Source organism: Microtus oregoni, unplaced genomic scaffold (genome assembly GCF_018167655.1).
Source record: "Microtus oregoni isolate MIOR12 unplaced genomic scaffold, Mior012 000012F_ref0000307, whole genome shotgun sequence".
Taxonomy (NCBI): domain Eukaryota; kingdom Metazoa; phylum Chordata; class Mammalia; order Rodentia; family Cricetidae; genus Microtus; species Microtus oregoni.
The window spans coordinates 6,249,683-6,321,558 of record NW_024543071.1 but is presented as its reverse complement, the minus strand read 5'-3'; the positions used below and the strand labels follow the sequence as shown (position 1 = coordinate 6,321,558).

Here is a 71,876-nt window from a genome sequence, read left to right as displayed (position 1 = left end):
ACCGCAATTTATAGAACACTGAGTGTTTTGTTGTGGACATTCATTCCAACAATACCTTTGGGTACTGGGCTTAGGGCATGGCTTCTGTGTATTCCCTTATAAAGAAGAGGAGGGGGCCCTCTGCGCTTTTTTGTGTGGTGGTCAGAGATGAGATCACTGCATCCATAGACCCCAGGGCAGAACGGAAGACTGAGGAGGCTCTCTACCTTGTTATTCTTAAATGTTCCCTAGCAAATCTGCTTTCCTTTTATTCAGGCTCTGGCAAATTCAATTAACATCGCCGACATATTTTTGTGGTTGCTCTTTACACACACTGTAAGTTTACATAGATTGAACAGTGAACACTGAACACTCTCATCCCGAGTCAGGTAGCAATTCATCTATCAATCATCTGTCTGTTTGTCTGTCTATCTATCTATCCATCCATCTACCTATCTGCCCACTTACTCATATTTGTCTCTGTCACCATCTCTTTTACTCCCCCACTCCTACACACACACACACACACACACACACACACACTTACTTGTTTTTACTTGAGGTCTCACTGTGTAGCTCTGGATGGCCTGGAACTCACTATGTACACCAGGATAACACTGAACTCATAGAGAATCACGTTCCTCTGCCTATCCAATGCTGGGATCCAAAGCATGGGCTACCCTACCCGGCTTCCACATTTGTTTTATCAGATATAATTCATAAACAGATGTAATAATTTGTTTATCAGATATAATCTATATGCTACTCAATTTGCCTATTTTAAAGAACAAATCTTAATTATTTTTAATATTTATCTGAGTTATACAGCTATAATCACTGTAATTTCAGAACCATTTTGTTATGGCTAAAAAGAAATCCCATATACAATACAGTTGCAACCTTTCTTCCTCATCCCCAGACATCAGCTATATCCAGAGCTGATCTATATGTGTATGTCTATATTTTCCCACACTGAATGCTTCATATAGAGATAATCCTACCTTTCATTCATCTTTTTCACTAGGTTTTGCAATTACAGAGATTTTACCCATGTAAACATTTAACGTTTACCCATGTTATAGAGTCTATCAATACTTTCTTGTAATGGCTAGCTGTTATTCTATTGCATGGATAGAGCACATTTTGTTGATTGATTCCTAGTTGGGGGAGTTGTGCGTTATTTCCTCTTCCAGGCTATGATGAATAATATTACCATGAACATTCGTCTGTAAGTATGTCCTGCCTGTATACCTCGGCCTGACTGGCTGGGAGATAAGCCAGCTCTGTGCCCAGTCTTTCAATGTAGCTTCTGTTTGCTTGAATATTAACCCTGTATCTATCACACAGCTTGTGGATATTTTTCTCACCCAATGGCTTGCCTTTGACTCAGTTTTCCCAGCACTACTTGTTGGTGAGGCCATCTTTTCTCCACGCTTGTTCTTGATATCAATCAAGGCCAAGTGATCGTAAAGCGTGAATTCCGTGCTAGGCTCTTCCCCTCCATCCGTCCCCTTGTCTGTTCTCATGCCAGCACCCTGCTATTATTTAACCTTCTGAGACCCTACAAGATTGTTTCCCAAAACACTGAACTCTTTGTAATTCCTCCAGGAAATGTGTGGGGTTTGTATTTTCTCCCCACCCTTCAACACTGGTGATTATCTATCTTTTTGCTGTTGACTACCCCAGTGTAAACGAAGTGGGACCTCACAGTGGTGTTGATTTGATTTTCCCTGTTGGCTCATGATCTCGTGGCTTTTTGATGCCTAAAGTTCTAAGGTGTGCTTCCCCCCATACTGAAATGAAAACCTGTCTTCTGAAAACTTACCAATATAAAACCATAGCATCTGTTGGGCCCCCTTGATATCAGTAGCAGCTGAAAGTCCCATCAGTGACTAGAGGGAGCCATTAACCGTGCAGTCGATATAAGATAGCAGATAGACTATGCCCATATGCTTGGGGTTTCCGAAAGAAAGAAGCAAAAATACCATTAAAGTTTTACCTATCAGAGCAGGTCGGTCTAAGACCCTACTTAAGCAGGCACTCGTTTTTCTAAACAATAACAAAAAGAGGAATTGGAAAGGGCAAAATACAGTCCTGTGAATAGCCCCAGGGAAGATCTAGATTAGCCTCATGCCCTAGACTGGAGATCAGATCATAGGAAAATGAAGTTTTAACTCCAAGAACAAAGGAGGATGCTGAGCATGTCCAACCTGCAGCTGCTGATGCTGCAAATGGGCTGTCACCATGGAAATGATCACTGCCCAAAAGCACAATGCTGTGTGCCCATCTTCCTTCCCCTTTCTGTTAGCCCTCTACCCTGAGGTGTGTATGAACCACCATATATTACACAAAATTACAGACGCCACTTGCTAGATGACGGAGTTCTTAGAATCACTGAAACATGAATGTTCTAAAAACACTACCTAGTGCTCCTATGGTTTATTTAGCATATGATATTTAGCAATAAACCAAAGTTTAAAAAACTTGAAAGTCACTGTTTGGGATGAGACTGTCATTGAACGGATTGCCAATTCAAGCTGAGTCAGCACACACCTTCCCAGGACCCTTGGCTATACCTGCACCCTGGGACATCTGGGACATGTTCTTCTATAGCTGATCATCCATAACACCTTCACACTGGATCACATGGGTGATCTTTACAACACACTGATGCCTCCCCTACTCCCCAGAATTCCCTTGCAATTGTTCCAACTATAACCTAAACATCAAATGCTGGAAAGCTCTCCAGAGAACCAGACTTAGGACATTTTTAAAAGACTTGGTGAGGCCCTAATGGAAATTCACTTTCATGCAAACTACCAACCCGGGCAGCCACTGCCTGACACTCACTCTCCTTCCTGAAGGGCCACGGAGCCTTCCACGTGCTCACAATCAGCCTCACAGAAACAACCTTCCAAACCTAAGGGCATGGAAAGCCTGCCACTCCGCTTGGCAGCGAACTCTAGATCCGATCCATTTAAATTTTTTTCCTCAAGTCCACTGAAGTCGTCAAAGAACCCCAGAGGTCATGAGGTCTAAACCTCTCGCTTTGCAAATGCGGCACGGAGAAACATCGTCAGTCTTGATGGAGGACCCGAATGCCACCTCTCCACCAGATACACGCTGTCTTTGAGCAAAGGATGCTTATGGGGGAAAGATGGATCTGTGGTCAAAAGTTCATCACCAAAATGTTTGTTAACGAGGTTGAAAGTTTCCACGCCAACCCAGCGAGGCCAGGTGGCTCCCATTCTTTCAGTTCACATTCATCTAATTATGGGTAGGTACAGTAATTAGAAACAGGCAAGGATTCAGGAAATGGAAACCTCTAATACAATTCGGTGTGGCAGGGCCAGCGTCCACGACGGCAAGCAGCTGGGACTCGTGCAGTCTGGTCTGAGGGAAGAAAAAGGAAGCGCTTTCCAGGAGTAGGAAAAGCAGGTTTAAAAGACAGGTCCCAAAGTCTAAGTGCCACAGCCCTTCCTGGATAGCAAGCGCCGGCTGTGGACCCGCGCCACCATCCAGTTTTTGTATGAAGAGGGCTAGGCAGGATTCACTGCGCATGCTTGCTTGCAGTCAGAAAGTTGTTCCGAGAGTAGGAACCAGGTGTCCTCTCTTTAAACTAGCCCGTGTAACCCTTGAAGCCATTCTCTGAGGTACATACCCCCACTTGGCAAAAAAAAAAAAAAAAAAAAAAAAAAAAAAAAAAAAAAGAAAAGGTAACTGAGGGTTAGGATCACCTTCTGCCCCCCGAATTCCGGTCAGGAGTGGTGTCTAGACTAAGAGCCACGTCCAACCGGAACCAAAGTTCTGGCATACTCTATGCCACACCATCGACCCCTTCCCACATCAGCAACCTCCATTCCTAAAGGGGACCAACCTCAACCTGACAGGCAGGGTGCATAGAAACACCAGGATCCCTCAGAACGTTTTTGGACAGAGCAAAGTGGGCATTGGAATGCAGACCGTGCGGCCCACTGAGAACACGCCCCTCTGGCGCTAGGAAAGTGCTCCTAGGAGTTTTGCCATCCCAGACCTGCAGATGCAGACATCTGCTCTGCTGTGGTTCGCTGCAAGGAGACCCCGCGACTGTCTGAACCATCTGGCTCAGTTGCCTGTCACGCTGCCATGCCAGCCGAGCACAGGCCTCCAGCAGACAGTTTAGCAAGCTCACAGTTGGGTGACTCCCTAGATGAATTACCCACACTCTGAGGCCAAAATTTCCGCAAAGCCAGCTGCAGGTGGCTTCTCCTGGTTGCCATCTGTCTTGTCAACAGGACATGATATATAGGTCGTCATTTTCCCTTCTGGTACCCACCAGCTGGGCTATAGTAGTTGTGTGGTACTTAGGGGCTAATATTCTCTCTGTATGTGACTGTCTGTGTCTGCCTGTCTCTTTCTCTCCCCACTCCCAAGCTGTGACCTGACCAAACCTTATTGAAGGAAGGATTTGCTCTGGCCCAGTCTGGACTACGGTCCATTACTGGAGGAAGGTAGGGAGTATGGAGTGGCTGGTTGCACTGTGTCCTTAGGAAGACAAGGAGATGGATGTCAGTCCTCAGTTTGCTCTATCTTTTTCTCTGTTTCCTCATTTTAGGATCACGGCTCATGGGGTGGTGACCCCCACATTCAGAGTAGGTCTTCCTGTCTAAGTTAAATCTCCCTGGAAACACCCTAACAATATGCCTCCTGGGTGGTTCTCAATCCAGTGAAGTCAACTGTGGAGGTTAACCAGCGTGCCCCTTCCTTGGCCTTCCCCGCTTCTGCTTTCTGATCTTCAAGCTCTTTTGGGATTGCGTTTAAGTTTAACCTCTTTTGCTCTGTCTGTCAAAGCCAAATACAATTAGAGGCTGCAATGCCCCATTTTACCTGATGGGGGCGGTGTGTAGGATTCTACTGATGACTGAAGCCCACCCTTCTTTACCCTGAGGTTTCCCAGGAGCTTCAGGGACACATTTGACTTACTCTTTGCCTGCCTGACAAAAACCCTAGAAGAAGAGCCTGTGGGCACCAGAACAAAGGCTTCTAGAAGTAACCAAATGTGGGGAGAATCACCCACAGACACATGTCTATGTGTACACCCACATGCATGCTCGTGGCACTCAGCAGGCTGCCCTTTGACTTATGTTTTCCAGACGCCACACTCAAAACCTCAAGCCCGAATCGTCCAAGCCTCCAGAGTCACACACGCCAGGAAACACAGGGCCCTGGGAGCTTGCTAGACAGGACCCCAGGGCACAGAAAGAAAGGTCTAGTTAAGGGAAGCCGCTCAAGATTCAACCAGGTTTCCTAAACAAATGATTACAAAGGGAATAAAGAGGGAGAGAGAAACAAAGATCAGAAGAAACTCTAAGACTTCCCTTCGTGTGACTCTTGTCCAGATCCTAACTTGGACAAGAGGAGGGCTGGAGAGATAAGTCAGCAGTTAAGAGCCCTGGCTGCTCTTCCAGAGGACCTGGTTTCAATTCCCAGCACCCACAGTTTACAACTGAGGGGATCTGGCTCCTTCACACAGACGTGCATGCACGTAATATACTGCATAAAAATAAATAAATCTTAAGAAGAAGGAAAGGAGGAGGAGGTAATCGGACAGAGGCTGGAATTAATGCTGGTGCTTTCTGTGAGATCACTGGATTCTGAGTTTTTCTTACAGGACCTCATTATCCTCAGCTGAATGCTGAGATATTTATGGACGAAGAGATCGGATGGGAGAGATTTTCTTGGAAACAGTCCAGGGGTAGAAGAGAGAGGGGGCATAGCTGAGAGGAAGTTGGCTCTGGGTTGACAATAGTTGGAGCCCATGATTGCAACGTGGGTCCCGGCAACAAGACACTGCTCTTACCACTCTGATGTGTGTTTGGAATGTCCCATGGTGAACAGGATTCTTTTTTTTTTTTTTTTTTTTTTTTTTTTAAGGCGGAGGTTAAAAAGCCTCTGCCCAGGAGGACTTCCAGATCGGAACAATCCAACTCTCTCTGAGCCTCTGTCTCAGAAGCGAGGAATGCTGCTTCCCAGGACAAGTGGGTAATATGTTTACCATCATGGTCATGGCTTAGTATTTGTTGACTTCATGCCCTAGACATAGGCCTCTCCTTTGGGTCACCTGACACTCTGCATGGGTTTGTCACATGGCCTGGGCATTCCCCTGAGTTCTCTCCTCAGCCTCTAGCCTGCATTAACTGTTCAGTATTAGTGTTTGACTGACTAGAAAAATGTACCCTTAAGGTACCACCTTCAGGCATTATGCTGCAAGCTATGGTTTTCTAAAGAGTCTGTTTCTATCTCTTCTTTGCTATGTGGCTCCAAGCAAGAATCTTAACCTCTCTGAGTCTTACCTCTCATAAATCATACAAACTGATGGCCTCCTGCCTGCTGGCTCCAAGCATAGCCTTCTGTGGCTGTTCCTCAGGAAGAGAGGAGACCTGCACTGGTGGGGACTGCCCAGGTCCTCACACACACACACACATCAGCTCCCTAGGTGTCCCCAGTAGCCCTCAGCTTCAGAGATGCCAGCATGTCAACCCTCTAGCCTTCCCTCTACTTGGTCCTTACTCTCTGGAGTTCCACGATGACTCTGCAAAGGTCCTGGGCGAGTTTCAGCACTAAGGTTCTTGTAGTGGTAATCAGCCCCTAACGCCATGATAAAATAAGGACATGAGCACTCTAGGCAAACCCACTACATGGCTAACCCAGTGAAGGGTTGTTAAGGAGTAAGAGTTACAGTGGAAGCAGGGTGCCTGACTGCAGGAGACAACGCGTCATCTGCTGAGGAGGAAAATCCGGCCTGGCAGATGTGGTGTGGGAAGCAGATCTACCAGCAGGTCCAGGGACATGTTAGCGAAGCTGACATCCCATACGGGATCACCGAGCATTCCTGAGTACAGGACAGCCTGTGTGGAGTCAGCCCTCAAGAGCCCCACCAGCTCCGTTCCCTACAGTGCATGACACCCAGTCCTGCCACTGTCCACACTTCCAAGGACCCAGCAGAAAGACCCAATAAGGCTGTGGCTGAACAGCCTCCCAACAGGGACTCATGGCTGCTGGTGGCTGGTGGTCCTGGCTCTTCCAAACAGCTTGGCAGAGTGATAAGAATGGGTTCATTTAAGATATAAGAGTTAGCTGAAAAAGACACCTAAGCTATTGGCCAAGCAGTATTGCAAGTCAAAAACAAAACAAAACAAAAAAAAGTTTGGTAGAGGACAAATGAAGGCCATGCTGCGATTGGCTAAGAGTCTAGTTCCCTGGCTTAGAACAGCTTAGCAGAAGGGAAGGAGGGGGTTCAGGAAGCTGGGGAGAGCCATCATTACCCGGTTCCAGAATACCCGGTTCCAGAACACCCGGGCACAGTAGCGGTGCTGACCTTGGAGTGATGGCTTAAGATAGGCCTGGAGCGTGGAAGAACGATCACAGGCTGTCTCTGACACCAGGGCTCTGCTGGTGAAGGCTCTTGCTGCCAAGCCTGGGACCTGAGTTCCATCCCTGGGACCCACCTGGAAGGAGAGAACTTGTCTTCTGCCCTCCGTGCCCCCTGTCCCTCCCCAACACTAAATAAAAATCTAATTTCAAAAAAATCGTTTTAAAAGTAAATAAATGCTAAAGATGCCTTATCGTGTCCGGGAAGTTGGTCCTCTGGAGAAAAGATTATCAGGAGGAGCAGGCTCCTGGGAAAGCCAGTGCATGTCTGTGAGGGCTGACTGAGTCCCTAAAGTGTCCCCACAGCAGCCCAAGGCCAAGCAAAAAGGCACGGTGGTCCCCAGAGTTCACTCTGGTAAAGATGGGATCAGTTCTGGGCACAAGATGCCCCAGAAAACAACAGGCACACTTGAGCAGGAAAAGGGTTAAGTCTTAACTGTTAAGGGGCTTAAGGGGATGCGAGAAAATAGTCCCTTGGCCCGGTGTTTAGAGATCCCTGAGGCTATTCCCCAAACCTCACACACTTGCAGGTCTGCTCCAACTCCAGGCTAAGAGGAAGGACGCCTGCGCCTTCTAGTGGGCAGGACGCCCATAGTCTTAATGGCTCCAGAGGCTTCCTTCAGTGGAGAAGACCCAGAAAGGGACAAACAAGAATAAAACTGTGGATCGCTTTACACTAGTCTCCAGCCCCGGTTCCCTTTCCTTGGTCCTCCTCAGTGGGCCCCCATCTTCACACAGGTCATATCCAAACTTACATCCTCCCGTCAACCCCTTCCCATGAGTTCTTTTGCGCTCATGTAAAACACACTGTGAGCGAATAAAAGAGATTAAAATGGGTATCTCATCCAAGGAGAAAGTCAGTTTCAGCGGGCAAAGCCTGAACTGAGTCCAGTTCCCTCGGTGGTTTGGGCACCAAAGGGGCGTTTCCAGATGGCCGGGAGGCCCTTGCAGGGCGCTGCACCCTTCTTTCTTCTGGGGAGAAAAGACCCGCACCACCCCTCACCTTCCGCAGCCCTTGCAGGCATTCATTCCTAAGGGTTCCGAGACAGCAGACATCCCGCAGTCACAGGAGCCTCCAGCTTCCCACGGACATCAAGCTGCCCAGAGCCACTCCCTCTGCCACGCCCCATGCTTAGGCCAGGTCTCAATAGCTTTTCCTGTCCTGATTTCATTTGAGGAAGCCATCCTGGGTCTAACTCTGGCAATCTGTGACAAGCAACACTTAAGAAATACTCGTGGATGCACCCACGCACCGTAGATGTCTGGGCGGCCTTGGCCATGCCCCCCACCCCCCCCCCCCCCCACGTCTCCTTTCTTTAAACCCACCTAGGCCTGTGGCTAAGAACCCCTGGATGAAGTTCTATCGCCACCTAGTGGGCAGATCAAAAAGTGAAGCAGGGCCACACCCAGCGTACAGGTGGGCTCAATTGAAGGAGACGAAAATCAACGTATGACTTTAGGACAGAATGGGGGTGGGGAATCCCAAAATCTGTTTATGCGGAGGCTAGACCAGTGTGTGTGGAATTCTGGCCAAGGAAGGAGTAAGCGGGCAGAAGGAAACCGAGTTTGCGGGATTATCTAAAGAGGCAGATGAAGAGCTCCTGAGCTGAGGTAACCTTTATAAAGCAGCCATAAGCCAGGCTGGGGCAGAAAGCTTCGAGAGTGTTCGCTCCTTCACGCCGTCGTCACCAATTAGAGAAGGCGGGTCGTCAGAAAACAGGCTCAAGACCCAGTGGTTGGTAGGTGTGGAGCTGGAACTTAACCCAGACAGCCTCAACCACTGAGCAGCAAGGCTTTGGTGACAATATCATACAAACGAATACAGTTACACCTGAAGCTGCTGCAGATGGGGTGGTGGCTCCGGATGCTGGCACCAGTTACTATGGGTTCAAAATTTCCTGTTGGCAATTTAGACCCCATGTCAAAAGAAAGCAATGAAAAGGCACTCACCATGACTTTGTACGCAGTGGTCATCATTTCTTCTCGCTGAGGTCCCAACGGTGAGATCGGCTGGCTGTTCATCACAGGCAGTGGTGATGTTGGGATTCCCAACACACACAGCCGCAGATTCGGCCCCATTGCCCTGGCCTTGGTCCTGGCATGGGGCTTCACATTTTGAAGGAAATAATAACTTTCTGTTTCCTAGTGCTTCTCCATTCTACCCCTCCTCTCGCCCCACGCCAGATGGAATTTACCACACTAAGTCCTGCAATCCAAACATCCACAAAGAAGGCCAAGGCTGGAGAAATCTGACGTTCGGCCTTCTCGCCTCCAGCTTCCCTGAAGAAGCTGAAGAGTTTGTCCTGAGGAATTTCGCCTAGCCTTCTTCACTTCTTCATCTGTACAACGGGAAGCGGCTGATTCTGCCTGCACAGCTGGCAGCTCAGAGACTGGCTGCCAGTTTGTGCCCAGAAAAAAATCAAATTCCTCCATCTGCCCACTCAAAAGGTCTGTTGTCCTCTGTTTTAAAGATGTGTGCACTCAGAGACACCACTGTCTGTTTTAGAAAACAAAACAACTGCCCAGGCCCAGTGATCGAATGACCCTAGGCGCAAGGGATGGGCAAATGCAGCAACAGAAAGACACACCTCTCTGTCCCCCACCAAAATGCAACTCCACCTAGGAGTGTAGCTCTAGCAACTTTAACCACAGCCAGGGGTTTACAGAAAGAAAAAAAAAAGACTTCCAACAGCTTAGAAAAGGTATTCTGGCTGCTTCGAAAGTCAAGTGCAAGTAGATCAGCCTGGAGCCTCCAAGTCACCAGAGTGGACGGGGGGACAACATCTAGGTCTGCACACAGACATTCAATAGTTTACCCAATCGAGTCAGCAGGTGAAGTTTCGAGAGGTTCCCATCTCAGCTCTCTGTTCTTCCCCTTCCTTCGAGACCCAGTGAAAGGGTGAGAACCCCACAGTCATGCCCTCATCTCTACAGCAGCCTGGCAGGCTCTGGAACACCCTCATCCAAAAGTAGAGTCCTTGGGAACTGATTCTTGGGTGTGGCCCTTGTCCCTTTGGAGACACAGTGCTGCTCCGGGGTGAGGACAGGACTCAACACTTGTATGATCACCACATGCTAGGAAGAAGTCTGGCTCTACATAGTGCTGGTACTTCCTGGACACTGAACTCCCCCGTTGTGACATCTCCAAGCACTGTAGCCAGACCCTTCTGAAAGGAACAACAGAGGGGCCATTCTCCATCACTATCCTCTCATGGGCCTCTCATCCTGCTCATCCGAAATGTTTGGGGGCGCTGGAGAGATGGCTCAGTGTTTAAGAGCACTGATTGATCCAGAGGACTCACGACTGTGGACCATTTAGGCCATTAACCGATCTACCCAGTAGGTGTGGAGTGCAGATCCACGTGGAGCGCCAGAGGAAGAAGGATGCTAAAAGAAATTCCACACTAGCTCTGAATTGAGTACAATAGAGGGTTATTTATTTAGGAGTAGACTCACAGATCACAACCCTCTGCTGGAACAGGGAACAGCAACCAAATCCTGCAGCCAGAAAAGAGGCCAGATGTGCGCTTTACATCGGCATAAATAGTATAAGATGCCACGCCCAAGTGGGCGGGTAATTTAAGGCTACTGGTGGTAGGAAATCCTACAGCATCCCAGCACCAACACAGTGGTTCACATCTGTTGGTGAGTCCAGTTCCAGGGGATCCAACACCCTGTTCTAGCCTCCAGGGTTCCTTCAGACATGGTGCATAAATATACTCCTGCTCACATACATACACATAAAATATTCTTGACTGTCCACTTCAGTCCTTGGGAATGCTGACTCTTGACATAGGTTCACAGCTCAGCACTGCCTAAAGAAGAGCAAAGAATGCCATCCTTACCTGGTTTTCTAGAAACAGACAAGAGACAAGAGTTCAGCAGCAAGTCACCTATGTGCAAGCTGATGCCAGGAGGGAGAAGCAAGGGGCTGACCAGAGGAGATAGAGGGAAGACAAGAAAGGAGTGTTGAGCTGGAGGGGCAACAGAAGCCCACCAGCACCCGGACCTTCAGAATGTTCCTCAGAAGCAGAGCCTGGGAGCCACTGATCGGTCCCACCTTAGAAACTGGAGGTCATTGATGTGGGAGTAATTTCTTATTAATAAAGAAACTGCCTAGACCCATTTGATAGACCAACTCTTAGGTAGGCGGAGTAAAGAGAACAGAATGCTGGGAGAAAGAAGCTGAGTCAAGGAGTCGCCATGATTCTCCCACTCCAGGCAGATGCAGGTTAAGATCATTCCTGGTAAGCCAGCTCGTGGGCTACAACAGATTATTAGAAATGGGCTAGTCCAGGTGCGAGAGCTAGCCTAGAAGAGGCTAGATAAAAATGGGCCAAGCGGTGTTTAAAAGAATACAGTTTCCGTGTAATTATTTCGGGTAAAGCTAGCCGGTTGACGGGACGCAGCCCAGCCCGCCGCTCTTATTTCAACAGGTCATAAATGAGCTGTTGGCTCACCAGCACTTGGGCACAGTCTAAGAGTATCCTCTGCAGATTCAGGAAGAGATGGGTGGGACGGACACCTCCCACAGCAGTTCCCACAGGTGACTGTCATGGTAGCTAGGCAGATAGAGGTCAGAGATTTTCTGAATCCACTGAAAAAAACCTGCCTCAGGAAACCTGCTACAACAAAAGAAGCCCGTCGTCAAGTTGAGAATGAATTATATTTCCGGGACACTTCCATGGGCTCATCTGCCAGTTACTTCTGTTAGGTCCACTTATAAAAGGGTGAATTCAAGCATGTGCCCAAAGCCATGTAGGAATTAACTAATTTGTATATGTGCTGAGGTTCATATGACAAAAGACTTTGCCAGGGAATTACTTTATGTAGCAAAACACTCAATCCTGTTTTGTAGTTCTTACAGTTAATTTCATGACGGTGCTCCATCCAGAATGCATCATGGAAGCTGCAACCTGTCTGTGGCACTTGGTTTGGCTACAGAGATTCCATGGTCAGTGTCCACCATATTCCAACTCCTCCAAGTCGTGAGATCCAAACACTCCCGTTTGTGTCTGTGCATGTAGTGGACATGTATGGTATATGAGCATATGTACAGATGAGCACGTGTGCAGGCCAGGGGAGGACCTTGGGTGTCCGGCTCTGTCTACCTTATTTCCTTGAGATGGGGTCTTCGCTGAACCAGGACCTAGACGAAGTCAGCAAGGATTAGCGATCTTCCTGTCTCCACCCTCTACAGCGATGGGTCACAAGCATTTGCAGCCACACCTGGCCTTTTACACCAGCTGAGATCCCAGCTCAGGTAGATCCCCACGACTGCACACAGCACTCTATTCTAGTTTCATCCTCTTAGGATAAACACTCTGACCAAAAGTGACTTGGAGAAGAAAGGGCTGGTTTCAGCTGATTCTTCCAGTCACCGTTCATGGCTGAGAGCCAGGGCAGGAACTGGAAGAGGAACCCGCAGGTGGAGGCTGCTGACTAGCTCTCACTGGCTTGTTTGTTAATAGCTTTCTTACAGGGTCCAGAACCACCTCCAGTGCCACCCACAGTGGGCTGGGTCCACTCGCTCACCAGTCATCATCATCCAAGACAACTCCTCAGACATAGCCACAGGCCAATCTGGTAGAGGCAATTCTTCAGTAGAGGCTCCCTCTTCCCAGGAGGGAACATCAAGTTGACAAGATGTAAACAGGACATACGGTTACCCATTGACTGATTTCTCTTACCCCCTTTCAGCCTCAATGTTTTGTAAAATTACCTTCTGGGTGCTAAGATTTTATTATTAAAACAGCAACAAGAACCAATCACTGAAGGTGACCCTGAGTGAACAGATAAGAAAAGCAAAATACCGGGGCTGGAGAGATGGCTCAGAGGTGAAGAGCATTGCCTGCTCTTCCAAAGGTCCTGAGTTCAATTCCCAGCAACCACATGGTGGCTCACAACCATCTGTAATGGGGTCTGGTGCCCTCTTCCGGGCTGCAGGCATACACACAGAATATTGTATACATAATAAATAAATAAATATTTTAAAAAAAAGAAAAGCAAAATACATTTTCATAGAGAGACATCCAAATGCAAAGACATTGGAAGTGAAAAACTGAATTCCACGCTAACCACAATGGCTGTGTTCCATTGTCCATGTTAGACATACTTTCCCAAATCAAGTCAACTCCATGCCTTCCGTGGAAGAGAATGTCCTTGCCGAACACAAATGAGGCTGGAAAGTGACTGCAGGTGTTAAGAACTTCTGAATCCAGAGTTGGAAGCCACGTCGGGCACTCAAAAGGGAGGTACATCATTGTCATGCATGTGACCACTACCATCTCCAGATATAGGCCTGGGCAGCTATCACTGGATGCACTCAGAGGAGCTACAAAATATCTGAACTCTCATGAAGGAAATATTTTATTCTTAAATAAAAAATAAGCTAATGTTGTTGAGCAATTACTATAACTAGGGGAGAAGCCTAGGACGTCGCTGTACTTCTGTAACATTAAATGTTCATGAGGGTGAATGAGGAAAGGCACACTGGTGGGACCTACTGCGACCCAGAGAGATCTCTGCGATGTGGGCAGGCATCCCCATCTCCACGTGCTTCATCAACGTGAAGGGATGTGAGCCGATAGAGTCAGGGCTGGGAGACTCACAAGCTGATCTCAGGTTACAAAACCAGCATTTTAATAAAGTTCTATATGAAGTCAAGCAAGCATCATACACTGAATAACAGAAAACTCTTAGCAATAAATCCAAGACATTATAAATAAGTTGGGGTTTTTGGTTGTTGTTGCAAGACAGTGGCTGCACCTTCAGCAACTGTTTCAAGCGGCAGCTGCAACTCAGCAGCTACCAGCAGCCAGGCAGGAATTGTCTCCCCAGGCACTGGCTCTACCACAGCTGCTAAAGAACTTAACCTAGATCTCTATCCTTCTACAGAACTCAGATACAAAGGTTGAGGTGAAATCCTGCGTGCTCCCAGAGGCTGAGTAAATAGCTAACTTCTCTCCTTGTTCGTGTCTCCAGGAAAAGGGGGCGTCCTTCTGCTCAGTCCCCATTGAAAAATCTTGCTACACTTAGTTCCTCCCTACCACTTCCTGTCAACTAGTTGCTGACTCAGCCTCCTGACCCCAGATTAATTGTATTTAATCAAACAAATTTAACACATCTTTGCGTTGTTAACAAAAGCAGCAGAAACAAATGTAACACAGTTAAAATAACATCCCACGACAGGTTGGGTTTTTTTTTTTTCTGGTTTATTAAAACAAAATCCATTCCCATGCTTCTCAGGATATACCGTCATCAGGCATAAAAATCAGCCAACATTTCCAAGGCAGTACCACTCACAAAATCATACAATGCTAAACTACAGTAGTAATTCTTTCCAGAACAATCTCGTGTACGTTGTACAATGGGCAAATACTGTAACAAACACCTTCCATAGAGACAATTAGCCCTTTAGCTGTTGGGAAGGAAGGTCGAGAGTCTCGAGAAGCAGTCATTGCTTGTACTAAACTAAATGCCAGATGGCAACTCTCAAGCTCCTAAAAAGTGTTAAAAAACAGATTTACATCCCATAGTAAGTCTTATAAATGTCAAAGATCATTTCAAAACACTACAGTTATCTACGGATAAAAATCTGCATTCAATTGTGCAGTGTTTTCTTGTAGATCTGAATTAAAACCTTTATTATTTACCCCAATTCATCCTTGTATTAATTCTATTTTCAGTTTAAAAGGCCAGGGCCGTGGGTAGCTGATTTCCGTCAAAGGAAAGCACTCCAGCCAATGTTCTGTGCTTCCTCTTTCCAGCGAGGAAAAATAACGTCCTCACTCGGTGCATCGTGGATGGCAACAAAAGTCTGCAAATTCTGCCTTGGCGCCACTGTGACCAACTGGTCTGCTTAAAGAACTAATTAATGTTTTCCATGGCATGCAGTGAGGCGCCCCAGAGGGGAGAGAGGTCCTGAGGTCAGAACAGTTTGGGAAATCCTAGGTTCAGCAGGCTTGTATAGTGCGCTGTGGTGTCCCATGTACCCCAGAACCCAGACACACATCTCAGAACACTGTGGGAAACAGGGTGCAGGAACTCCTGTCCCAGCTCCTGTTCGCTGCCACCCCAGATCTACTTTCTGCACTCACCCTCATGACGGCCAAGGCTCAGCAGAGCCAGGAAGGGCACAGTGCATGCACCCTGGCTGCACTCCCCTAAGCACTTGGTTCAATAGGATCACAAAAGCAAATACTCCTCCCTCCCCTTTCTGATTTACTTGGGTTAGCCTCATTTAAAAAGAAGTGCAGCTTCATATTGCTTAGTATTAGGTTTTATTTATTTAACTTGACTCACAGTCTTCCCCTGAAGGGCATGCATTTCAGTTTGACAGAAATGCAATAGAGTAAACTGTAATAAATTATACACAAGCACCGAGTTTGTTTGATCTTCCGGGGAAGCCACCCACTGCTGAAAACAAGGGGCCATCTCTATTAGCCAACAGGCTACCTGCCAGTCTTATCGTGATGCTTTTTCTCTTCCTAACGAGGCACTGAAGAATGAGTTGTGCTAAATTAACTCAAGGGTCAGCTTGTTGGGATGAGCATAACTTTGGTTGAGAGTTCTCCTCCATAAGAAAGGTTTCAAAGCACCAGTTGATTACAAAAGCATGCACACATCTCACAGTGAGTTAAGTCTGGCAACAGCGCGTCAACTGAAGCCCCTAAAATGAAACTGACCGGAAGGGAGGCCATGGCAAGGGAAGCACGTGTTTCTCTGCAGGCTGCAGAAGCAGCAGCTGCTTGCAGGTGCCAGGCAGGGCAGCAGTGCCCACTGGGAGGTCAGGTCCACAGCTTTGCAGCCACCTTCAGCAAAAGCTGACCAGAAGGGTGTCCCCAAGAGAGTAAGCCAGACTCTCTGGGTATCCTCTAAGTCCACCCTCGTTAACAACACGAAGGCTAACAGGTGAACATCTCACTCCACACCCACAGTTACAATGGACAGGGAACTGATGCAGAGGAGAGGAGATCTGACATGCACAATTGCGAAGGGCGGAGACCAGCACAGCACAGCACAGCACAGCATTATTGCTCTGAGCTCCAAATCAGCCATTTCATGCACTGTGTGATGCCAGGCAGGATCCCACCTCCCCAACATACACGTCTCTCGTAGGATACTATTAGTATTAAAAATTCAAGTTCAGGAAAGTACAAGTCTCATCCCTAATACTTTTATAAATTCAAATTATCTATGGAACACTCATCAGAAAAGTTCCTATTCCATAAAATCATAGAGATATGGACAGTAGATTGCTAGAAATTGTATTGTCACATGATCATTAAGAAACCGCCATCATTACCACAAGTAACCAACAATTATGCTCCTTGCTCACAAAAAGGCACCTACCCCTTGAAAACAGAAAATTTTCATAATTATTTGCCTTTAAGTGGCAATGGAGTTTGGGTATGTAGCTCATACAAATGTCTAAAGAACCAAGGAGTCTTCTCAGAGCTTAAAATCTACAAAGGCTGCAACTGTCTGCCGCTCAGTAGGGTCACTGTGCACGCCACACAGGCTGCACAGAACGCCATCTGAGTACTAGTCGTCCAGACAGCGAGTGCGCAGTGTCTGGAAACCCTCCAGCCGAGCTACAACCAGCACAGAAGCTGACTGGCTGGAGGCCCCTAAGAAGCGCAGGTGCCTGCCCTTAAAGGACAGGAAGGGTACAGCTGCCAAACAGCAGCAACTCTAAGCACTTGCTGGACATTAACTCCATGGCACTTTGTCAGTGAACAGAAAGTCTCCCGTGCCACCTTCCTGGCCAAGCGCAGCTTCACCTTGCCAACCAGATTCACCTCATGGCACTGGCCCTTTGGTCACCATACCTCACTTCCTGCCTTACACAGTATCGTCTGCTTCCAGGCAGCCATTCAAACGCACGTTGAGACTGCCAGCCCAGGGCAGAGTCATTCCTTAGTAAAGCACACCAGAGCTCTGCTGACAGCGGTAAGACGGTAAGAGGGAGACGGAGAATGGACCCAATTACTTTAAAGGAAACATTATTACATACTGTACAGGACTCAGTTCTACAGACACCTCTATGTCCATCACAGTAACTAGTCCTTAAAAGTCAAACTTAAAATGTGAATCTTTAATAAACTCCAAAATAACTTACTGAGATTTCCCCTAGTGACCTAGAGATCATGAATCACACATGGCACTGGCCCTGAGTGCTCCGCGCAGGCCACTGCAACGATGCTGGGCGGAGCGCAGGTCCACGGGGTGGGCAGAAGGCACGCAGCTTCCTGGAGGTCTCCTCGGGTAAGGCAGGAGGGCCACACCAGGACACCTGCCGCTCTGGGTCAGACTGGGGCCTGCAGAGACTCCCTTGTCAGCGGCCCCTCCCTCGCCGTAGGTGCTGAGAGAGCCCTACAGCACCACGAAACTCAGAATGTACTCCAGGAGTTTCTGCCGGTTGCACTGAGGTAGGAAAGTGCCGCTCAGTTCTAAAACAGAGACTCTCTTCTGCTTGGTCTCTTTGAAAACCTGAAGAGAGGAAAGAGAAAACACAAGTCAAGAAAGGACCGGGGTGAGGGGGCACTCTGTTAGCGGCCGCAGATGGACGTCCACAGAAATGTGGGGTGGAGGTGTGAGTGTTCAGTGTTAGCACGTAGGTTTGTGGGTCTGCCGCAAGCCCGGAAGTGCGAGATGGGGTTTCTGGAGGAAGTTCAGTCAGTGCCTTGGCTTTCACAACTAAAGTCAGAAACAAAGCCTTATCAAAGGTCACGTGTAGCTCCGTGGAGCGCATCATACACGAAGGTAAAGAAACCTGAGGCTAATTTTAGCAAAGCTGGTAAACATGCAAGAAAATAACAGACTGTGGAACAGTTAACACAGAGCCTGCCCAGTGGCTGTTGCTTCTAGTTTGGGGATGAATGTGAAACCTGCAGAATCAAACATGCCTTCCACATGCCCTGCCCCAAGCCTCCCCCTAGGAGATGCATCCCCAGTCAGTTCAGCAGAAAATGCTTCTTCTGGAGCCCACAGAGGAGAGCAACAGATTGGAGACACACGACAAAAGGGCAGCACGGTGGTGGACACATACCCCGATGTCCTTAAACATTTTCACAGCGTTCTTCACAAGACAGTAGGTGGCACTCTCAGCTGCAGAGAAACAACAAGGCCCTGTCAGTGTGCAGGCTAGCACACACACCCGACACTGGAGGCTGCAGAGTGTGGAAGCAGAAGTCCAGATTGGAGCAAGCTCCCTACTGCTACTGGCAACTCCCACGCCTCCTTCAAATGACCTACTTACTAGCTCTTTAAACCTGTGCTATCGTCTACTAAGGAAAACAGAGAGAAAAAAGAGTCAGGGGGAGAGGGAAGATACACAGAGCATCTGCCTCGCAGGGGTTTGTGAGAATCCAACAAGATGGTCTGTAAAACTCTAAAAAAGGACAGTGATGCAGATGCTTCTGAGGCCCACGGCCACGCGTGAAGCTCAAATCCAGAGATCAGGAAACAAGAATTCTAACCCGTTTGCCACTAACTTGCCAAGGGCCCAGGACCGGTGTCCCTAAGAGGCATGATGGGATTAACCATCTCTACCCCTCTCTGGCCCTGACGCTAACTGTCCTGTAAACACGCCAAGGGCATATGCTCAGCTGTGGTGACTGGCCACCTGGATGCAGACGGGTGCAGAGCTCGTCACTGCCAATGGCCCAGTACCGATCAATAGCAAAATGAAAGGGAGTGGCACTTGTACAGTGAAAGACTACATAGCAGACAGAACCACAGGCAACATGTATGAATCTCACACATCATGTTAACTGCAAAAAAGCAGACAGAGAATACACAACTGTACCACTTAATTTATATGACATGCCCTGCAGGTCTAAGGAATGAGGTCAGCATAATTCTGCATTTTCCCCAACTTCCCAAAATTAACAGATTTATATAATAGGGCAACAGTTCTAAAAGAAGCCAAAACAATGACTCCACATACCATAGACTGCGACATTCCTTTCTGTCCTGGTGAGAAGGTACCTGTGCAGCTTCTGCAGGTACTCAGACTCGGGGACTGGACCACTGAAGTTGTGGACGAAGATGGCAGCAGAGCTGTAGGCCTCTAGCAAGGGCCCCAGGAGCCTCTGCAGGAAGCTGATGAACTGCTGGTGCTCCTTGGACTGGCTCACCTGAGAGGGTGAGGGAGGAGGTGAGGACACAAGAAGGGACAGGAAAGCAGAGCCGGCTGCCCCAGCACAGGTTAACTGGGAAGAGCAGCTGAGCGCTCATTCAGTGCACTCATTCCTTCCGCAGGACCTGAGGACTGGGTCCACTCAGCAGTCATCTGGAGCAATCGTCCCAATCGACTGACAGCATTGTAACAAAGTCTCATAGCTGAGAACAGCTGGACTGGGGCTGAGCCCTGCAGGGTTTGCAACACGAGCATAACAGCCACTCATGCATGCAAAACACAGGGAACAGCAACTATGTTTTCCTGTGCATGAAGCAAGACCACTGTCCAATGGGAAACTAGTAAGACCCAAACTGAAAGAGAGGGCGTGCCTAAGTGTCTGCCCTGCGGACACTGGGTAGATGGATGTCAGGTGCCACCTGAGCATCTCCTGGAGGTGCTGAAAGTCACCTCCTTTCTTCGTCCTAGCTCTTCAAATACCATTCCCTTTCCATTTACCAGTCCCCAAATTTGACAACATAAGGCATTAATTTAAATGACTTTACTCAGTGAAAGGTACCAGAGCTGGCTAGCACTGGCCCACAAGTACTTTGGAACTGAGTAAGTCACCATCCCTGTTATCCAGTCATAACATAAACTTTACGCTTCGCTGCTGTGCACCCGGAATCCTTCACAAAGTACCTTCAGATAGCAATCTCGCTGCTCCTCGCCAAAATCACTGTCTTCATCTTCCTCGTCACTTCTCCAGGTCAGAGGTTCTGGAAGCTTCTTGTCCCACTGCTGTTCTGCAAGGCCAGGACTGACATCTTCCTGGTCATCCTGCTGTATCAGGAAGACAGCTGGCAGTAAGAACACATGCCGAGGCACACAACCAAGCACCTATCAACCCCGACAGAGCAATCTCTTCTCAGAGCCTGCCTCAACCTTCCCTGCGGCACAGCCCTCAGGCTGATTCCAGCCTTGGGAGGCAGCAGGGGAGAAGGACAGATGGAGTGTGGGGGAGGGCTACACTCTCCAAACAGAGAGCTGCTTCCCAGTCCCTCTGAAGGACATGGAATCTATCAGAGCAGACCCGAATCTCAAAAGATAAAAATATTACGCATGAGCTACAAGTGATATGCTTCCTGTCTCATCCCAGAACCAACTTCTGGATGTCAGAGAATCAAATCAAAATATTGTTTTAATTTAGAAAATACCACTTATAAAAGAAATCAAAATAGTAAACGATCCCAAGACTCTTGTGTCCCATTCTTACTGTCCTTTTCTATCATCTGGACATAAATACATACAGCAAGTGGATTTTAGTAGCTGAGGTAAGTGGTAGTTTAAATAACTAATTGGTAGGAAAGGAAAACGAAGAGAGAGCAGCTAAGCAGAGACAGTCAAGGCGGGGCGCTCTCACCTCTGCCACCGTGAGAATGCCGTACTGGATGAACTTCCCCACTGTCTCGTGACAAACTTGGTAAAAAGTCTGGCAGGGCTGGAAAGAAAGCCATTTAAAGGTGAGTCGGCCTCCCCTTCTCCTGAAGGCTGCAGAGTGGCTGTCAGCCCCTCCACTCCACCGCCTCCTCCACCCTGACAAAGTCCTAGGATCTTTGATAAATAGTCATGATAAGGCCAGAGAAGGGTCCTTTCCCAGGAATGGCCACGCACTTATGTGGTCCCAGCTACGGAGAGAGCTCCGGAGCCCAGTGCCCTGAATGGGATGAGCCCTGGAAGGACCAACTGCCCAGACCTTCTGGGAACCTTTGTCTCACAGTGAAGGCAGTTCACACGAGTAATGAACAAGAAACACAGCCTTCCAGTAACGGGAAAGACCCATAGAAAACACGAGGCCCACTTTAGAAGCCCTATCTGCCCACACCCCTCCTGTCAAACACACATAAAGAGCATGTTCAAGACGACCACATTCAAAATGCACACACTCGTGAATGTCCCAATCATGAGTCACATGAGAGAAAAAAAGTAACACAGTGCAAAAATAGGTTCTACTTGGTTTTGAGTACCCAAAATCTGCTTACTACGTAGACTCATTTTAACGGCGACTGGTGTAAGGATGTAATAAGGGGACCACTCATACTGCTGAGCCCGAGTGTGTAAGCTGAGGTGTTCTCTACCTGTTTATCATCTGGGTTCCAACATCCACAGTGCATGTGCTCCTTACTGACACCAACACAGCACCTTCTGCACAGCCACTGAGCAGTAACTTGGGGTCTGACTGAGAACTGCCAGCAGTCTCTCATGTCTCAGAGCCAGGGTCCTGGGCACCCAGCCAGACAAACCAAGACAGTCAAGGCCAAGCTATGCTAGTAGTCACTGAGACTGAGAGTGGACCAGAAAGCTGCAGCCACAGGACAAAAGCTCTCTAGAGAAAAGCAAAGGTACTTTATGTGTTCATGCAAACAATACGAAAGGGTCAGGGAGCACGGCGGAACCCTCACTCACCAGAGAGATGGTGCCTTCATTGGAAAGAAGGTAGCACAGGCTGGCTGCCTTCCGCACCAGCTGCTCCTGGCTGATCAAGCTGCCATTGCCACCAGCAGACCCTCCAGAGCCCCTCTTATTCAGAACAGCATACAGGCTGCAGGCTGAGGAAACACAAGGAACAGTGAGGGGCAGCAGGGTCATCAGTGCCGGGTGGCCCTTCTATTACCATTAAAGCTTATTAACAAAACCAACGGTCTGCAGGAGCCTCAGAAGTGTAAGCAAAACTCCACAGACTCCCACTCTGTGAGCAGGTCAGGTCCTCTGGTCTCCCACAATGCAGGGAAGGCAATCCATGGCAACGTTTTCACTGGAGATAAGCTACAGTGGTGCACCCCTCAAAGAAGGGCGCTTGCCGGCTAACGTACCTATGATGGCTTCCATGATGAAGACATGAAGCACCCCGTTGCTGTAGAAGTTGAGTTCGAAGACTGCAGGGACAGTTGTGCTGGGGGTGATGAAAAACTCGTCCTTCCTGCTAGTGTGTGTGATGGTAACACAGTTCCCCAGGAGCTGGATGGCATGCATGACGACATCTTCCGAATTCCCAGAGAATCCCAGGTCAAAGTCACGAGCTAGGACTTCCTCCTTCATCACAAAGAAGTCTTCCACCAATGTGGAGAGGTGGATGCCCTACGGAGAGACAGAAGTGGACTGTGACAGCGCAAAGTCTCATCTCCCAGACTTTCTTCCTACTGTGGCTGTCCAGCGTGTACGCACAGCAACAGGCCCAGACCAGCAAGGCAAGCGGTAGGGATGTCACGGCAGATGGCACATCACAAACCCTGAGCACAAGGGACCACCAAGGGAAGGAGACACAGTCTGAGAGTCGCGATCAGTGCTCAGGGAGGACCCCGCTTGAAGCACTCGCCTCCCGAATGTTTAGTTGGTGCCAACATACAGACCCCATGTCTGGTGTCAAGAGCGTGACAAAGAATACGAAGGACTCTCCCACAGCAGAGGTCCACAAGCCTATGATGGGAGGGCAGAGGGACCTCTCACAAACAGAGCAACTTCCCTGGAACTTCTCCAGCAGAATGCATACCGTGTGTCATTGAAATACGCTTTACTTTAGTTAACTACACACCAGAGCGAGCGAGCATCCTTCTGATCTAAACATTTACAGTCTGGCTCAATCTCATGCAACTTCTTCCCTCACTGGGCTGGTGAATTCTGGGCAGGACGTCCTGCTTCTGTCACTGTTCATCTCACTGCCTCAGCCTAAAACAGGTAGACACACACCCAGGTTTCCTAGGACCACCAGGACCACCGGACGTACCTGCCTGTGTCTGTAAAGGAGCAGGCAGGCCACAATGTGGGTGGACATGATAGCACAGGACTTGCTAGCAGCTGGAAAGAAACAGAGCATTAGTTGGCCTTGCTCTAACTTACGCGAGACCTTGGAAGTAGCTTGGCTTTAAACAGGAACGGGGAGCTAACCATATCTTCTACTGTCTTTCCTATAGCTGCAACTTACAATGGAAATATAACTGAATTTGCCAGTGTTCTGGTACAATGGAGCAACCACTAGCCATGAGACATATTCTATGTCAGACAATGAGGTTAGGCACATCTGGAACTCTAAGCCCCCCTCCCATCGTGTGCTTCGGCACGCTGTGGGCTACAGCCTCATTTCCCTCTTCTGTACTCCATGTGTAAAAATGAAAGTACAAGAGAGAGGAAACGGTAGACTTGAAGTCAAAAAATTAGGGCTAACTTTCACACTAATTGATGTCCTGATTTGGAGTGAATTCCCAAACTCTGGAGTCTCTATTTTTAAAACATGGAGACATTCACTGGGCTGCAAGAAACAGGCTGAAGGCCTGGTAGACACCCCTAGCAAGGATGCTCAATACGTTTGCATTTCCTCTTTCATTGTGGCCCAGAGAAGTGGGGAGGAGACACAGAGATACATCTAGAACACACCTATGCTTTGGAGTGTGTAGAAAATTATCATCATCTAGAAAACTATGAAACAGAGATGCCATTTGTGAGCCTCTGAAATGACAGTGGATTTAGAAATACTTCACTTGCAATTACAGCTGCCTCCAGTGTTTGCAATGTATCCAGCATCATTTAACAGTCATTAGGAAAAACATTTATGAAAAACTTTAAAACACCAATAAATACGTAAAATAAATAAAAAATAATTCAAGGCCACAAAATATTTTCAGGGACTAGACATCAGCACCACTGATTATCAGAAGGTGGCTTTTCTTACTTATTTCATTTCTGCCTTCCTTTGACAATTACGAAGAATCTGCTTTGGCATCCATATCTGAGGTGGGGGATACAGTCACATATTCTTAAGAAAAGTTCTCTGGGCTGGAGGCCTGGCGGCTCATGGGTAGACACCTGCTTAGAACGTGTGAGGCCCACAATTCCATCCACATAGCACACACACAATCTTCTGGCCGGGAGTCAAGTAGGAAAAGCAGCAACCACGGTGGGCTAATGGGAGACTCGAGCTGAAGGAAGGGACCCTCTCTCTACAACAGTGTTCACAGGCAGTGATGAGAATCTGACCAGAAGTGGCCCAGGAAACAGAAAGGAGAGCCAAGAGCCCTGGGACAACACAGTGCTATCTATGCTCAGGTTTTCAAGAGCAGAATGCTGTACTTGGAATTTAAGGACAGCTTGAAGGTGGCCGGCTCACCCTCTGCTCAGAGTTAGTCTGGATGCACTATTTGTGCACAACTATTCCAGGATAAAAGCAGAAGTTGTCAGAGCCACTGGGGGTTATCTGCATCCCCACAGCTGAAACAGCTGCAGGATGGGTAGCCACTCGACATTTACTGAGTTAAAATCTGCATGGGGCTAGAGGAGAAAGAGACACCCAACTATAAGCCCAGATATCATGCCATACAATAGTTCAAGTTAGTTATGAGCAAAAGGATCTACAATCATCCTGACAAAACCATGAGAATTGCTGCACAAGGACCTCTGGGTATTTTTCAGACACCCACCCACCCCTCGCTGTCACCTTCCTTCCAGGTTCTTGCCTATCAGTCTATGGAATAGGTGACGGACTCACGAGAAAGTAACTTGAGCAGACTCCCAGCCTGCACGGCCACACTACTCCACATGCCCTGTGACCTGTGCATAAGTGTGGCGTTCCACTTACTGAAGAGGATATGCTCGCCCAGGTTCGCAATCAGTCTTCTTCGGAAGGCTTCGTCCACTGTGTTTCTGGACTCGTTACTGGATGTGTCTTGACTTTCATCAGCAGCATCGTTAGGTCTAAAAGATTTGTAAAATCAGTCTTCTACACGTCAGCTTTATTTGATTGATTGATTGATTGATTGATTGATTTGAGATAGCATTGATTTTAGATAGCTAAAATTCCCTACACAGACTAGGCCCGCCTCAAGCTTGCAATGCTCCTCCTGTCTTCCAACTTCTGGGGTGACAGACATGTACCACACCCAGCCCTATGCAAAAATATAGGACTAACTTCTAAATGTATGAATAGTTCTGATCATCATATATTTTAAATTTAAATTATAAATAAATAATTTCTCTGGGTTGTTTTCCTCTACAATGTAGAGCCTAATGCATTTTTCCAGACAGAATACTTTATTTATTAATGACTAAACAGTCTATTAATACATCACCCAAACCCATTGACAGAAAGAATGCAAGAAGCAAGAGACCATGTTTTAGAACATCTGAAAACTCAACATCTTACCTAATATAAAGGAAGGGCTCTAAATTACACTGTATTTTCAGTTCTGGAAAATTCAATGCTATCAAACACTCTTTTATAAATCTTACTCACAATATGCATAACCCAAGCGATCCCCAAATAAATTCAGCTAAGGTATATATATCAAGTCATCTAACAAGATTCACAAAAAGGTTCAACACAAAATTATACAAAGCCTTTAGAGAGAAAGAGAGGGGGAGAGAGAAAGGGAGAGAGAGATGGGGGAGGAGAAAGAGAGGGAGAGAGGGAGAGGGAGAGAGGGAGAGGGAGAGAGGGAGAGAGGGAGAGGGAGAGAGGGTAAAGGGAGAGAGCGCAAGCGCAAGCATTCCCACATCTTTATCAAACCAAGAGGACTATCACCGCACTGAGGATGGAACAAGAAGGAGCATGCTCCAACTAACGCTAACCTACTGCCCCATACAATGCAGGAAGGAGAGTTCCCGAACAGGTGGGCTAGCACAGGGGCTGAACACCCTACCTTGTAGGAAGAATAGCTGGTAACAGTGCTTGCTCCAGAGAAAGGGGAGCAGACACAGGTTTCTGACTTTGGCTTTCTAAATATTCCTGGAAAAATAAAAAGGAAAGAAAAAACCCTTCATAACAACATATAAACTGTATTTTCGTCTTCAGCAGTTAAGAGGAACTGAGGACACAAGCTTCAGGCCAGGGCTTCCACAGACTGTCTCACCTTCAAGGAAAATGGCTGTGCAAAGTCCACCCTGACGTATCCGTAGTTCTTCCGCAGCATCCTGATGACGCCTCTCGCCACGCTCCAGAGACTCTCGTTCTTCTTGGGCTTGCCCTAAATACAGCAGGGAAGGGGAGGGTGCTCTGGTGTGATGCTGTTTCTTCTGAGACAGTCTCACTATGATATCCAAACCTGCAATCCTCCAGCCCTGCCCCCTTGCAACTGTTCAGAGACAGCCATGAGACACTATGCCTGGCTTAGAATAATTTTTTCATAGAAACTTGAATCCTACCTTGATAAGAAGAATGATATGTAAAGAATGAAAAGTGAGTGACTGGCAGTCAGGGTTGTCAACCTTCTGACTCTAAGTGGGTCAGGCCACATTCACAGCTACCCTGGGATCATGTGACCCACAGGCACAGACTGGACAGGCCTGACTGCTTTACCTGAAACCTGACAGAAAGTGCCTAGTATTCAAAGATGCTCACAGATGTAGTCGTGTCATTCAGGGGAGGAAACTGAGCAAAGAGAAAAATGTAACGCGAGCACATTGAGAACGCATTCCCTCAATTCACAAAGATACAGCTCAGAACAGCGAAGGACAAAATGACATAATGTCCTGGAAACTGCTCTCCAAAGTGGGGGATGCCAGCCAGTCTCACGGTGGCCTTCCCACTAATGAGACACTTTAAAGTATTTTCTTAACAAGTCATCCCACAAGGCACACACAGTGATGGCACAAACTGTCCAGAGCCATCAGTCCGCTATCCTTAAATCCTCCAGTAGCCAGGAACCCTCCAGATTCTGACACACTGGAGCACAAACTTTGAAGCACATGCTTTGCCCAAGACTTCCACACTAAGTCAACAAACCAGCCCTCTGGCACCGCACACAGCTGCTCAGAGTGGTCAGCTAGCGAAGCCATCTGGGAGATATGCCTGATGGACGGGGCGGTGCTTACAAACTGAGTACCCTTAGATTACAGCTAGCACTTCCCTTCCTCAACACACACAATCCACAGTGAACCCAGCGGGCTCCAGGAGAAATGCGCTGGACTAAAGAGCCTTGTGGGTGATTTATTCACACAGTGGAACATCTCCCCTGTGGGGTCTGAACTGCATTCAAGACTGAGCCTCACAAGTGACTGAGCTTACAGGTAATCAGATACAAAAGAACCACATAACATTATTATTATTAATTATTATTATATAAAGTTCAGCAATGCAGAAAACCAATCTCTCTGCAAGAGGCTGGACAAGCGGCTCTCCTGGAGGAAACTAAGAGGAAAGGTATGGGACGATTTCTGGGGCCCTGACGTCACTCCATCATCTGGGTGCTAGGTTCACAGGTGATGACTTTCTGATATTCAATCTAAGTGCTTATTTATGACTTGGGCATATTTTGGCAAAAGTTTGCTGAAAAGATCCATCCCATTTCTCACATCAGTTTGCAGTTGCTCAGCCAATGTGACCCAGCGGTCTTCAGGATTCACTGAAATTCGCCCAGAATCAAGTCATAGACCTCAGAGAGGAGAGCATGGATACCCACACTGCCCACATAGTGGAGATCACAGCTCACTGACAAGTAGCTTTCCACCTGCAATCCCTTGATCAAGGCCAGCACTGACGTATGAGTTCACGTACTTCTCCAAGCCCAGGGAAACACAAGAGACTCACTCACAAGCTGACAGACACAATGAAGGCAGCTCACCATGCCCATTCAGGCAGGGTTCAGATAAGCAACAAGAAAATCCATGTTAGCAAAATGCCACTCTGATCTAACACTAACCATTCAATATAAAAGCAAAGTTTGAAAGGCGAAGACGGCCTTGTGTGGGCTGGCTCCTTACCAGCTGTTCACCATTGTAGTGGCCTTCGATTATCCGATCGTAGGAGATGCCCACAGGAATGACAAGGATGTCAGGGATGGTGTTGGAGGACAAAGTGTCCACTATCACCGACAGCAGCCCTGCCCGAGCACAGGAGGTCTTCCCACTCCGGGAGCGCGTGCCTTCCAGGAAGATCTCCAGGAACTGCTGCTGCCGGAGCAGTTCAACTATGTGCTGAGACAGGAGAGAATCAGATGTGAACTAGGACCTCGCAATTCAGCTGCGCTTAGAACAGCAGAATCTTAAGACGAAACAGGGGAAAATGTAACGTCACCACTAACTAATCATTTCCCCTTATCCAGAACTACAGAGCATCCCACCAAAGTCATACGGGGCAGATTACAAAAAAAAAAAAAAAAAATGGTGACTCATCTCTGGCCAGTCATCTCCCAAATCAAAGAACAAATTTATAAAAATCCTAGTTACAACACAGCTCCATCGCCCTCTGTGATGGCTAACACTACAGCGCTGAGGGAAATTAAAGGCCATACGCACCCCATGAAGCAGCGCTCTATAGAGAATGTCTTTGCGTCCATCTGGGGTTTCATCAAGCCTCCTTCTTATGAAGAAGCCCCCAAGCTTGTGAATCAAGGTGCTACAAATGAAAGAAGGCACGAATTACTTATAAGGAAACATGGAGAGACTCAAGTGTCAAGCTACTCCACAGCACTGTCCTTGCAGACAGAAGTCCCGTGACATTTGAATGTTGACAGTGGAAATGCAAAGCTCAGTTTTCATGCCGTCAACACGCTTCACCCATTCCTCAGCCTCTGGAGTACCGTTGCAGAAGTTCTAAGCCTCTGGGGTACCGTTGCAGAAGTTCTAAGCCTCTGGGGTACCGCTGCGGAAGTTCTAAGCCAAAAAGGAGTTCTGATTTGATGTCATCCTCAAAGGTTATGAAACAGTTTTGAAGATTTTGAAATGCTTCTAAATTTAAAAGTAGAGAGTCACTGCCTTCAGTTATATATCCACTGGTGAGTCCTCCAGGCTCCCGTCGACAGTCTGTCCAGTGATCATGCAGTTGGGAAACCTCCAGGCTCCAGTGGACAGTCTGTCCAGTGATCATGCAGTTGGGAGTCCTCCAGGCTCCAGTGAACAGTCTGTCCAGTGGTCACACAGATGGGAGTCCTCCAGGCTCCCGTGAAGTCTGTCCAGTGGTCACACAGATGGGAGTCCTCCAGGCTCCCGTGAAGTCTGTCCAGTGGTCACACAGATGGAGTCCTCCAGGCTCCAGTGGACAGTCTGTCCAGTGGTCACACAGATGGAGTCCTCCAGGCTCCAGTGGACAGTCTGTCCAGTGGTCACACAGATGGAGTCCTCCAGGCTCCCGTGAAAGTCTGTCCAGTGGTCACACAGATGGAGTCCTACAGGCTCCCGTGAACAGTCTGTCCAGTGGTCACACAGATGGAGTCCTACAGGCTCCCGTGAACAGTCTGTCCAGTGGTCACACAGATGGAGTCCTACAGGCTCCAGTGGACAGTCTGTCCAGTGTTCATGCAGTTGGGAAACCTCCAGGGTCCAGTGGACAGTCTGTCCAGTGTTCATGCAGTTGGGAATCCTCCAGGCTCCAGTGAATAGTCTGTCCAGTGGTCATGTAGATGGGAGTCCGTCAAGCTCTAGTAGATAGCTCTGTCCAGTGGTCACACAGATGGGAGTCCTCCAGGTTCCAGTGAACAGTCGGTCCAGTGGTCATGCAGTTGGGAGTCCTCTAGGCTCCGGTGAACAGTTCTGTCCAGTGCTCACACAGATGGAGTCCTTCAGGCTCCAGTGGACAGTCTGTCCAGTGATCATGCAGATGGGTGGTCTTGGTTAAACTAAATGGCTCACAGCCTGGACAGATAGCTCAGGAATTAAGAGCACTGGCTTCTTGCTGAGGACCCTGGTTCAATTCCCACCACCCACATGGTGGTTCACAACCATCTGTAACTCCAGTTCCAGGGGATCTGACATGCTTTTCTGAACTCCTTGGACACTGGGCACACAAGTGATGCTTATACATACATGCAGGCAAAACATTCATACACATGAAAGAAATCAATCTTAAAAAAATTAAACACAAATGGGTCACATACACAAAAGAAAACAAAAGTAAAAGCCATGAATGAGAAAGGGCTGACTGGTAGGGATGGGGTAAGGTTAACAGAGGTGAGAGAAAAATAAGAGAGGCTGAGGAGGGAATAATCAGAATATACTACATACATCTATGAAACTGTCAAAACCAAATCAATGGCTGAGCACGGTGGTGCAGCCTTTATCCTCAGCACTCAGGAGGCAGCGACAGGGTTTTCAAGTTCAGCCTGGCCTACACTGCTGGCCAGCCAGAGTGACAGAGTAAAATCCTGTCTTGGAAACATAAACAAACAAACAAACAAAAAGAATTAACCAATAAAAAGAAAGTTTTTTAAACCCTATCCATGCTCTCCAAACTCTTTCCAAAGAGTCTGTCTTAGGCTTCAGACAAATAGACACTGGCCCATGGCAGATTTGCAAAGTGAACCAATGTCCTTTAAGGAAAATCCTCTCAAATAACTAGTGAGGTCCCATGGGAAGAGTAATTTTATCAAACCAAAATCAAATATAAAACAGGAAACAGGGGCTAGAGAGACAGCTCAGCAGTTAAGAACACTGGCTGCTCTTTCAGAGGACCTGTGTTCAATGCCCAGCACCTACATGGGACAGCTCAGAACCCTCTGTAACTATAATTCCAGGGCGTCAGATCCCCTCTTCCAACCTATTGTCTAAAAAACCAAAACCTAGGTTCATTTGCACACACAGAAACAAAACAGTTCTGCTGCCAACCCCAAGACTCTTTCTGCAACACTGTTAAGTTTAGATATGAAGTTGAAAGTTTGTCAGATTTCCTGAATATACAGTCTCAAATGGAGCAACTGTCTTCAAACAGATGTTAGCGTTCACACTGGTGTGAGTAGCCATGCTATATTAAAATGTTAACGTACTCTGGTCTCCTTTATAATCTGTATATGGAAGTCAGGGTGAGATGTGGGTGAAGTACGAAATCACTCTGAAATTCTCAGAAGAAATTCAGTGAGAGAACAGTGTACCCTGAGATGTGCTGTCACTGTGGAGATGTAAATGTGGCGAAAGAAAACTGTGGACAGACACGTTTGTCTACAGTCCGCTGTATCTGAAGGAAAGGCAAGCCGAGCAAAGGCTGGCATGAGCTCCTGAAAGGAAACGCTCAATTATGAGAAATTATCAACACTGACACTTAATAAAAGCCTCATGAGAACTAGATGAGGAACGACCACAGGAGAGCACCAGCAGAAGAGACACCTTAGTTCTGAGAGCAGGCCTTCCTGTGTGTCTGTGTCTATCTGTCCCTCATTCTGTCTCTCTGTCTCTGTCTGTCTCTCTGTCTCTGTCTCTGTGTGTGTATGTGTGTGTATGTGTGTGCACATGCGTGAATGTGTATGTGTATGTGTAGATGGCACGTGAGCCCAGAGCACTACCATGAGCGTCATTAACCAAGACCTATCTATCTATAGTTTGAGACTGGGTCTCTAACCGGCCTGGAACCTGACAAACAGGCTAGGTTGACTGCCCAGAGAGGCCTGAGGTTCTGCCTGTCCCAACACTAAGATCACAAGCAGACACCACACCCACACTTTTTCCCACCTCAGATCCTCAAGCCTACAAGCAGTTTACCAGCTGTACCATCTTCCCAGTCGACCTTGTTGATAATGTTTAATTTAGCTTCTGTCTGTTGGTGCTGGGAAAAGATACCTGGAGTATCACACGCTTGTTCTAGTCCTGGGAAAGGAAAGCATGTTCCTCCTGTAGGCTGGCTGTTTGTCTGGGCTCCCATTACACAACAAGCTATTTGATAGCGAGGACTGTATGTGTCTTGTCCATGTTTGCTTGATGCTCAATGGAATAAATCCACTGACTTCTGCTGATGACATCTGTCTGGCTAGCTGCAGCACCCTGGGAACCAGGACAGAGCACCCTGCACCATGAGGGCGAGGCCAGGACTCTGGATGCCACTGTAGGAGTCTCCGCCTGCCAGGCCACCAACTCTCCCTACAGTTTCTCTCTGTGTTCACCCTCCTAAGTCACGTCAGATCACAGGGCTGGCCTCAGTGCTCTGCGCTGCTCGGAGTTAAAGTTCCATTTCTCAGTTCCACCCAGTCCTCGCTGGCTCCTCAGCGAGCAGACTTAGAGCAGATCCAGTCTCCTACACCCTCGTCCGAGCTCCACATGTGGACAAGACCTGACTCTTGGGAACTTAGCTCACTAATTCCTTTAGTGAGCCTCTGCCCTCTTCCCCAAGAACACAGCTATACTTCTGATGTAAGCTCTCATCATTTGCCAGAACTCTCACAACCGAATCAAAATTAATTTCTTCAATTCTAGAATGGCCACTCAACATACAGATCTGACCAGATCAGTGTTCAAAGCCAAGACAGACACCAACCCTCAGCTCAGAGCTGCTCTTGAACTAGCCCTCACTATCCATGCAGCTGCCCCTCCAGCCTCTGGCCTTTCCTTGAGCTGCCAACTTACCTGCTTGCCCACCCACCACATTCCCACCACCTTGCTCTTGAGTTGCTGCCTTTGAACACACTGCTGCCTTTCAGTAGAATGCACAGCATCCTCTGGGAACTCAGAGAAACACCTCCTGGGTTGCATCGGAATCTCTCCATCATGAGGTCAAGAAAACAGCAGGGCCAGTGTTGCCAGCCTTTATCTACCACAGGGCTAGCACCTAAGCCTCCTCTGACAGGGCTGGTACCATACCCTGCTTCACTACTTCCTAATAGCCGTCCATCCACCTGACGAACACTGCCCCTCAAGCTTGCCTAGGCACAGTCCACCATGCAGCCCGTACCCAGAAATATGGTGAGGAACAGTGTATACCAGCCAAAGGCTACACAATGAAGCATTGGTTTTCTAATAAACAGGGGCTAATGCCACTTTTATAACATGTATCAAAGATAACAAAAAAGTGCCAAATTCAAACCAATCCTTTTTTGTTTTTTGAAACAGAGACTCACTATACAGCCCTGGCAGACCAGTAACCTGCAATGTGCACCAAGACAGCCTAGACTTCAGAAATCCACCTGCCTCAGCCTCTTGAACACCATGACTAAAGGCATGTCCAACATGTCAGACAGAACAATCTTCTTAATACCTTGAATTTGAAACGAAGCTGACCTCACCTGAAGATGGGAATGTTGAGATTATTGCCCGAGGCGATGTATGGCGCCTTGATGTTATGGCAGAAGAGAATGAAGGTGAGCAGCAGATAGTCGATGTGGGATCTATGCACCGGCAGGAACAAGAGCGGCAGATTCGTCTAGGGTAGAGGGAGGCGCCAACCTTAAAGCTCAGGTGTTACCGGTCAGTCCCACTTCGCCACTGCATTTGGTTACGGTCACTCATCACTGGCTAATCATTGACTCACTCTCTACAAACATGCTCCAGTGATTCTCCAGGGCCTACATATCCAGATATAAGATCCGCTACTACAACAACAGCAACTAGTGGGGGAAGAATCAACAAGTTCAAGTCGACGGCACCTCTTCTGAGACTCAGTCTTCATTACGGAAAATGAGCAGAGCTCTTGGAGCCAGGCTTGGTTTAAAACTAAGAAAATGACTTACTATCTGTGATTTGGGTTAATGTTTCCCTACCACCTACGCCTCCATCTCTGTCTCCCTGTGTATAAAACAGGTATTACGTGACCTGGTGTTCAGGGTTGTCCCCAGGTAACTTAGAAAAGCAGTCCTATACATTTTTGATAGGCCCTGCTTCTCTCCCCAAATCAACTGCAGTTATCACAAAGTGGGACACTCCCAAAAGCCTCCAGAATCCCGACAGCACAGGGGAGACTCTCTAACAGCACACCACACCCTCAGGAGAGACAGAGGGTAGAGCAGATAACCTTACCTCAGTTGCAGCTTTAACCATCTCAAGCTGACCCTTGTGAATCTGAATGTTCCAGAAGAAACTGTTGAAGAGCTTTAGCAATACCCAGCCAGTCAGCCTGAAAGAAATATAAACATTTGAGTCCATACAAACATAGACAAACATGTGTATGTTATAAATCTACATACGGTTCACTTTCCTCCCACGGCTTGAGTCTACAACCTAAAAGCACTTGTAAGTGACTTCATGTGTGTGCACTTAGGTATCTGGACTGTGAATGAGTATTCTAATGTATACAGACATTGCTCACATGAGTATCTTCCTGCTGTGGACTGTGAACACACTTTCCTCTGAAAGCACTCAGTCCGGCAAAGGTGAACATCATACTAAACTAGTAAGCAAAAAGGACCCTTCTAACACAGGCACCCATTCCCTGTAGGACACGAGACTCAGCCATCTGAGGAGAATAGGCGACACCCATAATACAGTAGCTGCTACCAATCAGCAGGTACAAAGGCAGATCGAAGCTTTATCATGCTATTTACATTTGAGTATGTAGATTTCACACTGAAATACATCAACATCTTTGCTCACATGTTTTCCTTCAGCTAGGAAAGGAAGATCCAATAGTTATAGAAAGATAATAGTGATAGAAAGACGCTGGCTTTGGCCTCAATCCACCATCCCCTAAATACCTGATCATGCCTGGGGAGACAGTAGCAACCATTTCCTGCAGGATCTTCCTGGCTTTCTTTTTCACTTTCTGGATGGCTTTGGACTGCTGCTGGGCAGATCCATCTGGGCTCAACTCAGCAGCCACTTCAGCAATTGCCTCTTGGATTCTGATGTCAAAGTAAGAGTCAGACACTGAAATTGATCATATGTTACTGGGCACATTTGGTATTTTCTAAACTGTGGCTATAAATGAATAGGATGGGAAAACAGAATAAAATGTCCATTGTCTTTAATGTGCAGAAAATGCAAGTTCTCTTGAAGAAGTAGTATAGCAGCAAAAGAGAAAGTTCAAGTTAGGACCATTAGCCTTTGCTGTCTATCAACACTGACAGCCAGGGCTGAGCAACGGCTCAGTGGTCAATAGTATGCACTGCTCTTGCAGGGGACCCGAGTGTGATCCCCAGCACCCGCATTAGGCAGCTCACAACCGCCTGTACTTCCACCCCATGGCTTCCTCCTGCTCAGACACATACTCAGATACACATAAATAACAATAACAATATAAAAAATGGGCAACACATTCCTAAGGCAAAGAATCCCTTATAAATCTGGACAGATGTAACCATTTTACTCAGATCCTCTGACTGCTAGCGATAAGGAAAAAGGGCATGTGTACACTGCCCACAATGGAGAATGTACTCAAAGAAAATGCAGATTTTGTGAAAATGGCTTTATGCGACTCAGTATAATGAAGAAAGTAAAACAACGGCCACTCAAAAGTCAAAGTAGTGGATGACTTTCCTTCAGAAATCATAATGTCATTGTTTATATCGTCACAACACTGGAGCATGTAGAACTCCATTAAAATGGACGGAACTATTTACTTCTTGTTCTCCAGTTATTTCACAAAGGCAGAGCTCAGGATCGAAATCAAGACAGACACAGGAAATATGCCAAAGGAAAAGCTCATCCCAGCAGACAGATCCTCTTGACTGAGAGCGTTTCCATCACCCTTGCTACCTGGAGGTTTCAACTAGACAGCATTTACTGCATGAGCTAGGATGTCACTGTCAACTATTCAACATTTAACGTGTTTTCCTAAGTACTACGAGCCAACACCATTGGGGTTGGGGCCACCACCCCTGACACGGCTACAAACAAACAAACTTTATGAACTCTAAGCTTTCAGTCACCCCATCTCTGGTCCCCAGCTATACTGAGGTGGGCCACACCCAAGAGGCAAAGCAGAGAACTCTCACCGAAGCTCCTACCGTTAGTGGCTCAGGAAACCACCCCACAAAGCATGGAGCAAGATGAACTTTATGTCTGATGACAGGACTGTCCGTCTGTCTACACGGCACCCTCCACACAGTCCATCAGACAGGACTGTCCGTCTGTCTACACGGCACCCTCCACACAGTCCATCAGACAGGGCTGTCTGTCTGTCTACATGACACCCTCCACAGAGTCCATCAGACAGGACTGTCCGTCTGTCTACACAGCACCCTACACACAGTCCATCAGACAGGGCTGTCCGTCTGTCTACACGGCACCCTCCTCCACACAGTCCATCAGACAGGGCTGTCTGTCTGTCTACATGACACCCTCCACAGAGTCCATCAGACAGGACTGTCCGTCTGTCTACACAGCACCCTCCACAGAGTCCATCAGACAGGGCTGTCCGTCTGTCTACACGGCACCCTCCACACAGTCCATCAGACAGGACTGTCCGTCTGTCTACACAGCACCCTCCACACAGTCCATCAGACAGGACTGTCCGTCTGTCTACACGGCACCCTCCTCCACACAGTCCATCAGACAGGACTGTCCGTCTGTCTACACGGCACCCTCCTCCACACAGTCCATCAGACAGGGCTGTCCGTCTGTCTACATGGCACCCTCCACACAGTCCATCAGACAGGACTGTCCGTCTGTCTACACAGCACCCTCCACACAGTCCATCAGACAGGACTGTCTGTCTGTCTACACGGCACCCTCCACACAGTCCATCAGACAGGACTGTCCGTCTGTCTACAGGGCACCCTCCACACAGTCCATCAGACAGGGCTGTCCGTCTGTCTACACGGCACCCTCCACCACACAGTCCATCAGACAGGGCTGTCCGTCTGTCTACACGGCACCCTCCACCACACTCCACTCTCCTGACTTCCCTCAACTTCTTTTGTGACTTAACACTTACCATTCAGAAATGCAAGCATTCCCTAGAGAGAAAAGCAGAGAAACCACAGAAGAGGCTCAACTCCCTCTCTTCCCACTGCCACACCCAGCTGTCCCCACCTTCTCAACAGTGCCCTGCCTCACCTGCTGCTGTTCAGTACGTTTTCAGTGACGTTGTTGGCAAACATGCCCTTATGGACGTCCCGTTCTTGAACAAAAAGGATGTAAGAAAGACGTCTTGCCAGCCATCCTCGGTGCCTGCAACACACAGAGAAACTTCTCAGCAAGTCCTGCATACTCCATTACACAGTGATTTTCCACAGAGAGCGCTGGGGTCACTTATTCCAGCCTGCAGCCCTAGAGGTCAGAATGCTATGCAGCTGTCTGGCTCATTACTTTCATAGATTCTCAGGGAAAACTAAAACTTGGAAATTGTTTATCAATACTTAAATTGTCTCATTTTTCTGACTAGTAATCCAAATCTGAAAACAGAAGAGCTATCTGACTTAATCAATAGTACTACAAAGACAAGCAAGTGGGATGTTACTCATTAGCTATGTAGGAGCTGGGGGACAGAGGTGGGGACAGCTTGGAGCTACAGCCATAGCCTACAAAGAAGAAACTTGGCAGTCTCTTCCCAACACAAAGGGCTATATTGTTTTGTATTTAAGCATTCTTCCAAGATAATCACTGAGCCTCAAAGTGAATTAAAAGCTAATCAAGTCAGACGTCCAGCTGTAAACACGCATCAGGTCTAAGCAAAAGGACATACTGGTGGAGGAGATGGCCACCACGTGCTGAGGAGCTAGGGGACACAGAGATGCACATCAGAGTAAGATGCTGTGACTCTCACTGTGTAATGGCTTGAAACAATGTATAACAATGACCGAAAGCAACATTGCTATTTCCTCCATGTGACACCAGCAGCAGATTCAAACAGGTCAACAACTCAGAAGGCGTGGAGTGGAAGTGTCTGTGAACACTCCTGTCGCCTGACTCTTCCTTTCCTGTCATGGGGTTCTGAAAGGTGAGCTCCCGGTGCCATATTCTCCCAAGCCCTCTGCGATGAACATTTCAGATGACGACAATAACAGGAAGCCCAGTGTTCCCTGAGATGGCTTTGCAACCTCCTAACATGGATTTGTGTGGTGTGGACGTGTGGGTGAGAGAGCATCGAGGATGTGAGAGAGTGAGAGCACATGCGAATGTGTGCGAATGGCCCAAGAATGTGTGGCAGGACAATGCACACCCAAGCTTGCCGAAGCTTTCAGCCTTCGTCATTTAACACACAAGAAGCTACACAGGCAACTTGTTTCATGAAATAGTTTGAGCTACCATCAGGTCAAAATAGCTGATGCCTTTTAAAATATCTTAAAAACTGTTCCAATCAGAGATAACACACAAAAAAATATGGCTTCATAGGTAAAATGTCTATTTACATAAAAAAGAAAGTTTATTTACTTAGGATCACAGTCATGTCTACTAAGAACAAGAAATAAAAACAAATTTCATGGATCAGTCTCTCCTCTCTGCTTTAAATTTAAACAGAGGAGACAGAGAGGAACCTGTGAAATGGAAGGGAAATGCCTGGATTTGGCCTCTGGTTTTATTACCAAGGCAAACTTGAACACACAAGCGGGTCTGGTACTCTCACCCAGGACCATCTTCATCTAGTTTAGAGCAGTGCCATGGAGGACCAAAGCCACGCACCGCCTTCTTGGAGCACCTTTCTAGAACCCCAGAACACCACCGACCGCCTTCGGGCATCTGCTCTTAGAACCACAAGGACTGTGGTGGCTTTGGCTGCTGTTTCTCTTGCTTTGCAGACACACTTTTCTAACTTTCCCTTATAGAAAGCAAAGGCCCCTTTGTCCCCGGCACCTGCCAGGTCCCTATGTACTGGAATTCAGAAATCAGAACTCCTTTTTTTAACTTATCTTCACTAAATAAGTCAAGCAGGGGACTGACAGCAGGGAGAAAGGACACAGGTAGACAGACAGCGAATCTGAGCACAGTACAGAGACTGACATCATGCAAACACAATGAAACACACCATCTGTCCAGGAGACGCTCACTCATAAAGGGGCCTTACTAAAGAGGGCTCTACAGTGGGGAGATGTCAATCACTGGTCTTAGTTTTCATTCCTGTGTTGGTGTATGTCTGCACACATGCCAGTACACATGGCAGCCCGAGATGACTCAGGAGCTGACACTCCTTCCATCATGGGTTTCAGGAATCAGACTCAGAAAGTCAACAAGCTAAGCCATCTCAAGGGTTCCATTTATATGTTTTTGGAGTATAAAATAGCTACAATGTATCATAAGACATGCAAACCTACATCTCTTGTCAAAGAAATACTACTGCATAGCAAAAGTCAGTATCTACATGTGTTAAAGAATACCACAGGTGACAAACAGGAGAGCAGCATCAACCGTGACGGCCTCCAACTGCCATTCTGCTTCTGATCTTTAAACGAGCTCGCTTGTGCCAAAGGCTCACATTCTGCCCACTCTAGACACCACAAGTACATCTTAAAGTATGCTAATTACCATTACAGTTTTACTTCTAAGACTTATGAGAAGTATAAAAAATGTCTTTTTACCTTGTGTGAGTTTCATTGATATAAATAACATTCCGCAAACCCAGAGATGGGATACTGGGGTTGAAAAACCTTTCCTATAAAAACAAAATGAATATAGACATGAATTCACAGCTGGGTTGATGGTCATGAATCCTAGTAATGTCTCTAGAAGACATCCAAACTTCAAGCATAACAGTAGCAATTGCTGCTTCCAAACTTGTAGAATGAAGAAAATATATATTTTGTTAAATAGAACTTTTTCTACTTTAAAGATTGTCACTAACTGAAGGTTAACTTTGAAACCTCCATGGTACCCCTTTCCCACCACCGCTCTCTCCCCTACAGAGTAGGGACCTACAATCAGCTTCAGTCACAAAGGCACAGATTTCAGTCTTCCCCAAATGCAAACTATCATTCTAAATATCAGTTACTGTTTAACCCCTCAGTGCACAAGACACATGAAAATTACCCATGGTATGTGTAAGAAAATTGAGACTGCCACAACCTGAGCATTCAATCTCCGATATTTCCACTCTGTAAAGCAGCTGAGCACCTCACAGTCACCTAAAAGTGTATCTTCCAGTCACTCTCTTGACGGGAGATCTTGAAAAGATAGTCTACCCCTTTAACAATGTGAGCAAAACAGTAAAAGTCCAAAAATAAATGCAATAAAAAAAAACGTGTCAACAAGTTGTAAAGATTATTGCAATGAAATCCCTTTATCAAAAACTGGGGTTTCAAAGACTAGATGTCAAATATCAAGAACTATAAAAAACGTACTAACAGATTATTTTAAATGAGCATGGAAGAAAGTCAAGATGAATGTAATTCCATCCATTACTACCTTGACACAAAAAGCAACAGCCTGTTACAATATATCCAGCCAACCCCAGACCATAGTCTCACCACCACTAGCTCCGGCTGACAACACACTGTAGCCCTGCAGTTGCAATACTGTTTGGTGTAGAACTGTAGTTAAGGTATTACCTTGCATTCAAAATTAGAATTAGGTGAGAGGTCAGTCTAAAAAGAAAACCCACGTGGCCTTCTATTTAAATCTTTGTTTCCACTGCCCTCTAAATGCTAATTGGCCTCACTCCTGGACTGGCAATCTTCATGCCTTCAGTGGTAGCAAATTCCTGCGTTACAGCACTTACAGTTCGCAAGGCACATCTCTAACAAGCCATTCTTGAGCAGACCTCAACACTGAACAGGAACAGCAAAGGATCTGCCTAAATCTCACCAATGTTAATAAAGCCCTCTATGCAAGCAGAGCTGAGCCTTCTGCCCAGTCAGCCTCCAGTGGAGAACGCAGCCAGCACAGCCAGCCATTCACATGAGTTACTACCACACTCTGTAAACAACAGCTTCTGAGTCCTAAACATTTGGTCCACCCCAAGAACAGCTTGATAATACGACCTTTCAAAACATAACTCTCGCCTTAGAGCAGTAGGGAAAAAGATCCTATGGTTGCTAACTCATCCCTGCACCAACGCCATCAGCAGCTCACCTTTCACCCAGTCGGCTCTTCTCATTTCTCAACAAAATAACAAAAACCAAGAGCATTCTTGGGGGCTAAAAGTCAACACCTACCAGGTACTGAGCATGCCATCAACTCTATGGATGTTAACTCAAAATCTACTCTCCCCCTAACTGTAGATCAGAATTACTGAATAAATGGAGTAACTCCATTTCTTTACTGGAAATGCTTGAATTGGTTCTGCACGAGTCAAATCCAGTCAGACAAAAACCAAAATCCACAAAACTGATGCCCTCTGTGGTGAGCAGGAGCGTTCTTACCCAGCTCTGGGGCGTGCAGGAGTAGCAGCACCTTCCCACAAAGGGCCTCTTCCGGCTCATGAGACTCTCCTTCCACTTTAATGTCGCAGATCTGAAGAACGTAGGTTTGAACCCACAGTCACCCTGATAAGTATAAGAGAGAAATTATGTCTAAATGGCAAGAGGCTTGTTCTCATCTTCCTGGTCTCTAAAATTAAGATATTTCAAATAAAAGAGAAAATTATGCTGTCTCTTTGAGCAGCATAATTACATGGGCCTTGAGTGTTTTCATGTAAAGTACCTTGTTCCACAATCATTTGGGAAAAGTTTGTTAATAAGAAAAGGTTGGTTTCCTAAAACTATAGTTTGTAACAGTTGCTGCATGCTCAATGCAGCATTCACAGGTTTTATCACAGTTCTGGTGCTCACCAGAGGACAAATGGATAAAAACACGACATACATATTATCCAGTGGAATATTATTTAGTCACAAAAAAGAATGAAACCCAAAGAAGCCTGGAGTTCATTATGTTAACAACAGCCAGGACACAAAGGCACCCACTGCCTTTCCTACACGTGTAAGTGGAAAATGTTGATCTCAGAGAAGCATAGAGTAGAACAATAACCCAAACTTATAAAGGTCAAAGGAACTTGTGACCGTGGGGTGAAGAAATCAGACTACTGAATCCCTAGCTCAGCCAACATTATGCCCTTCCAAAACACCCCCAGAGGAAAACTATGAAGGCATGACACAGTGAGCAGTTGTTCTTATGATACTTCAGAGGAAAAAAAAAAAGTACGCTTAGTGACATTCTGTCATCAAAGCATTGAAAGGCAGAGACACGAGTCAAACCCTGTTCAGGCGTGTTCAGATTTCTCCTTAACTTTGAGAGATAAAATAATAAACACTGATAAAACGATCTTAAACATAACCAAATATGCCAGGCATTGGTGCTGCACACCTTTAATTACAGCACTCGGGAGGCAGAGGCAGGTGAATTTCTGTGAGTTCGAGGCCAGCCTGGTCTGCAGAGTGAGTTCCAGGAAAGCCAAGAGTACACAGAGAAACCCTGTCTCAAAACAAACAAACAAACAAACAAAAATAACAACAAAAATAAATAAATAAAATATTGTTGTAAATTTGTGTTGAGATATTTTAAACATTCCATATTAATTTGAAATAGTAACCCAAGAAATGCATGCTCTTACAATTAGTTTAATAAGCAAGCTTCCTATTTTCAAGGCTTTTAGATTTGTTTCCATTATAAAATTCATGCTTTCCCAATATAAGTTGTGGTGTGGGTACTGAAAGAAAAAGAATTTACAAGCACACCACCCAACACAACGACCACCCAACACAAGGGCTACTGTGTAAACAGTAAAAGCCTCCGGGATCTGCTTTGTATGTAATGTGATCGCCATTTTGAAATTTTCCATCCAGGTTTTTTTCCCAATGAATAGTGGTAAAAATTTTAAATTATTCTTAGACTGCGAGAACACACTTCTAACGGCTGAAGGAGTTCCCACAGCAGGAAGCAGGTTCTGCAATGATTAATCTCTACTTGATACAGGCACATAGTTCAGGTGAACTGTTCTGAAGGTTTAAGCTTACCCAGTCCTCACTGGCATGTTTACATCGGCCAAGGCTGTACTCTGATGAACCGTGCAGGTAAGAAACATCTATCGTGCCAAGCATCACTGAAGATTCATCCATGTCACCGTGTGCAAGGACCAATTCATGAGCTGTAAGAAATAAGTAGTACTCAAGGAAGCATCCTGAAAGTGCTGATCTCTACAGGATTCTGCTCAGTAACTGAGTATCAGATGAGCTGACCGACTAGTGCTGTAAGTCACTGCAGAAAAGCTCCAGCGTGGTCATGGAGCACTCGCTTCTCTGGCCTGCTGTGCTTATGTATCTGTTAAGCCACCCTGATTAGAGAGGAAAGTCAACATTTGTAAACCAGTACTTCCTGAACATACAAGGATACAACGTCTGTACCCTTCAGATTCCTGAGCAACTTGTGAGAACGAACAGGTTAACGCCAGCATGCAACAAATAATTATTGCACTTGGTTAATAACTGAGCAATTCCTGAGAGGATGAAGCCATAATTTTTTATTATTTATTTATGACTATGTATGCACATATGTGCATATGCATACGAGGGCATGAGACCCCCTGGTCTAGAGTTACAGGTGGTCGGGAGGCACCTGATGCAGGTGCTGAGAACCAAACTCTGCTCTTCTGAAAGACCAGCAAGCATGCTTAACCACTGACCATTTCTCCGGCTGCAGCACAAGCTTACTTAGTGTGATATATGTTATATGTATGGGTACAGGGTTGCTTTTTTATAATCTTTAAAAACTTTCTTATACAGTTTTTAATTATTTTATCTATGTGCTCTTTCTCACCTAGCACTAGATTCTTCTCTTAAAATGTACGGTTAGCAATGTTCTCTAAGGGGAACACTTGGACTCTGCAATCCCCACGTGGATTTGTTCCAGTAACTGTTTAGCCTCAAAACAGCTGCACCTGCATAAGCAACCAGCTGACACCAGAGACAGTGAGCATCGCACCTAGGGGGAAAAGTTCTGTATCATAAAAATTCGGCTCTCGGCGACCAACTTCCGGTCCAGAATGGCCACACCACAGGGGGAGAGCGCTCCTGCCTGAGAAAAGAATGAGGAGATCAGAGGAGGAAAAGGAGGCTGTGCCAAGAAAGTCCACGCCTTGCTTCTCCCGCACAGGGTTTACCCGAGGTCAAGGAAGATTTTTTTTCTTACAGGACAAGGGAGAATTTAAAAAAGAAAACACGTAAATCCCAAAGGATCCAGACAGCTGTGCTGAGCAGGGCAGAATAGGAAATCTGTCAGTCGGGCACAGGCAGAGGCAGCGGCCCCAATCTGGAGTTTAAAGCCCCGCCTGCAGCCCCGCGTGGGAATTGGGACAAGTTAGTTAACACTGCGTTAACTTGCGTTTCCCAGCTGGAGAACGAGCAGCTTCGCAGCCGGCTCGACCGGCTCGCGCTGCAGGGAGGGCACGGTTCTCCACAGCACGCCCGGGACACTGCGAGCGCACGGCGCTCGGTCCCACGCCGCGTGGCTGCTGTCAGTGAGTGGTCCCCAGAGCTAGCTGCTCGCGGAGCGCCCTGCTGCCTCGGTTTCCCCGGGGGGTCTGAGATGACAGCCCTGCCGCTGGCTGCACCGCAGCCTGATCCCTCGGGCACTGCCGTGCCCACCCTGCCCGGAGCCCGGCCCACTTCAAGGGGGGAACCCGGGGTCCGCCCGGGACACTTGCAAAGCCTCGGGCGGGCCCAGGGAGAGGGGCGTCCACGCACCTGTCCCCGCGCTCGGGCCCAGCGGCGTCCTGCAGCCGCAGCCCGCCCCGCGCTCTGCTCCACCCGCCCGGCAGCTCGCGCCTGGGCGCCCGCAGCTGCCAGCGCTTCTGCTCTGCGCCTGCTGCAGCGGCGCACCGCGATGACGCCAGCGGCGCGCAGCAGTGACGTCAGGAGCGGCTGGACGCCGGGCCCTGCAGAAGGTGTTTGAACGAAGGGCAGCGTACGTGCACTGAGCTTGGGGAGTGAGCCTCATGGTTACCCTGAGCTGCAGGCTTTCGTGCGTCGGTCGGTCCGTCTGTCAGTCTGCCGATTCCTCGTGTGACCTCAGCTGACCTGGATGCTCCCACCAGCAGCAGACCCAGTGGTGGAGTGCATGTGGGCTGTGTGCGTTTAGGTACCTAAGCGTGATCTTGCCCTTTTACGAGATGTGTGAGAGTCAGCTGAATTTGTTAAGAATGTGGAGGCAGGGGTTGCAAAAGGCAGCTTTGTGAAATTTCTGTTAGTGGCTGATCCTCAAAGGGGGGGAAATGAAGAATGGACAAGGTAAGACTTGAAAGATACAAAGCCGCCAAGGCAGCAGGAGTCAGCTTTTTTCCTTTTTGAGGGATATTGCGCAAAACAGTGTATGCGGCGATTGTGCTAAATGACCGTGTTCTGACTTCTGAGGGTGTTGAGGTGTACATTCCAAATGCTCTCACCACAGAAATTGCCAAGTGTTTGAAATAATGGTGTGCTGATTAGCTCAGCTTAGTTGTTTAGATTGTACTCATAATTCATAACAGCCCCTCATATATATGTGTGTGTATAAGCTATTATGCATGCATTTACAATTAATACCTTTTTCAGAACCTCTTGAAGAAATTCAGGTCAAACATTATTTCACTTGAGCTATTTAAACAAAACAACACTGAGCAGGAAGAGGCTCTTTTGCAATATTTGCCAGAACTATTGACGAGGCCAATGGTAATCAAAAGCATTAGTAATTTAAAATGAAAACGATATACCACTCAACACACCTTAAATATGAACTAGAATCTGGGAACACACATAAGACATGGTCTGTCCTCAAGTCACTGCTGTTGGTTCTTGGTGGCCATCTTGCACGGTCTCATCCTAATCTTCTCAGACAAACCTTTGTGCATGAATAACCCAAAAAATCTTAGACATAGCTCCCTAGTATTGAAATTCCTGGGCCCTGAACATCAGGACTACAACTGAGAGGCCTCTCTTTCCCCACTCTTCCCCAGCAGTTGTCCCTCCCGTGGTCCTGAGACAGCCTGTGCCGCTCCTCCCAGCATCTTGTGGTCCCTAAACTTGTTCTCCAGGCCTTCCCTATTCTCTCGGGGCCTCAATTAGCACATCCTACTGTATGTCACAAAGATTAACAAGCACCAAGTGTTAGGCCCTCATCAGTGCATGTCATAATTCCATAAGGTTACAAACTCGTGATGCCAGAACCTTGCACCAAAGTCCTAATCAACGCTCAATGCTGTGTTCTAATATGTACCGCATATTTGAAGCTGAGGCCCAAGAACAAGACTTTCTTAACTTGAACTTTCTACTTCTCTTTATAAGCCCATCTTAAGGAGCAGATACTCTCTTCTGGAACCCCAGAGATTGGAAATGGGTATTCATACAATAAGCAGTATAGGTCTTCTTGAAGTCAGAGACCCTGCCTTTCTTTAGCCTCATGTGTACCTTAGCAAAACAAAACAAAACAACAATAAAAAAAAAAAACCACTTCACTAAAGTTCTGGAGCACTGTATATTGGCTACAAAGAATAATTTAAAAAAAACATGAAATTTTGTGTATAGGATACTGGGCCCTAATAACAAAACAAAACATGAAAGGAAAAAAATTAAAAAGGCCTTAGGTAGGAAAGACTGACACAGAAATTCTAAACTATAAGCCGGAGGGAAAATATGTCATACATAAAACTCAGTTGTGTGGATTCTTCTTGCACAAGAGATACTGTATGTGTCAATGTGGATCGCCATGCCAAGAAGTCCAGGTTACTTAATGGAAATTGTTTTGGAAGCAGGTGACTCCCTAAGCAATCTGTTTTATCAACAGAGTGAATTACAGTAACCAGTCCAGCCAGTCAAGATGGAGCAATGCGTGAATTCGCTGCCTGATGTAACATAGCAAAAACCAAACAGACATTTACACACCAGACATCATATACCTGAGATGGACAGTCCAGGGGAGGGAAACAAATGAGCGGAGCCCCATCATTACGTTGATTTATCACCTAGAAAGAGGAGGAACTCAGAAGTGTAGGTAGACTGAGAGATCATGTCTGATGGAGCTGGTGCAGATTACCAGAGAGAAGAAAGCTATGTGGCACAGGGAGCCATGAAGGCCTGCAGACCTCAGTCCAGCTGATTCCCACACATGTCAGGAAGCTATCCACGTACAGGAAAGAAGGACACATAAGCACATGAAGAGAAGAAAGAACACTCCCTGTGGCTTGCACAAGATAGGGGATTATTCTTGTTCCTACAAGTCAGAGTTAAAAGATTCTCAGTGGTCATACAAGACTGTAAAATGCCTGATCTTCAAAGAGTGAAAACCCCATAATCCATGACATAAATGATCTCACCTCAGTAGCAGAGCAAAACTAGCCCTACAGTAAAGTCTATTATGGTCCTATTTAACAAATCTCAAAAAACCAAGCTCTACCCCCAAACCCTTAATTCAATTGCTTTAAAACAAAGTATCTTAGAATAATGCATGAGAATACTTACAGGAAATAAAACATATTCTGTATCCTGTAACTCACGGTGAAATTCTCAGTACAGTGAAATTATTAGGTATGAAAAAGGAACAGGGAAGAGTGATGCATAGCAAAAATGAGGAAAGCGACAGCTGAGAAGCCTGGAGATAGTAGGTTAATTACAAGCAGAATAGAGACATGGAAAAAAAAGCCACATCTAGACTGGGAGCGAGGGTGTAGCTCAGTTGGTAGATTGCTTGCTTAAGTCACATGCATGAAGTCGTGTATCCCATACATAGAACTACCCACCAGTAGGTGTGGAGACATAGATAGACTTTTAATTCCAGCACTTAGGAAATAGAGGCAGAGGACCAGAGTTCAAAATCATCCTCCACTATAAGGTGAGTTCAGTGCCTGCTGGGCTACAAGTGACCCTGTCTCAAAACAATCTAAATCAAACAGACGTTGTAAAAATCACTGAGATTTTTTTTAACATATAAACACATACACACTTGCGATGAATTAACAGCGGTTAATTGTTACTGAAAAATAAACTGAGTTACTTTAAAACACTGTGTGAGAACTATGCAGAATGCAGCATCAAGGGACTAGAGATAACGAACACAGCATCAGGAACCTGAGGTGCCTGTGACTGGTGTCCACGGAGGAAAGGAGAAAGGTTAACACTGAAAGATTCATCTTTTCTAGAGAAGACTCAAGCTACAGGAAATGTTACTGGTTTTCAGACAAAAAGTAAAATGCTGTAGATTGAAATATGAACCTATACAAAGGAATTACAAGACCTTAAGAACCCCTGGATAATGTTCATAGTAAGATCTCTTTAAAAGATAATGACTTTACAACAAAAATAAAAACAATGGACTGTGGAGTTTACAGCATGCAGAACTCACATGTATGACAACAGCAGGGAGTCCAACCCCACAAAGAAGAAAGGTATTGGTGACGGGACCAGAACCCAAGCCTTTCTCACACTTAAGCTCTGTGTTTTCTCCAACATCTACACTGCCTATTTAATGGTCCCTCTCCAAAAGGCTCCCCTGGTGATCGACAGGAACATGAGTACATTTGTTCCAGTTATTACTGATCCACTGTACACTTCTCCAAAAGAGAACAGTATTAGCTGACTTTTCGAAACCCAATCTTGTAGTCACTAGCCATGGCATCTCTTGATCTCAAATACAACAATTATTCTACAAAATCCTAGTCAAAGAAATCAGTTGAATGACGAAGAGGCCTAAACTTTTCTCCAGGCTCCTTCTGGGTATTGAATTATTCAGAAACTATTTACAAAGCCTCTCCTTGATGCCAGACACTCTGCTGTAAATATGGCTTTAACAGGACAATGCTGTCCCTTCTCTGGAGGGTATAGCTGGTATACTTACTCAACTCCTGTTTATTGCCCTCCAAAAGATTCAAAGCTCGGCGTTAGCCCTTTGCCTTGTGGCGTCTAGCCTTCTCTCAGTTGCTCTCCCTGAGAGAGCTGCTGGTCTAACATCTATCTGTCCTTTCCCTCTGATTTTGTTCAGGGTGATCTTTTGCCAGGCTCTGAGAAAAGAAGGAAGCAAGGTGTCTAAGCCAATTATGATAATCTCATTCCCGAATATTGCAACTGTTCGCTGCAGCCAAGATGGTCACGTGACTTACTTTAGGGCAGTGTGACCTAAGAGAAAAGCAACTGTGAGGATTGCCCAGCTTTGCTCTCCCAGTTAAAGGGATACAGCAGACATTGCTGCTTCCCTGCTTCCCCAAGTCTAGCTGCCGTAATTGTCAGATCAGATCCCCACCTACTTAAACCACTAGCATCTGACAGTCTGTCCCTCTCAGGCAAAGCTACATCTGCTTTGACTTTCACTGTGGGCACAGTTCTTGCTGCTCGAATGACTCAACCACATGAAAGAGTAAACAGAGAAGAGAAGAGCTTTAGAAAGCTGCCTTGCTAGCCTGCAGGCTGGGGGCTGGCAGTGGAAGGGGTGGACGCCATCTTTTAGAAATGATCTCAGGCCATAGGGGATCGAGCATCCCTCACTCACTTTGAGCACATTCATAGTGCTTCAGGGACCTCACTTTTGCTGAAAGTTGCATCATCAGGGAATGGATATGTAGATTAAGCTCCAAATAAACTCAAAGGAGGATTTCCATGTTAAGCATGGTGCTGGCTGAAAACAGCTTGACTACATGATATTTTTGTACTGATGTACCCATCATATCCTTATTGGTTTAAATAATAACACTTCAAATCCAAACAATTCAGAGCAGAATAATGACTGGTCTGGCTCCTAGAGAATTCAGGATCCTCCAAAGTGCTACACCATGAAAAGTGGTCCCAGCCAATGGCCAGAAACCACTCACTCAGCCTCAAGCAGTATTTTCTTCCGAGTTTTGAAATGGTCTGAACATTTACTCAACATAGTGTCCAGTAAACTTCTAGTCTCAGGTGTCAGACATTGAGCCTCCTTTAAGAATGAGAAGACAGACAGAGGCAAACAAAAGTCCCCAATACTGAAGCCAACTGTAGCGGAAGATAATGGTCTAAGGTGCACAAGGCCAGCGTTAATGACTGTGTACGCTGAATGGGGGAGGGTCCACGTGGCAAGGCAGGTTGGTGCCACAGTCTTTCAGTGTGGTCCTCTAACCCGTCAGCAATGGTCAGTCAGACTTTGGGGAACCCTTTCCTGGCATGGCATAGTGCCTAGCTGATAGGGTGAGGGACAAGGCTCACAATTCAGGAAGAAAACAAGGCAGAGACTAGGTGGACTCCAAGGCCACCAGCCACTAGCTGGGCCTCAGGGTGGTGACATAGTGTGAAAGAGAAACTATAGGCAAGCAGGGTGAGCAGTCGGTAATAGAGAAATTAGCTAGTGTGTCTTTAAAAAGCCAAGCTAGCTCACGCTTATGGAATGAAAGCTATTTCCTCTCTGCTCAGAGTATACCCAGACTTAGCTGTGCCATCAGGGAGGCCAAGCAGCTGCAGTTTGTGATAGAACACAGAAAGAACAAGAAGCTGCCTGACTGGGGTCTCTTGGCAACAAGACAAGCTCAAGAGAGCTCCACTTTCTCACTGGAAGTTCAGCTGGATGGTGTGAGAGGAAAGTTGTCTGAAGGGGGGGTGGGGGCAGAATTCAGCACAGCCCAGACACTGAGAAGCAAACTGAGGGATGTAACTGTGCTTCAGAGATGAGGGCCCTCTCATCCGGTGCAGCATTCCCCTGTCTAGGTAAGGGCTGGTGGTAGAAACTGAAAAGTCATCATGGTCTGGTCCTGGAGAGTGGAAAGTTTAGTGGACCTTGACACACAGGAGTGGGAAGAAGGATGAGAGGTGACAAACAAAACAGGAAAGATAAAAGAAGGATATCAGGATCCATCTCAGAACTCCTCGATGGCCTCTTTGCTCATGTTCACTCTCAGCCTTGTTCTATAATCGCCTTTGCTTATCATCTATGCACTACTCTGTCTCACCTAAATCATACAATGAGCACCACAGAACTGAGACTCCCAGAGAACCAGAAATCCTAGTAACATTCAGAGAGCATTTCTAGGTGGAGGGCTCCACACTTGCCCACGGTGAAAATGACCTCCCTCTAAAAAGACCACAGAAAATACCTGACCAGAAGCCAAAGAAACATTCCAAAGCCCAGAGGGACGACAGCTGGAGATCTGAGCCAAGGCCAGTGAGGCTAAGGAAGAACGAAGTTGCAGAGGAGGAGTAGAAGAAAGTCAGGACCAGAGCGAGCAAGGTGTTGTAAGCTGCAGCTCTTTGAAAACTTTAAATTGTGACACATGATACGGATGTCATGGTGGAGTCTGCATCTCCCTCACCTTGTTAGATTAGGTAAGAGCTGACAGACAGGTCTAACGCTGTGAGCAGTCTGGAAGGAGGAGTGGGCAGTGGTTCGGCAGCTCTGATGTCCCCAGGGGCCTGCCCGGGGCACCTTAGCAGTGCAAGAGCTGGTGGGCAGAACGGCCACTCTGTAATCTCCCTCTCTCCAGCACTTGCTACATCCCGAGCACAGTGAGCAAGAGGACCAGAGCCTGCCTTTCCCTCTCTCGGCAATTGAAACACTGCCTGGCCTTCCCATGAGCAAAATACAAGCTGCAGGGAAGCCGGACCCATCACTTCCTCAATGAGGAAAAGCATGGGGGGAGGCAGGGGGAAGGAGAACGAATCTGCTGTCCTTCCCACAGCCACACAGGCTAGGAACTATTTACACACCTACTTCCAGAGAGGGAAACTGAGGCACAGAGGGAAGGTCAGGTCAAGTAAATGTTAAGTGGCGGGACCCCCACGGGAACTTTGATGTCTGGCTCTAGAACACATGGCCATAAATCTTACATAGTCTGCTAACTAGGGCTGGGATGTGATGTCCTTAGCCTGAGATGACCCTCAGCCTGAACAGTGCAGAGCAGCACTGGCACACACACGCACACGCGCATGAACACACCCTTATAGCAGAAAGTCTGAACATTCTGTGAGGGATGTGGAGACAAAGAGCCTGCTTCCCCTACTGGATGTGCCCCTGCTTTACCCCTCTCTGACCCCCAATTCACCCACCTGGGTTGTTGATTCTCTAATGTTCACTTACTCTTTGTATTATTTGGGAATGGAAATAATGTATACAAAATCATTAGCACAGTGTGAACCATGGGTGGGATTTCCTCAATGGCAGCCATCATTATACCGAGTAAAGATGTGCTGTGGATATAACCATAGTTCTTTGAGAGTTCTGGTCTCCACTTGGGAAACGTATTCCTTGTGAAATTCTCAGGGCCATAAGTGAGAATCCTGTTCTCTTGAGCTTGGATTCCAACAAAGATTTTTCTCCAAAATTCCAAAGTTCACATAAATCTTTCAGGTTTGTTTTCTGGCAAGAATGCCTCTGGGTCAGTCAGGATAAACTGACTGCAGCAACAAGTGACTCCAAGTGTTAAGATAACAGAGGTTAATATAGGCCGATTCTGCATGTGTATTGGCAAATGGTTCTTACAAGGGCTGTGCTCATGAAGATCACTGGGTGAGCCAAGCAGAAGGAAATCATGTATTGACAGGCACCTCACTGATTGTCAAGACTGGGGAAAGATGACCTTACCTCTTCATCTACATATCAGCCTATTCATACTTTACTAGCTACAGTAATCCCACCAAGCATGTGGGGAAAGGAACAGCCCAGTTGATCTCCAGAACAATCAGTGGCAATTCTGGTTGGGCTGAGAAAGCAAAGGCCTTAATCTGGGGTGAAGAAATTGAGGAGCTCTAGCCAGTGTTGCACACGCCAGCACGCAGGTGTGTCCTCACCTTTGCTCAGAACCAGGTCATTGCACCTCTGAAGACGGCACTTGGTTTAGGAAAAACGGTTCCTAAGTATTGTTAAGACTGTGTCTCTGAAACTTGCCATTTGTCCTTGAAAGATACTAGGTAAGCTTTCTGGTGAATGTAAGATGCTGACAGAGATGGAGACGAGGCATCTGCTCTCAGAGGGTGCCAGGAGAACAGAATACCTCCAAAGGAACCTTGTAGACTCCTGCATGAGTTCAGAGTGTAAGGAGCAAGTTGAAGCTGAGTATAAGGAAAACCCCCTTCCATTGATGCAAAAAGCCACACCCTCCCAAATTCGTTTCTACCACTGGATATACTTCTCTCCACGTCTTCTGCTGGCTCAAGGTTCTCCTCGGTTCCACCCCATACACTCTACTTATCAGACCTGAAACACAGGCACCATTTTAGACTTCTTCCTGTGACCACCCAACACGAAGCCCCGTCTGTGCTCTCTCCTGAGTTCCCCAGAACACATCACTCATCTCTTTCTCTCTCCTCCTACTCTAGCCTAACCTGAGCCGCCATCGCATATCTGGGAGGCAGAGCAGCTCACTGCTGGGGTCCCCATGTCTAGTCCTGCCACCCTTTGCCTTTTCAAGCAGCCTCTCCTCACATCATCCAAAACAAACATTTAAAAAGACAACACAGGCCATGTCGAACACTTATCCCTACTCCAACTTACTAAAATTTATTCAAATGTCTTAAATATATTCTCTACTCTGTGTCAAAGTTTGCCTTAATCAAGGTCCCTATCCTCATTTTCTTCTCATCCTTTCTCTGAATTTAGCTGCTTTGGCCTTTAGCGCTAGTGTGAAGGAGAAATGGTTCCACAGTCTTGGGCATCTGAACACTCTGTCCCCAGTCGGTGGTATCGTTGTGGGTGCTTTAGGTGTCACGGCCTTGCTGGAGGAAGCTCATCTCGTGTGGAAGCCTTACACCACCTCCAGTTCACTCATTTACCCTCGTGCCTGTGGCTGAGGACGTGAGCTCTCAGCTTCCTGCTCTGACTGCCAGCCCACCCCAATGGGTTGCCTCCACACCCCAGCAACATCTGGGTCAGAGTTATGGAAGCAATGTAAGTAGAGTAATGTAATGAGAGTAGGTGCTGGATCCCCAGAAGTGAGCAAGTATACAAGGTGAGCGGCCGGAGGCTATGGACCAAAACAGTGGTTCTCAACCTTCCTAATGCTTTAATACAGTTCCTCCTGTGTGGTGACCCCAACCATTATATCATTTTCATTGCTACTTCATAACAACAGTTTTGCTACTGTTGTGAATCATAATGTAAATATTTTTGCCAAAAGGGTCTCAACCCACAAGTTGAGAACCACTGGATGAGAATGTCAGCGATGAACAAAAGCCAAGTTGAGGATGGGAGCTAAACACACTTAGATCCAATAATTACAAAAAGACTTTTTAAGTATTTAAAGGAAAAACTAGAAGTGGCCAGAGATGGTCTTCTCACTGTCCTTCTCTCAGTATCAGAAGGTCAGAACTACTTTGCATGTTTTCTGTTTCTGATGAGTTCAAAGAAAACTGGGACTTCACTCATTAAGTCTAACTGAGAGTAAGATCAACCAAATTTAATTAACACTTTTTTCTAATGTACTTCTGAGAAAATTTGGTTTTATTACTTTCAAAAACAGAGAAAAGTTCAAAGCCTTTCTTTTGGGAAACTTGAGCATTAGAAACATGCTCTATGCAAATGTCTTTGATTTTTAACTTACCAATTTCCCAAAGAAAAGGTTTCCAAAGTAGAGTCGGTCATCAAACAACTGCCACTCAAGGTGAAGAATGTGTGCATCTCATCACGCAAATCAGACACAAAGGAAAATGTAAATATCGTCAGATCTGGTCTTGCTGCCACCCATCATGTAAGAGAGTCATCTCCTAACACAGAAGCAGATCCTGGGGGATGGGTTTTCCTTTATCCAAAGTTGTAGGTACAGTGAGGTTTGGTTCCCTTTCCGGTCGCTCTTGTCACCCCACCACTTGCTGGATCACAAAGCCAGCTAGTCACCCGGGGGAAGAATACGTCCATCTCATTGCACATTGATTTCTGTCTGTGATACAGCGTGCCCCCACTTATCAACGACACTGCAGTTACTGCATCCGAAGGCTCTCTGCAGTTCTGCTGCCATGCCCCTGCTATACTCCCCTGAGTCACGTGTAAATGACACACAAGAGTCATAGAAGTCTGAGGAACTTCAGTCAACAGGTGGGCGAATAGATGTCACTGCGAGGGAGGTTGGTTTTTCTCTAGGTCATTCACAAGTGGGGTCCTTAGCGTGGCCCATCTAAATCTGTAGTTCACTTGCCCATTAACTACTGCACAAATACAGTCTAAACCAACAATTAATGATTGTCTAACGCCTCAGCAATTGATCAAACACAGGAATGAGTGGAATTTCAGCCTCTCAGAGGTAAGACTCAGTTGATTCCTAGCTCCATAGAACTGGGACAAGCCCATGAACACTGTGTGAATTTTAAGTAATGGTAATATACCTAAAATAAAATCGCCTATGTAGCTAATTAACCTTATGTATTTAACCAGAGTGACTCTCCGGCAGATTGTAATTAAGCCGAACAATCAACTGCCTGACCTCAACATGTGACTAGCAAACTTTATTACTCTACAATCATGGTGGAACATACATGTATCCTGTTATTAATTAGGATTACAGCAAGGCATAGCTGCTGCTCTGACATGTCCAAAAGTATAATTATTCTGAACTCATACTTAAGACTGACCAACCACATGTCCGTATTTTGTGAAGGAATGTTGATGTAAATGCAGTTATGCAATTTGTTTTTAATTCCATCTATCATCATCTATCATCTGTCTATAGTATAACTGTCAATCTCCCCTCCCTCACTCTCTCACTTATTCCCCTTTTTGCATCTGTAAAGCAAAGCTTATAATAATACTAATTTATACTTGTAAGGGCTTAGAGTTAAAATATGGTATGTGTATAATCCAAACACTCAGGAGGTTGAAGTAGGAGGATTACTGCGAGGCCAGTCTGAGCTATATAACAAGACCTTGTCTCAAAAATCCAAGAAAAAAACATAGGTCTCTGAGACAGGCCCTGATATATAATAGATACTGTATTGTACCTTTAAGAGAACTAGAAAATTGATCCAGGAATCAGTCCCAATTGCTTTCAGGGATTGTAACTGAGATGGGGGTGTTTGAGAAGTACAATATTTAGATATTTAGAAGTAGGGCCTTAGAGAAGTGAATAGGGTTATATAAGGCACCAAGAGGGAGAGCCCACCCTTGGCTCCTGGCAGGAAGGGATCATAGGTTCACACATAGCCTCCATGTTTCTTGCCATGTGACACCACAGGAGGCTGCCAGCAAGGATGCCATCACCTTATGTGGTCCCTTAACCTTACACCTCCAGAACTTTGAATGACATTAGACCTCTTTTCTTCATTAAATTAGCCTGCCTTGAGTACTTCGTTAAAGTGACAAAAAGCAGATCATCCATATGTCAGTAAAGAATCATTCTGAGGATGGTGAAGATGATGGAGAAGAAGACAAGATAAAGAAGAGGAGACGTTATCTAAATCAGAAGGTAGGGATTGCGGTCAAATGTGAATCGTCCCCCACAGGGTCATGTGTTTAAACACTTGGTTCCAGCTGGTGGTGCTTTGAAGAATGTTCTGGAACTATTGTCACCCAGTGCCTAGCTGTTAAATGTAAGCCACGGGAGAGGCCTTCAGATGTTTAGCCCAGCCTCATTCCACCACTGAGATTTCCACTTCCTGATGCACCGAGATGTCAATGAGCTGAGCCAGTCAGATACCACACCTTCCCTAGGGTGAACGGCACCCTCCGCAGGCACCCTCCACAGGCACCCTCCACAGGCACCCTCCGCAGCTGTGAGCCAGGACGGAGCAGCCCCTGTCTCTGTGAACTGCTTCTGTCAGACTTTCTGTCCCGGCAACAATAAAAGCGCACTGTCCCTTCCAGGCAGAATATACAGTTGCTCTCTGTGACTCTGGCCACTGCGGGGCTATTATTAGCGGTTGTGGGGCAGCTGGGGTAACTGACGGTATCTGATGCTTTCTTTAAACCTCATACAGGTAAAATATTATCACATAGGCCCTTCACGCCTGTTTGGCGATTCAGACAAAATAGAAATGCTAATTTGGGGAACCAGAGCCATGAATGCTTATCTGGTGGTCTTCTGTTGCGGGGAAACTATTGGAAGCTTTAAGATTACGTTAACTGATAAGTCCCTTAAGTGCTCTACCTGGAGAAGCACTAAGATTCCTGATAAAGAGCGATTTCAAAGAGTTGCTGGCTTGTCCTAAAGATTTGTCAGATGAGTTAGGGCACTGTATGGAGAAAAGCCCCAGGAGATGGCTGAGCTAAGGGGGGGGGGGCTTGTGAGGCCCCATGCTCATTCTGGCTCCAGCCGTGACTCATGCCAGCATCAAGGAGGAATAGTACTTCCTACAAAGGAGGCCACAGGCCTGCTTTCACTCTGTTCCATCCCTGTCTCAAATTTCCCTGATTCTGAGTGGTGCCCCTTCCCCAGGGCACAGGCTCTCACCTGCTTCTACCCCTGTCTGTCATTCCTTACCTGCCCCTTGCCACTCTCCCCTCCCTCAATGCCACCCTTCTTCTGGAGCCAGTCTAGGCTCATCTGGCTCAGAACCCTGTGAGTCTGGCTGCCCCTGCCAGGATGATGTCTCCGCGAGTATTTGGATTGCTGATTCATTCTTATTTTTAGCTCTTAGCTCCACTTGCCCTTTCTGTCCCAGGCTTGTTGTCTTATTCGATGTCATTCTGTTTTATTTTCACCACTTGCCACTGTCTAAAATTAACCTGTTCTTTTCCCTTGCTTGCTTCCAGCAGAATGCAAGCTCAGCGAGGGCAGATGCTGTGCAGTGAGCAGTCATCTACGCTCACATTGCTCAACGTCTGAGTGAATGCCCCTCAGAGCTACCACTTACTGAGACTTACTTGGTGCCAGGCACGTGGTGTAGATTTTCATAAATACAGTCACCCTCAATCCTCCCAGAGCCCTCCAAAGGAGGCATTTATCATCCCCATTGAGTAGATGCCAGCTCCATAGAGGGACTGTGCATCTTCCCCAATGTCACAGCTAACAAGAAACCAAAGCCCCATTTGAACTCCAGCATGACTGAGTCCAACACTAATACTTTAAGTTAGGAGTCAGTATATTATTTTTTAATGAACCAGATAGCCATTATTTTGGGCTTTTCTAACCATATGGTCTTCATGTCAACTGCTCAATCCTGTCATGTGAAAGAGGCCACAGAAAATACAGAAGCAAATCAATGGGGCTTTGTGCCAACACAACTTTATTTACCAAGCAGGTGGCGGGCAGGGATTGGCCCATGGGCTACAACTAACCTTTCCTTTTTGAAGTCCTCATTCTAGACAGCTGAATTGGGGAGCTCAGGGTGTGCTGGACAGCCAGTCTAGCTGAAAAGGTTTAGCGGGAGAACCTTGTCTCAGACAACAAGGTGAAGAATAATAGAGAAAACACCCGACCTCAACATTTAGCTCCTGCACATACACATGAACACAGAGACTACATACACACACACACACACACAGAGAGAAAGAGAGAGAGAGAGAGAGAGAGAGAGAGAGAGAGAGAGAGAGAGAGAACAGATAGCGTGTTAGAAAAGCATTAAGCATGTGACCTGTGCTTGGTGAGTCTTTTGAGATAAGCAATGCAGCAGGCAGGTAAAAGGTTAGTCGGGGAGGGTAAATAGAAGGCAGAGTTCTGACAGGAAGTGGGCTGTGCTGAAGCCTGGCCTGCACTGGACAATGGTCATCACTATAATGTAACCCTCATTTAGGATCAGAGTGGAGATTAACTCCGTTTACTTCCTTTGGCCAAGATTTCATTCATATGTAATTAGACTTGATGTCTCATGCCAGCACCTTCAATCAGCTGCTTACACAGGTACACCAGGAGTCTCCATTGAGGGGAGGAGTGCTAGCAGTCACTGTGCTAAGCACTACCTCTCCCAAGTGAGCCTGGACACTTTGGTCTTTCCCCAGCAAACTTAGGAGTGGCAGATCCCGAGTCACAAGCAAAGTCATCCCGAGTCACAAGCAAAGTCAGGACCGTAGCCGTGAGCCAGCCCAGATGCATCTCTTGCCACCTCATTGAGAAGCTCTGTTGTTTGTGTTCATTTGTTCGGCCCTTTGAGTGGCTCTCAACCCTGAGTATCAGCATTGTTGCAAAAGACCGTTCACCAGTTCCTTGGATCTGTGCTGAACACAGATGGTGAGAGAAGGGACAAAGCATGTGTTTTTATAGTGCTGGCTGGACATAAGCAACACAGCTCTGGGCTGGATTTTGAAGGGCCTGTCCCCCATGGGCACTCTGCTTTGAGAGGCAATGAATTAATGGATGAGATTGAGTGAATGTATGAAGTATATGTGGCATGCAGAAAGGGAGTGGGTGGTGCTGGGGGAGAATGTGTGTATTTGTGTAATATGTGTGTCTGTGTGGTATGGTATATGTGGGGTATGTGTGTGTGTGGTCTATATGTGTGTGAAATGTGTGGAATGTTTCTGTGGTATGTGTATGGTGTTCATGTGGGATATGTACATGGGTATGGTATGTATGTGTAGTATGTATGTAGTGTGTATAGTGTGTACACGGTGTACATCTGATATGTTTGGCATGCATGTGTGGTATTTACAGTGTGTCTATGTGATGTGTACATGGTGCACATAGTGTACATGTGTGACATGTATGGCTTGTGTGACTTGCACATAGTATATGTAGTCTATATGTGTATGAGACATATAGTATGTATCTGTAATGTATGTGTGCTATGTGTATGGTATGTGTAGTTGTGTGTGTGGTGTATCTGTGTGGCAAGTATGTGTGATGTTTATATGAGTGTGTGATCTGTGTGATGGTTGCGTGTGTGTGTGTGTATGTGATGTGTAGTACTTAGTCTCTTCTTCCTGCTGAGATGGAGAATTAGATCCCCTCTCTGGGATAATTTAGAGACATATGAAGGGAAGCAATAATTTTCCTGACCCTGAAGAAGTCCCCCCCCCCAATAGCAGCAGCTATGAAACAAGCTCTCTTCATGGAGAACTACACATGGATCTTAGCTTTATTTTCCTCAACTTTATGCAGTTTTCTAAACATGGGTTTTCAGTGTTTGAACAATAAAGCAGTTTCAGGAACCAGTGTGCAAGAGAGATGTCAGCTACGCCAGCTCTGTCCTCACTCAGCACTCAGTGCTGGGAAACCTCCTCAACTGTCCCTTCTCCAAGCTCCTTTTCTTATCAGCAATGAGTCACCTCTTACCTCCCGGCCAGCTACCTCCTGAGCTTTTAACTGTGTGTTTGCCATATCTTTATTACTGCAGATAGCTGCTACTTAAGTGTCTTTCCTACTTTTCTATTGCTGTGATAAAATATTACCTCAATGTGACTTCTATAAGAAAGCATTTAATTTGGCTTACAGTTTCAGAGACTTAGAGTGTATGATGGTGGAACAAAAGAACAACTGAGAGCTCACATCTTGACCCTCAACCACGAGGCAGAAGAGATGACCGGGAATTGCAAGTATCTTTTAAAACCTCCAAGCCTGCCCCCAGCACCTCCTCCAACAAGGTCACACCTCCTAATCCTTCCTTAAAAAGTTCTACCAAATGGGACCAAGTATTCAAACATGAGTTCACGGAGGCCAGAGGCCGTTCTCCTTCATACCACTACATTAACATAGCAGTGTAGAGTTGGGGAGGTAGGGAGGTGAAGAGATAGAGAGGATCTGGGAGGAGCTGGGGAAGGGGAAAACATGGTCAGAATATTTGTATGAAATCTTTTCAATAAAATAAACAAGCAAAAATAGTACAGTTATTGACCATGGATGTCCGTCCAGTCCTCGGCACCAGCAGGACCGTGGTATCAGCTGTGATTGACCATGGATGTCCGTCCAGTCCTCGGCACCAGCAGGACCATGGTATCAGCTGTGTGCTCCCCATGTGTTATATTATTTCACTATTTTCTAAGCAAGGATGGACCCTGCCAGGGACTTCTCGGTTCTAATGGGCATCCAAGAGTCGGAAAGAAGACCTGAGTTTCCCAAGATGAGCCGAGTAGCAGCTGGCAAGCCTGGAGATGGAGTGAGAGCTCATTTTGTCCAGAACTGCTATCTCCAGGTCTCCAGAGCCCTTGATGGAGAGGAACACAGGTTCACACATCCTTACTCTGAAGTCCATCTTACTGGGTCACCATGTCTCTCTCCAAGCCAGGATTCCAAACACCAAGGCCCTTTCCACAGAGGTGTTGACACAGCACCCACCATGCTGTCCAAGGCATGGCCTCTGCCCTGGCTACGCTTAGAATTCAGAGGAGGTGGTAGCAGTCGGTACCCCAGGAGGACGAGATCTGGTGGCACCCATAGGAGGACCCTTGCTCTTGGTCCCTTGTCGCTTGCATGCATTAGCAAGCGGTGAGCCTAAGTGAGCAGTGAGCAATGACTTTCGCAAGTCAGTGCATCAGAGAAGCTTCTTCCAAAGAGAGAAAAAACCCCAACAAGGAAGGCCCAGGTCAGCACTCTGAAAACACTCCCCTGCACACTCAAGGCTCAAGGAAGTGGGCATAGTAAGAGCAGGAAGCTGGGGAGAAGTGTTAGACACATAGGCTGCTGCGCCTGTGCAGATGAGGTGCCTTGCACAAGATGAAGCCAGCTGAAAGCTCTCCGCATGAACCAGGTGGGATGGAGCACACCTTTAACTCAGGAGGCAGAGGGAAGCAGAGCTACGCAGTGAGACCCTGTCTCGCTTAATTAATTAATTTGTAATTAATTAAAATTCCAGCACTAAGCCAGGAGGAGCTCCCAAGACCTTACCCCTAGCTGAGGAGCTATTGGCAGTTGGTGATTCTGGGGAAGGGTGGATCACTTTTCCTTGCGTGGGTTCCCAGACGATGACCCCACACCCATTGCATATGGGCAGCACTAGCGGGCCTCAGTGGGTTATAAATTATTTTGAAAAAGACTTGCTGTTCTTAGGGAGATACTTGCATTGAGGGGAGCAAGGGGGTGTCAGAAGGAAGGAGTGGGGGTGGTTATAATCAAGATACATTGTATACATATGTGATGTTCCAGTTTAATGGGAACACCCCTGATGAACCCCACCACACTGCAGGCATATGCCCCCCTGAGCAGCCAGCAGATGGCAGCTACTGGAGAGACAATGCAGTGGGGAAGGTTCTGCTGGGGAAGGGGCCTAGGAAGTCAGCCACAGCGATGTTAGTTCAAACAGACAGCGCCTGCTGCTCACCAGTCTGGACAGCTCGGAATAGACGTCCAAGGAAGGTTCCAGAAGACAGCAGCTCCAGACATCCATCCTCACCTGCAGACTGTTGCTGCTTCTTGCTCCCCACGCTCCCACCCCTCCCTTGGCTTGGGTTGCTGATCAGCCATGGGAATAAAGTCACAGAGAACTTTTAATAGCTAATCGGGCAAGTTAAAAATAGTAGAAGCCAAAGGTCACATAGATTACGATAGAAACTTCCAGAAAGTAGATGCCTCTAGAACAGATTAGTCCATTGTATTAGCATTATCATCAACAGGCTGCACCTTCTCCCCACCATGGTACGTGCTAAGAGGTGTGCTGAGTCCCGAGGAAGAGATGCGGTCAGACAGAGAGAGGAAAGTTGACACAGCGCACCCCAAACAGCTCTCAGTCCGAGTGTGAGCTCTTTCTGTGCAGCTGAGCATGGTTAACCCACCTGGCAGATGAGCATCTCGGCCGAGTGAGAGCAGCTTGTTGTAAACCGCATCTAACCCAGAAACATGCAGCTATAGCTCAATGAGTTGAGCACTACAATGGCAATTATTGAAATCTGAGTTGCCTGGTGGGCATTTTCTTTTCCCTGGTAGGAGGGCAGGACCATACTGAAAATAGTGAGATAGCCAGATGTCTTCTGACCCCGTGTGTACCCAGAGCAGATCTAACGATCCCCTGACTCCCCAACCTCAGCAGGGGAACAGAGGAGCCTGCCTATAGGTCAAGCTAGGCCAGGGCACGGGCAGCTCTCACCACAATGTCTAAGCGAAGCGCATCTAAGGGGAAGTGACAACTTGGGTTAACACAATTCCTTCTACCTTGAAACACCAATGAAAAATTGAGCAGCCTGATAACGCCGGGTACCAAAGGCTTTTGTTTCCACTGCAGCTTCTGTCTGAGATGGATAGTTCCCTTTTAGAATTTTATGAGTTTGGCCCAGAAAGCAGATACTCAAGGCATTAAACATACAGGAGCCTGGGACACTAAGAACATGATAGATTCTATTTAAGGGTCTAACTGCCACAGCCAGCCAAGTGTCTTAGGAAGTGATAAAATTTAACTTAGTCCCTGCCACTCAGCCAGTCTGGGATTCAGATGCTGTGAAATCCACTCCAGGGGGCTCTGCTTGGGTTTGGACATTGTTGCTAGCCTTAGTGACAAGCAGGCAGTTTGTTGGACAAGACTTGCTGAGTAACCATGATGCCGAGACAAAAGCAGGTCTAGGTTTTTAATTGTGTGCAGCCATTATATTAAACTAAATGTCAACTGTCCATGGACAAACACCATCAACTGATTAAAAAGAGAATGCTTTCCTACCCAACAAGCACGAAAGACAAACTCAGAAGGGGAAAATCCTTCCATTGAATTAGTTTAGCTCTACTAAAAACCTGCAATTAGGGGAAGCTGGGGTCTGGGAGATAGCTGCCAGCAGAGTATCTGCCACCTCATATGAGGACCCGAGTTCCAACCACAGCACCCAGGTCAAAAACTGGGTGTGGTGGCACACACTTGTAATTCTGCACTTGGGTGTAATTCTGTCTTCCTAGCAGAGACAGGTAGATTCCTGGAGTTCACTGTCCAGGCAGTCCCCCCTAAGGGGCAAGTCCTGGGTCCTAGTAAGAAACTCTGTCTCAGAAACTAGGTGGATACTGCCTGAGCAAGAACATGTGAGGTTGTCCTCCAGTCTATACATGCACATATACACAGTCCTGCACACATACACACCTGCACACATACACAGTCCTGCACACATACACACAGTCCTGCACGCACACACACAGTCCTGCGCACACACACACACAGTCCTGCACACACACACACACTCCTGCACACACACACACAGTCCTGCACACACATACACAGTCCTGCACACACACACACACAGTCCTGCACACACACACACAGTCCCGCACACACACACACAGTCCCGCACACACACACACAGTCCTGCACACACACACACACAGTCCTGCACACACACACAGTCCCGCACACACACACACAGTCCCGCACACACACACACACAGTCCTGCACACATACACACACAGTCCTGCACACACACACAGTCCTGCACACACACACACAGTCCTGCACACACACACAGTCCTGCACACATACACACAGTCCTGCACACACACATACACACCTGCACACACACACAATTTTATTGTTAGTTCACTGGAAAATTTATCAGCTGCCTGTGTGGTTCTGAGAGTGTTTAGGAGCCAGGAGAGAGGCTGGAGAAGTAGCTTAGAGGCTCAGCTGAAGAAGATACACCGAGACAAGGGCAGAGAGAGGAGCAGGAGTCACAAGCGACATGGCTTCCCTGTGGACACACTGCACTTCCACAGTCACACTTTGCACATTGCAATGTCACATCCGTTTCCTATTAATGACCTGTCCCCTCTTCTGGGCTGTGCATTCCTTCAGTGGTGTGACTGCCTGTGGCTGTGTTCCAGGTCTAGTCAGAGGTCGGCAGGGACACTGGCCTACCAAGGGGGTGCTGAGGAACACAGTACTAAAGGCCCAGAGTGATGCTTAGCAGACCCATGGCACATTCCATGATCTAAGGGTGCCCGCTGTGCTGCCTGGTTTGGGGGTACCCCCATCCTGTTCATCCTATTCATCCTAAGCATGAAGGAACAAGATGAGATTAAGACTGCTGCAAGGTGCTTGCAGCCTTGTAAACAAATCTCAGCATCTCCTGCAAGTCCCTGCAGAGGCCCAGATAGAAGTAACACCAGGGGAGGGGAAGTCAGCCTTCTGCTGCTGCCTGGTCCTTTAGTTTCCATTGTCAAGGCTAAAGTGCCCATTTTCCCAGGCCCTAGTTCTTCCAAGTTGCTATTTGAAACTGATTCAAGATACACAAAGTTACCAGCAGTGTTCAAGAGTTCCCATCCTTAGCAACCACCCCTCCTCTGCAGGGAAGGCTAGTTCAAGGGCTCACAAAGAAACTTTCGAGATTCAGATGGAGCAGAGGATGAGGCTGGTGGTGGTGGGTTGTTTTGTTTAGCTTGGTTAGGCTTTTTGTTTGCTGCTTTTGGGGTGGGGCAGGGGGTTCACTGCCATATACAGTCACACCCCCATTCTGGGTGGAGATAAAGTTAAGCTTCCAAATTAAGCCATGAGGCAGCAGGATGGGTAGGAAAGCGGGGAATGGGCCTGCTGCTGTGGGGGCTCCTACTGAGGCTCTGGAATGGTGACAGAGGACTTTCATTGTCACACCCAGCATGACACCCAGAACCCCACCCCACATCTGAATTGAACTGGATGTCACTGATGTGGGGAGGGGGGAATCAGGTTCAGGAGCTGAGCCTTGACAATGGACTCCTTCTGCAATGGTACTGTCACTTTCTTCTTCTGAGTGGAGGGAGAAGCCGGGGACTACCATGGAGTATAACGTGCGGTCTGAACTGCCTTTGGAGACGCTCTTGGTGTTCCGTTTCTCTGCATAGCATCTTTGATCCTTTCTCAACTTCTGATCCTCAGAGGGCCCCATCCAATGAGCAGTTTTAAAACCCAGAATCCAAGTGCTGAGTGCTCTGTGTCTTAGACCACAGCACTGCTCCATCCTCCCAGGAACTGTTTCCTTGGGACACCTTTGCCTAAGCATCCAGGCCCCTGGGAAGTTTTCTTACACCTTGTGCCCAGGAAGCAATGGGCAGGGAGTGACTCAAAGACTGCTAAAGGCAGGAGCGAGGCCCCAGGTAAGGAAAGGGAGATGGAGAGAGTTGGCATGATGCCAGAGACCAAGGGGGCAGACCGTACAAGGAAAGGCAGGAGGACGTTCAAGAGGCTCCCCTCGCCTTGTCAGGACCCTGCGGCCAGCAGTCTTCTCTCATCACGTAACTTTCCAGTGGAGTCCTTGCCACTGGCTTTGTCTGGAAACTATGCTAAGCAACTTCTCTAAGTGTTGTCTCCAATGTCCTGGCTGAGCAGATGATAGATGATAGATGAAGGCATACGGTACTCCTAGGGAAGCCAGGTGGCTGCTGTGGGGAAATGGGACAGAAAAGCACCAGAAAGAGAGTCACATGACTCCCTTGCCGTGTGCTTGGACGTGGGTCAAGAGCATCTGGGACACCACTCAGCCCAGCTTTCTCTTCTTGCTCACAGACTCTGAGCCCCAAAGTGAGCAGGTCTTCGGCTCATGCAGGACCACTGCTGCCCTCCCTCCACCCCGAAATGAGGCATGGAAATGCTGTGGTTTGCCAAGCAGCCCTTTCTTGACCGCCTCGCACCCTCTTCTGAGTCCAGTCCTTTGTCCTCTCCACAGTTGCAAATGGCCTGTTTATTTGTCTGCTGCTTTTAATGCCCATGCCCAATGTCCCTTTCAGCCTCGGCTTCTGCAAGGGCAACGGGTTTTCTCTCCACTGTTCCCTCTGCTGAAACCACAGAAAGTACATCACATAACCATTGTCCTCAAAGTCATTTATAAACAAAACATTGTGCCTGTTTTACAGATGGCGAAACTAAGGTTTGAATACCAAGGAGAAACATAGGATTCAGTTGACAAAAAAGTCAAACAAACAACAACAGAATAACCCTTTCCCTCCTGTGATCTACTACAATTCTAGTAAGATTAACAAGAGCAGTCCCTTAAGTTGAGGCCCTTTGCATGGAAGCAAATACATAAAGAACATTCTCTGGGAGTAGAGGATGGGGAGCGTGGGGGCTGGGGGCAATTCAGAGGGGTTACCTCAGATAAGTATGGGCCCACAAGCATTAGTGGCCGGTGCTAGACTTGAGGCCCAGGGAAGAAATGGAAGGCTGAGAACCCTGTACACTGTCTATCCTCTGGGACAGGGAGGGAGATAGGGCAAGATCACCTGCCTGGCAGGACTGTTCCAAGGGCAGGCATCAGGGTCCAGTGAGCCCAAAGTCAAGGGTCCAAAGAATGCTCCAACTGGGTGAGAAAGCAGACTGAGTGGCTGAGCCCAGAGCTGCCTGCTGTGCAGCCCCAGCTCCTGTTCTTACCAGTGGCCATGCTGCTCCAGAGCACAGGGTGACCTTAACCCCGCATTCCATGCATGAGATAAATGAGGTTCACCGGGGCAAGGCACAGTGTGTGAAACACCAAGCCTTGGCATTGCTAGCTAGTTACTTCAGAGCCAGACGTGAAATCTCCCTGGTTCTCTGGGAGGAACTGAGATGGGTCAGACAGTCTATGGAAGCAGGAGGGGGCCTAGTGGAGAAGGCAGATCTTGACAGAGGGTGAAGCTTAGACCCCAAAGCATTTCATTTGGAAATCCGTACCCACTTAGCCACCATGTCCTCAGAGCTTATCTCACGCACGTAGCCACCATGTCCTCACAGCCAAGCTCCCAAGCTGACACAGAGTCGGTGCTCACAGCTCATGGGCATGAAAGGGTTCCCAGAACACGTGGGGCCCTTGCTGTACTCAGCCCTTAGCCTGCTGCCATGCCCGTCCCGGTTCTTCTCTCTGCTCCATCACACCACTGTGCTGTCATGGGGCTCTGAAGTCTCCGTTTACTGCATTAACTTCTGTGCATTCCTTAACTTACAGTCTGCCCATCCCCGAAATGGGTCGATACAATTCTTCCCCGGCTCATTCCGAAGTTTGAGTCAGTTGATGCAAAGCACGTGGAGGGTGCTGATCAGGGAGAAGAAGATTCTCCATCAGGGTTGCACATTGTGAGCAGCGAGAATACTGCATGCCAGTAACTGTGCAGCTCCAGGACCTGGCTGCCATGCTAAGCTCACTCCCTGCCTGCACAAAGCTATCTGTCTGGCACCGGCAATGGATCGGAAACTAGCAATCACAAGACAACCTGGGGCATTCCAGTAGAGGAAGTTCCTCGACTCCTGACTTGCAGAAAGGGTAGACATACTCATCATAGAGACCCCGATGAGACCCTTCAACTTGACCAGACCCAGGACCAGGGGCAGAGAGTGAGGTGTGTGTATGGGGGGCCACAGGGCTCAAGGACCATACATTTTGCAAGACAGAGAAGAAAAGAAGTGAAGGAGAAGGCCCGCAGAGCAAGCAGACCCAGGTCGGCCAGGCCATGGGAAGGAGGACATGTCCAAACAGCAGAGAAGAAGCAGACGTGGAGGGAAGCCCTGGCATGGCTTGTCCCCCATCCCCACCATGCCCCTTAAGTGACAAAGAAAAGCAACACTCACTCTGGTGACCTCCCCAGACCTATGGCTGCTGTTCCCAGAAAGGCCAATGGGACTCAGCAAAAGCGGCTCCTGGGGAACACAGAAAGCAAGGAGGCACCGCCATTTATATAGAAACATATACAATAGAGCTGTCCTCTCCTTCCTCCACAGACTGCAAAGCAGAGACAGTCTAGACCCAAACGTTTGAGAACTGCGACAACCGGAGACGCACACCTGGGAAGAGGTGGCCAAGAAAGGCCATCTCTATGGATAGTCTGTGACCTGTGGTGTGAATGCAGGACTGGGGATGGACTTAAGAAACCCAAAGTAGCTAGGCATGGTGGCACACGCTTTGAATCCCAGCACTTGGGAGGGAGAGGCAAACAGGTGTCTGTGAATCTGAGGCCAGCCAGGGATTCATAGTAAAACCCTGTCTCAAACAAAGAAACAAACAAAAAACCCAAAGTAGCATGAAAGAATTCTTTCCTGCTCAACCACTAAAATAAAGTGGCTTTCTTTGTTTTAACACCACATCCTGCCTGCCTCAGCCACCTCCAGGTCTAACACTTAGGACCTTTCACCTGCCTTTCATCCAGCCTGGAGCCCAGCTCTCATCTGTAGAAGTGTCAATCACAGAGCACTCTACCAGATGCCAGCTCATGTCGCATGAGATACCATCCTCGTGTCTCATTGAGGACATGGTGGCATTGGAACAGTCACGGCACATCCGGCACAGATCTCAAACTGGGAAGCTAGTTTGGGCATGAAGCGCTCAGCTCAGAGCTTCTCCTGTGTTCTATTATTTTGCTGAAATACGGATACAAGGACTTGGGTTCTTACCCCTCAACAGCACATTTGAAGGCCGTGTTCCAGTCACAAGTCAGATTTAGTGATGTTACAAGTGAAAGTACTTGGGCTTTCCTCTGAGACAGGGTGACAGGCGGCGATGTCTGAAGAGTATGCAGGTCTACATCCTCTTTAGACCTCAAGAAGAATTGCTTCGGGTGCACACAGACAAACTCATGCAACAGCTATCTTGCAAACACCCCTGTACTTCACCCGAGTTGCAAACACCTCTGCCCAAGAGTGTTGCTTTTTCACAGAGTGCCGTGATTCTCAGCTCTCTCTTGCTTCCTCCACCTTCATCTACCTGTTCTGTGTTCCACTTTATTTCTCTCCCAGACTCATCCTACCCCCATGTCTAAAGTCATCGTACCCTGAGACACTTGGTCCCCGTGTCCCCAGCTGCTCAAGTATACCTGTGTCCTTGATGTGGTGTTTGAGGAATTATTTCCCGTCAGCCGACTAGCAAAGCTGTCCCAGACAGCTTCAGCGGAAGACAGCCTCGACGTGGGTGGTTTAAAAACTCTTCCAGGGGCCTATCTGTGCGAATAGAGGCCAGAGGCCTTTGGGTGCACTGCAGTGACCCCAGAAAAGCAAGGCAGGCAGCAGCAAACACTCCCGGGATGGTTTTGCAACAGCAGAGGAGGAGACGGAAGGCTCGTTCATCAAATAATAACCAGCCAGAGATAAGGCCCGCTAGGCTGAGCTTCCTCAGCCAATCGCAAGCTTGAGAGCATGAGAAGAGGCAGACCCAGGCTCTGGAGATGGTTTTAGGGCTTGTTATAATTTAATGATGCTGCACGGGGGTGGAGTGGGGGTTGGGGTGTCTTCTTGGCTTTGCCTGGTGGGGATTTTCTAACCAGGAAGTGAAGCTCTGAGCTCAATAGCCCATTCTCTATGGGGGTGCGGGGGGGGGGGGGGGGGGGGCTGCACTGAGCATCACATGGGGCTCTAGGCTCCGAGCCTGGCTGTGTCTACTTTGCCAAGAATTCTTTCTCACTGCCTCTGGGGGGCTGGGAAAGAGACTTGAGTGGAGCTGAATAGTGTGGGGGTCAACAGAGGGCAGGCATGGGGACCCTGGCTATGCAGCTCCCTGTTGGTGACACTGATGAGGTCAGGGATACCTTGGGGACTGGTGCTCATTCCTTTGAACTGGTACCTGCATACCATGGTACCTTCTTAATGTTAACTTTCCTGCATGTAGTGATGGGGCCTCTCCATCCACTCAGCCTTTGCAACCACGTTCTTTACAAGATAGCATTGATCTTTTAAGATAAAAGACCTATGATAAAGATGGTGTGTTCTGGAGGCCCAGCTGGCCTGGAATTGCATAATGGGCACTGCATCCTGCCAGCCCTGTGACCTGGCTGCAGAAGCTAAATCCAGGGGAGCTTCCCCCAACTCTCTAGAACATAAGCCCTTAACTGGTGTGGCTATGTTGCAGTTGATCATTGAGAGGACTTAAAAGAGGGCCATCTGGTCTATTATAGAGAGTTTTAAAGATGCCTCTTCTCAATTAACTCACTTCCCTTCTAACTCCCCTCTTCACCAGCTCCTCCAGAAGAACTCCTGCCAGACTCTGGATTCTCTGTGGAGTCTCCCGTTCCAGACATTTTCATAAAGGCTGCCATAAACACGCCAGCTCCACGCATTGCTTCTTTCACGTAGCTTTCACAGCCTTCACCTTCCATTCTACAAACATGTGACAGCCTGCTTACCCACTGATTAATAATTCCGTGCCACTATGAGTAATGATTGTGGAATACTCGTGGGCAAGTGTTCTCTATCCAAGATCACAGGGGGGCAAGAGGGAGTAGAGGTGAGAGAGTTGGCTACCGGAGGGCTTGTCTCTCAGTGAAGATAGAGTATCACAGCTGGAGCTGAGCCCTAGCACATAAAGCTGGGTTACACACTCATTTCCATACCCACCCTCCCCACCATGCCAGCCATGGCAAGATGAAGGGTCATTTTGCCATTTCAAAGGGGTGGCCATGGGAAGCCAGAAAGTTTGAGTGATTTACCAAAGGCTCCCATCCAGGAATGGAAACCAGAAGTTCCACATCCTTTCCACCCTGGTTCCTCAGGCACAAACATTTCCTTCCTCTTGTCCAGAGTCAGCTTTGGCTTTCAGGATGCTTAGCTCAAGGTGAGAAGAAACAAAGACGACTCTTCTAAACTGAAGGGGGGGGGCAAATAGTTGAGACTGGGGCTAAAGGTTTTTACATACGGCTAGTGGGGATAAAATCCTTGTCTTAAGGCTCTGAGTTGGGGGCCCTTCGCATACCAGTCAGTGAGTGTCTTATTCCTGGATGTCACTGGCCCAGGTGGCCTTCCTTCCAGTAGCTGGATAAGGGCAGTACTTCCCCTAATGTCTTAGTGGTTCAAGTAGGAGACATGAGGACTTTGGGTGAGTCTCTATAGATTAGGGTGAGACAGGGTAAGGTGACCTCCTAAACAGCAGGGAGGTACCCAAGTAGATTCTGCAATTGTGGTAGTCTGAAGGCACAGGGCAAAGAGGCTCAGCAGAGCCCAAGAGCAGGAGAAAACTCGGAAAGAATCTGAGGAAGGTTACCCTGGAAGGCCAGTTTCCCAATTTGCCTGTGGGCGGGAGTGTTGCATCCCAGTCCTTGAGGTTCTTTGTCTAACAACCTGATCAGATGTGCCAGACTGAACCATGTAGCAAAAAACATCAACCGGAGATGGCCAGCGTGGTAGTGGGACTGCAGGAGACCTTCCACATTCTTAGCACCTGGCCAGTCCCAAAGTCCACAACCCTGGAAGAGCTCTGCTGGAAACACCCAAT

The 71,876-nt window shown here is 47.3% G+C and overlaps 1 protein-coding gene across 4 annotated transcripts; it reads right to left on the bottom strand.

Annotated features, from left to right (window-relative positions):
• Positions 1-14,592: 14,592 nt before the first annotated feature.
• Gpam (glycerol-3-phosphate acyltransferase, mitochondrial) lies at positions 14,593-69,689 on the bottom strand. Of its 4 annotated transcripts, XM_041661452.1 has the most exons (22): positions 48,860-48,870; positions 43,979-44,071; positions 43,015-43,145; positions 41,425-41,547; positions 39,646-39,719; positions 37,187-37,300; positions 34,885-35,031; positions 34,211-34,307; positions 33,481-33,617; positions 28,796-28,895; positions 28,262-28,474; positions 26,413-26,526; positions 26,203-26,288; positions 25,143-25,258; positions 23,298-23,368; positions 22,387-22,651; positions 21,980-22,122; positions 20,937-21,014; positions 20,216-20,356; positions 19,343-19,532; positions 18,443-18,501; positions 14,593-17,883 (listed from the first exon to the last, which is right to left on the bottom strand). In XM_041661452.1, exons 3-22 carry the CDS (start codon positions 43,114-43,116, stop codon positions 17,767-17,769), a joined length of 2,487 nt encoding a protein of 828 aa, XP_041517386.1. In that variant the 5' UTR covers positions 43,117-43,145; positions 43,979-44,071; positions 48,860-48,870; the 3' UTR covers positions 14,593-17,766. The 4 variants fall into 4 exon arrangements, with proteins under 4 accessions (XP_041517386.1, XP_041517387.1, XP_041517385.1 ...); XM_041661453.1 differs by lacking the exons at positions 43,979-44,071; positions 48,860-48,870 and adding an exon at positions 69,490-69,689; XM_041661451.1 differs by lacking the exons at positions 43,979-44,071; positions 48,860-48,870 and adding an exon at positions 44,740-44,854.
• Positions 69,690-71,876: the final 2,187 nt, after the last annotated feature.

Bases quoted from the DNA above. Each gene is read 5' to 3' on its own strand.
- Gpam (XM_041661453.1), bottom strand. From the start codon at position 43,116: ATGGATGAATCTTCAGTGATGCTTGGCACGATAGATGTTTCTTACCTG. The intron at 28,475-28,795 runs GTGCGTATGGCC...CTCCTGTCTCAG, and splicing joins ATAGAGCGCTGCTTCATGGG to CACATAGTTGAACTGCTCCG. The intron at 22,123-22,386 runs GTACGTTAGCCG...GTGTTTCCTCAG, and splicing joins CATCATGGAAGCCATCATAG to CCTGCAGCCTGTATGCTGTT.